At 47.1% G+C, this 72089-nt stretch overlaps 3 protein-coding genes and 1 non-coding gene across 5 annotated transcripts in view; 3 read left to right on the forward strand and 1 right to left on the reverse strand.

Annotated features, from left to right (window-relative positions):
• The window catches only part of LOC134342282 (gastrula zinc finger protein XlCGF57.1-like), a 10591-nt gene extending 8636 nt beyond the window's left edge, over positions 1-1955 (forward strand). The window contains exons 5-6 of the mRNA XM_063040250.1: positions 614-952; positions 1074-1955. Coding sequence (XP_062896320.1) covers positions 614-952; positions 1074-1699 — 965 coding nt within the window. The 3' untranslated portion in view covers positions 1700-1955. The remainder of the gene's footprint in view (positions 1-613; positions 953-1073) is intronic.
• Positions 1956-8680: 6725 nt separating this feature from the next.
• Positions 8681-23459, reverse strand: LOC134342283 (zinc finger protein 239-like). Its single transcript, XM_063040251.1, has 3 exons — positions 23436-23459; positions 16378-16503; positions 8681-11430 (listed from the first exon to the last, which is right to left on the reverse strand). The coding sequence occupies exons 1-3, from the start codon at positions 23457-23459 to the stop codon at positions 10630-10632; spliced, it is 951 nt and encodes a 316-aa protein (XP_062896321.1). The 3' UTR covers positions 8681-10629.
• Positions 23460-29462: 6003 nt separating this feature from the next.
• trnas-gcu (transfer RNA serine (anticodon GCU)) lies at positions 29463-29544 on the forward strand. Its single transcript has one exon. It is a non-coding gene; the product is annotated as a tRNA-Ser (tRNA).
• Positions 29545-32454: 2910 nt separating this feature from the next.
• On the forward strand, positions 32455-57434 carry LOC134342268 (NACHT, LRR and PYD domains-containing protein 3-like). Of its 2 annotated transcripts, XM_063040234.1 has the most exons (10): positions 32455-32786; positions 37016-37080; positions 38675-38767; positions 39855-40021; positions 43282-43453; positions 43552-43617; positions 52242-53979; positions 55826-55996; positions 56151-56318; positions 56482-57434. In XM_063040234.1, the coding sequence occupies exons 1-10, from the start codon at positions 32728-32730 to the stop codon at positions 56567-56569; spliced, it is 2787 nt and encodes a 928-aa protein (XP_062896304.1). In that variant the 5' UTR covers positions 32455-32727; the 3' UTR covers positions 56570-57434. The 2 variants fall into 2 exon arrangements, with proteins under 2 accessions (XP_062896304.1, XP_062896305.1); XM_063040235.1 differs by lacking the exons at positions 55826-55996; positions 56151-56318; positions 56482-57434 and adding an exon at positions 55584-55689 and having other exon boundaries at positions 32505-32786.
• The last annotated feature ends 14655 nt before the right edge of the window (positions 57435-72089 follow it).

The raw sequence follows: 72089 nt of genomic DNA on the forward strand, positions 1-72089 counted from the left end.
CCTTGACAACTCAAGTAATCTCATCTGAAATATTGTCCTTCACCCATTGATGGATTTTGTAAATGTTTTTACAGGTTAAAAATGACAAGGAATTTGTCTGCGGGAATCTCGAGAACAACACGCCAGTTTTGCAGTCGCTGTCCAGATATTTAAGAATTGGAACAAGGGATTCACTCGATCATCCTTCCTGCTCAGACTGTGGGAGGGATTCACTCGATCATCTGACCGACTTGCAAGTCCGTCATTTTACACAGAGGAGAGGCCATTCAGCTGCTCAGACTGTAGGGGTGGATTCACTCGGTCATTTCAACTGAAGGTACATCAGGTAGTTCACATTGGACAAGGTCATTCACCTGTTTTGTGTGTGAGAAGGGATTCAGTCGATTATCCCAGTTGTGGTCACACCAGACAGTTCACACTGGGCAGAGGCTGGTCATCTGCTGAATTTGTGGGGAAGGATTCACTCGGTCATTTGACCTAATGTCTCCCCAGCGAGTTCACACCAGGGAGCAGCAGTTCACCTGCTCGGACTGTGGGAAGGGATTCATTAAATCATATCAACTGAAGGTACATCAGCGAGTTCACACTGGAGAGAGGCCGTTCACCTGCTCAGACTGTGGGAAGGGATTCACTCTATCATCCAGCCTACTAATACACCAGCGATTTCACACTGGGGACAGGGCGTTCACCTGCTCTGTCTGTGGGAAGGGATTCCATCGACCAGCCGACCTTCATAGACACCACCAATTTCGCACAGGGGAGAAGCCGTTCACCTGCCCAGATTGTGGGAAAGGATTCACTTTACTATCTCACCTGCAGAGACATCAGTCAGTTCACACCAGGGAGAGGCCGTTCACCTGCTCAGTCTGTGGAAAGACATTCACCCAGTCATCCCACCTACAGAGACACCGGTCAGTTCACACAGGGGAGAAGCCGTTCAACTGCCCAGATTGTGGGAAAGGATTCACTTTACTATCTCACCTGCAGAGACACCAGTCAGTTCACACAGGGGAGAGGCCGTTCACCTGCTCTGACTGTGGGAAGGGATTCACTCAGACAGCTAGCCTACTGAGACACCAGCGAGTTCACACAGGGGAGAAGCTGTTCACCTGCTCAGAACGTGGGAAGGGATTCACTTCACACTGGAGAGAGGCCATTCACCTGCTCAGACTGTGGGAAGGGATTCACTTGCTCATCTCAACTGAAGGTACATCAGCGAGTTCACACTGGAGAGAGGCCATTCACTTGCTCAGACTGTGGGAAGACCTTCACTCAATCATCCAACCTACAGATGCACCAGCGAATTCACACAGGGGAGAGGCCGTTCACCTGCTCTGACTGTGGGAAGGGATTCATTCAGGCAGCTAGCCTACTGAAACACCAGCAAGTTCACACTGGGGAGAGGCCATTCACCTGTTCAGAATGTGGGAAAGGATTCACTCGGTCATCTGATCTGCTGGCACACCAGCGAGTTCACACGGGGGAGAGGCTGTTCACCCGCTCAGAACGTGGGAAGGGATTCTCTCAGTCATCTGATCCACTGGCACACCAGCGGGTTCACACTGGAGAGAGGCCATTCACCTGCTCAGACTGTGGGAAGGGATTCACTTGCTCATCTCAACTGAAGGTACATCAGCGAGTTCACACTGGGGAGAAGCCATTCACCTGCCCAGACTGTGGGAAGGGATTCACTCAGTAATCGAACCTTGTGACACACTATCGTTTTCACACTGGGCAGAAAGTTTCAATAAGCTGCATGTCGGATATTTGTCCATTACCATTGCTGAATGCAATTTTGAGAGTGACTGTCGGTGCTGAACTCTGCAATTATTGCTGCTGCTCACCACACCCAGTTCTGCACCCTGGTCACTGGGCATGGGAGGAGTTTCATCTGCTGCATATTCACCTTTAATGGGACTGGAGTTTAATATTCTAGATCTGAGACAAATAAAACAGTTCCATTTTAAACTCTGTCTCCGGTACTTGATGAATTTATAACACACCTAGTGTACAGTAGAGAGTCAACTCAGGCTGGCTGGACCCTGCCAGTGATTCTGTTCCACGACAGTCCTTTAAATCCTCTCACTCCCCAGCTCTTGCCCCATCCCCACCCCTCACCTCTTTTCTCTGACTATTTCCCGTCCACTCTCAGTCCAGAGGGAGGGTCTCGGCCCGAAATGTTGACGGTCCATTTCCCTCCACAGATGCTGCCCGACCCACTGAGTTCCTCCGGCAGTTTGTTCTTTGGTCTGTATAACCCGTGTTAGTGTGGGGAGCGGGATTTTACACCATATTCCCGGTACAATCTCAACAAAACACAAATAATTGTCACTTTGCCCGGACCAGTGGCCCCGCTTGCAGGGCAACAGTCTGCCGGTGTTTGCCCCCCAATGTGGTGAATCGCCACCACCGTGGGCTCAGACATTTCCACAGATGAGCCCCTCCTGTCCCCACCGGGACAAACATCCTGTCCGCCCCCTCTCTCACCGTCTTCATCCTTTCAATAAAATCCCCCTCTCCCTCCCCGGGGAACCGGCATCAAACCGACGGGCCGAGCGGTCTCCTCCTACCTCTCAGCGATACATCAGACTCCGGCCGCAGGAGACGCTTCACAAACGCCCCAACTTCCCTCGGAGGGAAATGAAAATAAATCAGAAAGCGGACATTTACTTCGGGTCTTGCTCCGCTTTGCGGTCGCCATGCGGCAGGAGACGGGGTAACGCCCTCTCGGCTGGTCCGCCTCCACTATTGGGTGTAACCAGTGATTGACATCGCTTCGCACCAATGGGAATAGCGCAGCTCTGCAATCAATTCAATTCCTCTGTTGACTGTTCGGGTGGTGGGGGGCGTGGCTCGTGCTCGGTAGCTCAGCCGTTAAACCGAAAAAGCTCCAGCACAGCAGCGCGTGTGTGACGTAAGGCACCGTGCTCGTGACAGCAGATGCAGATCCGGGGAGACCATGGGTGACGTCAGGCGCGTGGGGCGGGGCTGCTGTGTGACGTCACGTGAGGGGAGCGCTTCAGTTTTAAAACACCTTTTGTTGGGTCCGATCTGGAACAACAAAATTAAATTCGGGTTTCATCGGGACCGGATCCGGTGTTGTGAGATGTGTCCGGCTGTGCCGTGTTGTTGGTGGAGTGGGCAGCGGGGTGTTTGTCTCCGGGCTCTCCTCAGCCCCGGTTTTCACTTTGCGACCGAGCCCGGGCCGTGGATCAATTCCTTGTGGTTGTGCGGGGGGTTTGGGGCGAAGGGACAGTCTGTCTGTCTGTGTGGGTCGGGGTTATGAGTGGGTGTGGGTGTGGGTCCCGGGACAAATTAACTTGTAAACACCGGACCATCTGGTGAATTGGATCAGACAGCTTCGCTCGCCTGTCCTTTCAGGAAACAACAATTCTCTCTTCATATTAATGACTGTCTAAACTTGCTGTGAACAAGATTCTGTGTTACAAGATTGTGAGTTACAGAGTCTAGGACAGCTGTCACCGTCATGGGCTGCGAGTGCAGACAGGGATTGGGGTCACTGAGCTGTGCATCAGAGAAGGACACGGGTTTGTACAGCCTCCTGTGGGGTAGAAATGTCCACACGCTGAATTCGGATCTGCTGGCACATCGGGAGTCTGAAAGGGAAAGGGAATAGGGAAGGGGCCGAGCAGAGAGTTTTAACAGGGGAACCTGTTCAGGGGTGGAGGGGTACGGGAGCTGTCTGATAGATCGTTTTAATTGTTTTTTATAATCTGACAGATGGTGACTGAGGAAGAAGCTTGTTGACGGAGGATACCCGGAGGCGAGCAGCTCAGACACGGAATCAGGAATTGAATTGAATTGACTTTATTTCTTACATCCATCAGGAGTAAAAATCTTTACGTTACGTCTCCATCTAAATGTGCAACGTGCAACCATAGTAATTTATACTAATTTATAATAAATAAAACAGACAATGTAATATAGAGTACACTCAAATCAGCGTGAGTTCATCAGTCTGACGGCCTGGTGGAAGAAGCTGTCCCGGAGCCTGTTGGTCCTGGCTTTTATGTTGCGGTACCGCTTCCCGGATGGTATCAGGAGAGTGACAGTGATGTGATTTCCTGTGTCACGGGTACAGACAGTCGTCTCAAGTGAGGAGTTTGTGTGGAGATGCAGCTTCCCTGGAGGTGGAGGAAAGAGGACACACCAACAGGTGGAACCAGCTGTGGGAAGACATGGTTTGTCAGGTCTGACGATGAGCTGAATGTACCATAACCTTCAGACTGAATCAGAAAACCATTCTGAGGGTATTTGAAATGGCAGAAGCAGGGGAGATGTGATCACATGTGCAGAGGGCAGGGGTTGTGTCTCCATCAGACCCTCGGTCGGATGGTTCAAGTTACAATGTGCAGCGATGTAAGCACAGTGTTTGGGGCCGGATTTAAACACTGATTCTGACACAGTGAGAGGGTTAGTTTTGCCATAAGGAGGCAACATTAATGGAAGAAGAGACAGGAACTTCATCAATTCTGCACTGGTCCCATTTATCAGCACTTGGTTCATAGCTGACTGTATCTCGGCAGTTTCTTTCTTTCTTTTCAAATCTTTTTATTAATATTATATTATTCAAAAATAACACGGGTACATCAAAGTAAGCAAAAGCAACCAATTTGTATGTTACCTTGACAGAAACATATATTCACAATGGTGACAAAGGGGTTCAGTATGGTTTATTTCAGGTTGGAGAGGGGTGTGGAGTTTTGAAATCAGTGCCTTACGGTGTCACCATCGTTAATTTGTCATGTCCGGAGTGGTGGATCACACAGCAGGGAAACAGGCCTTTGGCCGGCCATACCTGTTCTGACCATCCACTCACTGTCTACACTGGTCCCATTTATCAGCACTCAGTTCATAGCCGACTGTATCTCGGCAGTTTCAATGCTCACGCACTTCGTAAATGTTGTGAAGGGACCTACCTCCAGCACCACCTGGGGCAGTGTGTTCCAGATTTCAGCTACCCTCTGAGTGAAAAATCTCTCCCTCAGATCCCTCTAAACCTCTTCGTCCTCTTTAAATCTGTGCCCTCTGATCAGTGACACCTCTGTCCCAGGATCGTGGCCGACATGGGCATCAGTGAGGCCTTTGACAAGGTTCAGCATGGTAAGTTGCTGTGGAAAGTTAGATCACATGGGAACAGGGAGAGCTGGCTAACTGGATGCACGGTTGTCTTGATGGTAGGAAACAGAGAGTGATGGTGGGAGGCTGTTTATTGGACTCAAGGCCCAGCCCAGTGGGGTTCCCCAGGGTTACACCCCATTGCTATCATTATTCATTGATATTTACTTATATTTGCATTTACACAGTTTGTTGAATTCTATGCTCTACTTGATCTTTCATTGATCCTGTTACTATTCTATAGATTTGCTAAGTGATCCTGTAGGAAAAAGTATCTCAGGGTTGTATGTGGTGACATATGTACTCTGATAATAAAATTTACTTTGAACTTTGAACATTGCTACTTATCATCTCGATCAATAATTTGGTTGCGAATGTACAGGGTATGGATGGTAGGTTTGCAGCAAGTAAGTTTAAACAAGTACTTTTTCTGAAAGATATTAAGTATAAACTCTCCGCTCTGTTTCCCTCTCCGCACTCGACCACCCCCTCCCCTTACAGTCTTCCCTCTCACCCTCACATTGGACATAAGTTCAGGGTGAAAGTGAATTCTTTTAGGGGAGTCTGAAGGGGAATTCTTCACTCAGAGGTTGGTGGAAGTGTGGAATGAGCTGCCTGTGGAATGAGCTGCCAGCAGAAGAGGTGGACGTGGGCTTGATTTAGACACTAAAGAGACATTTGGGTGATGACATCGATGGGAGGTGTATGGAGGCTATGGTGCAGGTAGATGGAAATAGGCAGTAAAAACATAAACAGGTCAGCATTGACTAGAAGGGCCGAAGGGCCTGTTTCAGTGCTGCTGGGTTCTGTGACTCGAATAATATTCTGATCTGTAATTTCCACAGTCAGTGCTTTGCTGCTAACGACTGAACTCAGAAATTTACCCAAGCAAGAATTGAAAGACTCTTAGCTGGTGACAAAAAGCGTTTCCAAGCTGTGATACTTGCCAAAGGGGGTGTTCCTAAGTACTGACCATGCAGGTAGCCCAAACTTTTGCTTCGGGCCCTTTTCCTTTTTCATTATTTTGAAACTGTAAAAGGTGGAAATAAAAATGTAACCCTGCTTAAAATATTAAAGAAATGTGCCATGTTTAACTTTATGCCTTTTGGAAATCAGGTCATCTTTTACTCGCTTAGCTATTCACAGTAACAGAAATTTTGACCAGGGGTGCCCAAACATTTGCATGCCACTGTATATATCCTGTGCCTTCCGAATTGCTTCCAGAAATTCCTGCCATTGCTGCTCTGTTTTCATCCCTGCCCGCGTTCTTTTCAAATCAATTTTGACAAATTTTTCTTTCATACCTCTCTAATTCTCTTTATTTCACATCTGACTTTAGCTTCTGCTTCTCCAATGTCAGGGTGAATTTGATCAAATTAAGATCACTTCCCCTAAGGGTTCTTTGAACTGAAGTGACCTAATTAATTCTGGATCATTACAACACCCAATCCAGAATAACTGATCCCCAAGTGGGCTCAACCACGAGCTGCACTAAAAAAGCATCTTGTAGGCATTCTAGGAATTCCTCCTCTTGAGACCAACACCATCCTAATTTTCCTAATCACCTGCATGACAATCCCCCATGACTATTGTAACATTGCCCTTTTGGCATGCATTTTCTATCTCCCATTGTAATTTGTGGACCACATACTTACTACAGATTGGAGATCTCTATACAATTCCCATCAGGGATTTTTTTTTTTTACGTTTGCTGTTCCTTAATTCTACCCACAGGTTCTACACCTTCCAACCCTATGCCACCTCTTTCTAATGATTTTATTTAATATTTTACAAACACAGCCACAGAATGCCACTACCGGCTTGTTCTTTCAAGAAACATACAAGTATCTGGGAAACAAGAGGACCTGCAGATGCTAGAAATCCAGAGAACTACACACAAAGTGCTGGAGGAGCTCAGCATGTCAGGCAGCATCTATGGATGGGGATCAACAGTTCGGGCCAAGACCCTTCATCGGGACTCTTGATACCCACATATCTGGAATATCCACAAGCAAGGAAAATAGAAAGTAGTGCAAAATAGGGAAAACCTTTGACAAAATTTCATTAAAGGCTTTAAAAAACCTGCCAAACAGAGTTCAAAGTTAACAAATACAACAAAGGCAATAAACACTTGCCTCAATACCGACATTGACTTTTTTATATAAAAATATCTTTGTCCCATTTCAATCAGTAAAATTTACAAAGATAAATAACTTTAGAAAACTTTAGAAAAGACTATTTACACTCAAACACACTTAGATTAACATTACCTTGGACAGAATAAGGTAGAAAAATAACACACTTGAAAAAAAAATCACACAACAGAAAGTATATATTTTCATCAAAAATGAACAGAATTCAGCACTCCATTCTCAATCGTGATAAGAAATACAGACCAGAAAACTTAAGTGAGAGGCCAACTCAGAAAAATGACCCTCCATGGGAGACATCCCAATGATCTGAGCAGACGAGATGGTGACAAGGAAGCATCGAGCACCTGACTGAGAGTTGGAGACCTCTTCCCAGAAACAGAGGGGTTCCTTCCAGAAATACTGGACAAGGTGGTTAACAAAAAGAAAAAAAAAACATACAAAACAAACAAACAAGAAAATGCAGAAATTGCCAAGAGAAACCAGACACAATCCTACACATTCCAGGATCCTGCAGCAGGTTAACTCAATCTGATTACTTATGCAGGTACAATCAAGTGGCAAATATCATTCACCAAAATCTTGCTTTAAAATACCTACTCATGAATGACCACGATAACTTCATTAAGGCACCATAAATTCAAGCCTGATCCAGTTAGGGACAGAATCTCACAATTTATATGATAATCAATACATCATTACTGATAGAATAATCCATAATAACCATCCAGATATAATATGACAGGATAAACAAGCAGGAACAACTCCCTCAATAGATAAAACCATTCTCAACACACACGTCTTCGACCAGTGGAGCACCTCACAACAGGCATTACTTGTGTCAATAGTCAGACAACCAAATTATTTTCTCTGCCAATCAGTTTCCAAACGTTGTTACTCTGTCATTTGTTGCCATGCCCCGCTGCTGATTCCCTTCTCCTCATCATACGTTCTTACCCCGACCATCGTCCAGAGCCCCAAACTCTGCCCTGTGCAGACCAGCCTCTGGTTTCTGACCCTGTTTCGTTGAACATGCAACTGATGGTTTCCCATTCTGCTTTCAGTCTTTAGAGGACAGTGTTTTTTTTTTCTAACAACCCTTTAGAAGCAGGGAAAATGACCCATAATGTGGAAATGAGCCCTAAATAAGGAGGTTAATGACCAATGTCATTCTTCCTCAGCCCAGAGATTTGAGGGGCGATGAACATCGCAGACAGAACTGCAGTCAGCTCGACTTCTTCAGTCTGCGGAACATTCAAGGGAAACCTCTTCACCCACAGAGTGGTGACTGTTTGGAACCCATCACCACAGGGAGAGCGAGAGATGAACAACAGGGGAGGATTTAAAAGGACTGTTGTGGAACTGAATCACTGGCAGGGTCCAGCTGGAACAGCAGAAACAGAGGGGGTCCCAGCAGAAATACAGGACAAGGTGGTTAACAAAAGGAAAAAAAAAATCAAAAATACAGGAAATATAAACAAACAAGGCAGTAAGTGCAGAAAATGCCAAGAGAAACCAGACACAATCCAACACATTCCAGGATCCTGCAGCAGTTTAATTCAATTTGATCACTTACAAAAGTGCAATCAAGTGGCAAATATCATTCACCAAAATCATGTTTTAAAATACAAACTCATGAATGCCCTTCATCACTTCATAAAGCCACCATAAATTCAAGCCAGATCCAGTTTTAGAGTCAAAATCTTACAAATTATATGATAATCAATACATTATTTCAGATAGGACAATCCATAATAACCATCTGGATATAATATTATAGGACAAACAAGCAGGTACAACTCCCTCAATAGATGAAACCATTCCCCACACACACATGTTCCTCGACCAGTGGAGCACCTCACCACAGGTATTGTTTGTGTCACCAGTCAGAGAACCCAAAGATTTTCTCTGTCAATCAGCTTCCAAATGTTGTTACTCTGTCACTGATTGCCACACCCCGCTGCTGATTCCCGTCTCCTCATCATACGTTCTTACCCCGACCATCATCCAGAGCCCCAAACTCTGCCCTGTGCAGACCCGCCTCTGGTTTCTGACCCTGCTTTGTTGAACATCCAACTAATGGTTTCCCATTCTGCTTTCAGTCTTTAGAGGACGGTGGTGTTTTCTAACAACCCTTTAGAAGCAGGGAAAAGGACCCATAATGTGGAAATGAGTAGTGATTAAGGAGGTTAACTACCAATGTTATTCTTCCTCAGTCCAGAGATTAGAGGGGTGAAGAACATCTCAGACAGAACTGCAGTCAGCTCGACTTCTTCAGTCTGCAGAGAGTTCAAGGGAAACCTCTTCACCCACAGAGTGGTGACAGTTTGGAAACCATCACCACAGGCGGAGTGAGAGATGAACAACAGGGGAGGATTTAAAGGACTGTCGTGAAACGGAATCACTGGCAGGGTCCAGCCGACCTGAGTTGACTCTTTACTGTACGCTTCGTGTGTTATAAATTCACCAAGTATCGGAGACAGAGTTTAAAATAGAACTGATTTATTTGTCTCAGATCCAGAATATTAAACTCCAGTTCCATAAAGTTGAATATGTAGCAGAAGAAACTCCTCCCATGTCCAGTGACCACGGTGCAGAACTGGGTGTGGTGAGCAGCAGCAATAATTGCAGAGTCCAGCACCGACAGTCACTCTCAAAATTGCATTCAGCAATGGTGATGGACAAATATCCAGCATGCAGCTTAATCAAACTTTCTCCCCAGTGTGAACTCGGTAGTGTGTCATAAGTGTAACACGCTGTAAGGTTTCACTGCTCATGTAACGGCCTCTGTGCAGTGTTTCACTGCTGAGGTAATGGTTTCTCTGTAGCAGCAATGTTTAGGTTACGACTACAGATAACAGGGTTTTGGAGTGCGGGGCTATCCAATGAGAGAAATGTTCTTCCTTGTGAGTCTGGAAGAGAGATTTCATGGTCTTTTGCTGGGGAGGGATGAGAAGACGTGAATGGAGAGAGTGGGCCCATTTTCCTTTTTTTTGTTTTCTTTACTAACCCTACAGTCAAAGTAAGAATTTTAAATCTCATTCCTTTAATCACATATTGTGTACTGTTTCTTATTTTGGGGTACTGATTTGTAACAGGGGACACATCACGCAGCATTCACCCAAATGTGATTTCTTAACTTGTCTGGGCTGGGAGGCTATCACCCCCTATATTAAGCTTCTAGCCGAAGCCAGAGTAACATAAGGTTAGATTACTGAGTGAATCACTTCCCACATTCACAGCAGGTGAACAGCCTCTCCCCAGTGTGAATTCAATGGTGTACATTTGATTGATTTGGCTGACAGAATCCCTCCCCAAAGATTGAGCAGGTGATCGGCCTCTACCCAGTGTGAACTCGCTGGTGTCTCTGTAGTTGGGATGACCAAGTGAATGCCTTCCCACACACAGAGCAGGTGAATGGCCTCTCCCTTGTGTGAACTCGCTGGTGGCTCAGTAGTTGAGAAAACTGAGGGAATCCCTTCCCACACACTGAGCAGATGAACGACCACCCCCCAATGTGAAGTAACCGGTGTTCTTGAAGGTGGGATGACTGATAGAATCCTTTCCCACAGTCTGAACAGGTGAATGGCCTCTCCCCAGTGTGAACTCGCTGATGCACCTTCAGATGAGACAAGAAAGTGAATCCCTTCCCACAGACTGAGCAGGTGAACGGCCATTTCCCAGTGTGGTCTGACTGGTGTCTCAGTAGCTGAGATGACTCAGTGAATCCCTTCCCGCACTCTGAACAGATGAATGGCCTCTCCCCAGTGTGAACTCTCTGATGTACCTTCAGTTTAGATGACTGAGTGAATGCCTTCCCACAGTCTGAGCAGGTGAACGGCCTCTCCCCAGGGTGAACTGACTTGTGTGCCATTAGGGTGGATGACTGAGTGAATCCCTTCCCACAGTCTGAGCAGGTGAACGGCGTCTCTCCAGTGTGAACTCGCTGATGTACCTTCAGTTGAAATGACCAACTGAATCCATTCCCTCTGTCTGAGCAATGTGTAAAATGACGAGCATGCCAGTCAGTCAGATGAGTGAGTGAATCCTTTGCTCCACTTCTTAAATATCTGGACAGAGACAGCAAAACTGGCGTGTTGTGCTCGAGATTGCTGTAGACAAATTCCTTGTTGTGTTTAACCTGTAAAAAAGATTTACAAAATCCATCAGTGCGTGAAGGGCAACATTTCAGATGAGATCACTTGAGTTGTCAAGGTGTGATCTGACATCGCACTGTTACAGTGAAGTTCAACCCCAGTTGGAGAGAGAAATCATCTTCTAACTGGGCACAGTGCTGGTATCTGGAATGACCATCAATCTCTCTGATGCTCTTCCTGTCTCCATAAGAATGGGGCATTTCTGCCATCTCCAGTCTGTGACCTGGCTCAGTTTGGCTCTCTCCATTGGTATTATTCCCTGTTCCCACTGAGCTGCATGGGTTCCTGGCCCCACAGTAGCTGAAACACTCAAATGCAAAATAGCCAGCAGGCATTCCACGCACCCACCACTCTCTGTGTCAAAAAACTTACCCCTGACATCTATTTCCAAGCACCTTAAAGTTATGCCCCCTCATGTTAAGCATTTCAGCCCTGGGATAGAAACCTCTGGCTATCCAAACGATCAATGTCCCTCATCATCTTATACATCTAAAAAAGGTTCTAACCATAAACAAGGAAATTATACATTGCTTTGAGGATTTGTTAGAAGTATACAAAATTATGAGGGTATAGATAGGGTAAATGCAAACAGCTTTTTCCACTGAAGTTGGGTGGGATGACAACCAGAGGTCATGGGTAAGTGGGGAAGGTGAAACTTTAATGGGAACATTTGGAAAAGCTCTTTACTGAAATGGTCGTGAGAGTGTGGAATGAGATGTCCGCACAAGTGGTGAATATGAGCTCGATTTCACCATTTCAAAGACGTTTGGATGGGAGCCTGGATGGTAGGGGTATGGAGGGCGATGGTCCTGGTGCAGGTAATTGCATTAGACAACTTAAATGTTATTTTGGCATTGACTAGATGGGCCAAATAGCTTGTTTCCGTACTGAACTTCTCCATGTTTCTATGACAGAGAAGCTGGCCAAACTTGTTTGGAAGGGATAAGGTAGGAGTGACAACGGAGCAGCAATGGCTGGAGTTTCTGGGAGCAATTCAGGAGGTGAGTGATCGATACATCCCAAAGAAGTGAAAGCATTAGAAAGGCAGGAGGACACAACCATGGCTGAAATTAGAAGCCAAAGCCAACATAAAAGCCAAAGAGAGGGCAAAAACTAGAGCAAAAACTATTGAGAAGTTTTCAGAAACCAACAGCAGATGACTAAAAAAAACATCAGATGAGCTCAGGGGGTGGAATTATGATATTGTATTCATTAATGAGTCTTGGTAGCACCCAACAGTCTGAGGCATTTAGAGGAACAAAATATCTGGGGTCTCAAGATCGCTTGAAAACCAAGGTTCCCTATTTTGGCAGGCACATACAAACTCCACACACTCAAAATTTCACTTCTGAAGGCCTCCCACGTACTAAGTACTCCTTTGCCAGAAAACAGCCTGTCCCAAACCACACTTGTCAGATCCTTTCTGATACCATCAAAATTGCCCTTTCTCATATTTAGAATCTCAACCCATTGTCCAGACCTCTCTTTTCTCATATTTACTTTGAATCTCATGGCATTATGATCACTAATTCCTGTTTTTACTCCCATATAAATCCTATTTGTGACAGATGTCACTTTGAGGTGTCTTCTTTGACTTATATGTTCTGAGCTCGCCCCTCTTGGAAAAATTCTGGAAAGATTTTTTTGATATTATTTTAACAGTTTTGCGTTTTGATTTACAACTCCATCCAATTATGGCAAGTTTTGGTTTGCCAATAATGGAACATAGATCTTTATCCTCTGCAGCTTGTCGGATAATCCCATTTGTTACATTAATGGCCAGAAGATCCATTTTATTAAATTGGAAAGAAACCAACCCCCCACCTACTACACTTCAATGGTTTTCCCAAACTATATCATGTTTAAATTTAGAAAAAATCAGAAATGTCATGTTTGATCCTTCGGTTGATGACATTAATGAATGTATTTGATCCAATATATTGGTTCAACCTTGTTTTGTTCTGTTTGCTTTTTTTAGGGTTTAGTAATTAGTTCTATTTCTTTTTTTTTGTTTTTTGGGTTTTTTTGCAATATCATTTTCTTTTCATTTCTTTTTTCTTCATGATTAACTATATCGAGAGTTTGGAAGTCTATTACACTTGGACTATTTGTAGTATTTTTTGTATATGTTTAATAACAATAAGGTAATTCCAATCTTTGTATCACTATTGTTAATTATGTTTATGAACTTGAAAATTAATAAAAAGATTAAAAAAGAAAAAAGATCACTAATTTCTGTCACCAACCCTGGATCATTTCCTAACATCTTATTGCACACTTCAATGTCAGGAATTCTACGTACTGATTAAGAGCACATTTGACAAACTCTTCCCCCTTTTACAGTATGGGAGTCCCAGTCAATATATGGAAAGTTAAAATCACTTACTGAATCAACTTTTGTTTCTTGGCATGGTCTGCGATCTCTCTACAACTTTGTTCCTCTAAATCCCTCAGACTGTTGGGTGCAACGAAGTCCCAATAATTGCTACAGTATCATAATTCCCTGTCCTGAGCTCATTTGGCTTTCCTACGATGCTTCTTGCCTTGTGATATATACAGCTCAGCACATTCATCGCACCATGCTCAATCATTTGATTGCTGACTCTATCTGAGGTCTGAACAACATCTGACTGGTGTCAAGAAAACAACCTCTCCCTCATTGTCACAAAAACAAAGGAGCTGATTCTGGACAACAGGAGGAATAGAGACAGGCTAACCTCTATTGACATCAAGGGATTTGAGGTTGAGAGGGTGAACAGCTTAAGTTCCTTGGCAGAAACATCACCAAGGATCTCACATGGTCTGTCCATACCGGCTGTGTTGTGAAAAAAAGCACAATAGCAACTCTTTCACTTCAGACGGTTAAAAAAGTTTGGGATGGAGCCCCAAATCCTAAGAACTTTGTACAGGGACACAATTGAGAGCATCCTGACTGGGTGTATCACTGCCTGGTATGGGAACTGTACTTCCCTTAATCGCAGGACCCTGCAGAGAGTGGTGCGGACAGCCCAGCGCATCTGTAGATGTGAACTTCCCACTATTCAGGACATTTACAGGGACAGGTGTGTCGAAAGGGCCCAAAGGATATTGTGGACCCGAATCACCACAACCACAAACTGTTCCTGCTGCTACCATCCAGGAAATGGTATCACAGCAAAAGGACCAACAGGCTCCAGGACATCATCTTCTACCAGGCCATCAGACTGATTAATTCATGCTGATACAATTGCATTTCTGTGTTATATTGACTGTCCTATGTATAAACTATTTATAATAAATTACACATTGCACATTTAGACGGAGACATAACGTAAAGATTTCTACTCCTCATGTATATGAAGGATGTATGTAATAAAGTCAATTCAATTCAATTCACCCTCTCCTCTATCTGTTCTCTCATTCTGGCTCCCTTTCCCTCTACAATTTATATTAACCACCTCACCCCCACTCCCCACACGAGCACTAGCAAGCCTTACCACTGGGATATTAGTCCCCTCTTGTTCTGTAACCCTAACTAACAAATCCCCTATCAGCCCTTTGACTTTCCTCTGCCAGGTAATCCCCCCCCCCACTGCAACTGTTTCTAAAGTGGTCCACCTCTTGTTGTTGGGGGTGGCCACAAGAGTACTCTGCGATGGCTATTTAACCTCATTCCCCTTCCTGACTCTCACCCAGTTTCCTGTGTCCTGCACCTTGGGTGTAACTCACCCCTTTTCATGTTCATATCTGTCACCCCCTCCAACTCCTGGGTGATCCGGAATTCATCCATTTCATGTTCAACTCCTTAAAGTGCAGGGTTACAAGCTGCAGCTGGATGCACATCTTGTAGGTGAGGGCATCAGGGATACTGGAGGTCTCCCCACCTTCCCACCAATGTCCTTTCTAATTTGCAATGACCAGTGTGCACATAAATCTTGTACTGTGCATTTTTCACCCAGTGACAACATGCACACAGTTAATTTTATATAGAGAGGTATTCACTTGAGCAGCTAGTAAATCACTGTTGATAGGAACTGTAATCTTGTCTGGGTATGATTGAGTTCATCTGCACTCTCACACAACCTACGTAGCAGGCTTGTAACGGGTAATGAATGACTTTCTCACCAGAGCTTTTGCATATTGTCCATATGTGGTTTGCTTGCTAAATTACGCTTTAAAAAGTCAGATTTCAAAATATCACTCCACTTCTTCCCACTTGCAAATTCTCCAGCAACTTTTGCATCACCGCAATACACACAGGTAATACCAGTTTCTGTATTGTACATAAATATTTCCCCTGAACCCTTCCCCAGATGACTGACAGTGAGAAACTCATTGATGGTAATGCCAATGAATATAAAGGGAAGCGCAGTAGTCTGTCCCATTGGAGTCTGGTACATTTGTGATGTGAAAGCTATTTGTTGCCCAGGGCAAAGGTGTTTGATATCATTATCTTCACAGAGTGAATGGGTCAAAACATGTTCCCACGGGTAGAAAGGTTGAGAAGAAGAGGAGGTAGAACAAGCAACACACATAAAATGCTGGAGGAACTCAGCAGGCCAGGCAGCATCTATGGAAAAGAGTACTAATGCTGAATTCCGGCATTTTGTGTGTGTTGCTTGCATTTCCAGCATCTGCAGATTTTCTCTTGTTTGTGATTGGAGGGAGAACAAAGGTGATTTTCTCAACAGCTGATGTAAAAGATTTTGTTCCCTTTCTCCGAGTTCCCAATCTTTGCATTTAGACAGCTGGAGCTCAGCTCTGTCTGAGAGATCCACCGGTTCCCATTCCCTCATCAGTCGGAAGCTCCCCGGGGCCCGTGTACGGATCGTGGGGCTGAGAGAGAGGGAAGAGAGTAGGACTGTCCCCAGATTGCGAGCACGGTGTTCGTATCTCAAAACAAATGCCCCTCAGTCGGTGTTAAAAAGGCTCGCCCCGAGATTTTCTCTTACCTGCGTCCAATTTCCGCCAAGGCCGTTTGAATACTGCGCGCATGCGCGATATTCGGGACCATCCGCAGCCCTGACGCCTGCGCATTCGATCGATGTTTCAGTGACGGCGAGAATTGTTACGCAGCGCTTTTTGGGTAATCACGGTGCCATTTAAAGTTTCTGCAAGCACCTATTCCATGTCCATACACTTTTTCTTTTATGTGTAGCAAACTCAGCAGCTCTTTTAACGCAGAAAGCAGCTCCCATAAAATAATGCAATTAATAACAGCAAACTTTCCGTGTGTTTAATGCCACAGTAGAACCTTCTTAAAAATGCAGATATAAAACACAAGAGATTCTGCTGTTGCTGGAAATGTAGACACATTCACACAAAATGCTGCAGGAACTCGGCAGATCAGGCAGCAAGTAAGCAGAGGAGTGCACAGTCTAGATATGCTGAAGGGACTCGGCCTAAATGTTGTCTCCTCTCCACATTTGCTGCCTGATCTGTTGATTTCCACCAGTATTTTGAAGAAATTAACCACTTTTTTTTCGATCAACCAGTTTCCAATGTGACAGGATCCCGAATTACCCCTATGAACTGTATTTCGAAAAGAGAGAGAGAGAGAGAGAGAGAGAGAGTTATTTAACACCAACAGCTTGTTTGTAAAAGAGAGAGAGACGAAGACAAACGGTTGGACTGTCACCTTAATGCAATGAAAGTAACTTTGGATTTCTACTGAGTTGGAGTTGGAGACAGCACCAAGCAGCTTGTAAGTTGCCATTGTGACCGAAGGAAGCGCTATTTAATGGACACCCGATGTTATGATTTTAGGCAGGTTGCTGATACTTTCTTCAAGGATTTTTGCCTGTTTGTATTTCTTTCACAGAGAGAGGAAGGAGGGATTATTTGAAAGACAGTTTATGCTCAGCACGGGAGGATAAAATAGATGTCAGACGATAGACCTGAGACACAGGTTCTGGACATTGAATGAGCATTGTTGTGCCCGCATGAAAAGTAGGTTTTGGAGGGTTGATCATTCGTTCTTGCAGTGAAAAGAGGAAAGGAGATGACTGGTGGGGAGTTGTCCATCTGTCCACCCTCACCTGGGGGATAGCTCCACCACAGAAAACCGGTCCCCTTTGTTAAATTCACAGTCAGTGACTTTTAAAGGATTTCAAAGGAAAGCTAGAAGATCGACGGCGTCAGCTCACTTGAAGACTCAAATCTCTCCCTCTCTCTCTGTTATTACTCAACTCAATACCACAAACTGAAACTGAATTGAACTGAACTTTACTCATCATTGTAAGGCTGTATCTTTTAACCCTAGTCTTAAATAAGCTGCGTTTTTCATACAGGGTGACTTGGATAGGTTAGGTGAATGGGAAAATTCATGGCAGATGCAATTTAATGTGAATAAATGTGAGGTTTTTCCACTTTGGTGGCAAGAATAGGAAAACAGATTATTATCTGAATGGTGGCCGAATAGGAAAAGGGGAGGTGCAACGAGACCTGGGTGTCATTGTACACCAGTCATTGAAAGTGGGCACGCAGGTACAGTAGGCGGTGAAAAAGGTGAATGGTATGCTGGCATTCATAGCAAGAGGATTCGAGTACAGGAGCAGGGAGGTACTACTGCAGGTGTACAAGGCCTTGGTTTTGATTTTGCTGTGTGGAAAAGCAGCAGAAATGGATGTTAGTGTCGAGAAGTTTCTGTTGGAACCAACCCCGGCAGTGTTGGATGATGCTACGAGGGCCGTGCTGTTAGGAATTGCTCTAAAGTTAAAACTAAAGCTGACCACTAAAATGAGGAAACCTCAGATACAGACGGTAATAGCCCAGCATTATATAGATAAGGGAACGTTTGATGAGGTGGCGTTAGAGTTGTTCGTGGAAGGTGAATCTGCTGAGGATGAGCTTCAGCTTCTGTTGGAAATATTAAGAATGGAGCATGAATTGAAATTAAAACAGTTCAAGAGAGAGGCAGAAAGACAGAGACAGCTCGAGAGGGAGAAATGGCAACGAGCAGATCACGTGGCAGACAAGCAGAGGCGGTTCGAGCTGGAAAGGATAGAGAGGTTGCAGCAAAGAGGTTTAGTGTCGGACCCTGATAATTTTTACAGCTCGGAAGGGCTTGTTTTGTGTGAGGGCATACCCAGATGCAGAAGCGGTTCGAGCTGGAAAGGATAGAGAGGTTGCAGCAAAGAGGTTCAGTGTCGGACCCTGATAATTTTTACAGCTCGGAAGGGCTTGTTTTGTGTGAGGGCATACCCAGATGCAGAGGATGCCGCTACTTTTACTTTATACTTTATTATCTCCAAACAATTGATACCAGAACGTACGATCATCAGAGCGATATTTGATTCTGCGCTTCCCGCTCCCTGGATTACAAATCGATAGTTAATATTAAAAATTCAAATTATAAATAATAAATAGAAAATATAAAAATGAAAAGTAAGGTAGTGCAAAAAAACCGAGGTGCAGGTCCGGATATTTGGAGGGTACGGCCCAGATCTGTGTCAGGATCCGTTCAGCAGTCTTATCACAGTTGGAAAGAAGCTGTTCCCAAATCTGGCCGTACCAGTCTTCAAGATCCTGAGCCTTCTCCCGGAGGGACTAGGGACGAAAAGTGTGTTGGCTGGGTGGGTCGTTCCTTGATTACCCTGCTACCCTGCAGGGGTTTGATAAGAGAGCAGACAAGGAAGTTTTAACCCACGAGGTTGAGTTTACTTCAGGAAAGTGATTGCCAGAGAACAGCTGTGAGGTTCGGGTGACCTTGAATTTGAAACTGGGACAAGTGGTGACAGCCCAGAAGAGGCAGCTGTTCTGATTGAATGTGTTCAGATTGTGGAGGTACCTGTGAGTTCACAGGAGTCTTAAACTTGTGTTAAAGCTCAGTTGAAGTCGGAGGTGTCTGACTTGGTTGGAAAGGAATGCAGTTTCTGTGTGTCAGATGATCTTGGTTCAGTGAATAAGGGGTTAACCTTGATACCAGTGGAATGTGAGGATTTTCAGTCACTTGTATCAGACCGTGTTTTAAAAGTTGGTGAAGAGGTAGAAATTGATGAGGTCAGTGTTACTGGGAATAATGGCAAAAGTGCTGTTCCTGGACTTCTGGATAAAGTGCTGGAAAATGTTGGATTAGTTGCGCGACAGAAAACTGATCCCTTTTGTTGAAGTTACAGTCGGTGACTTTTAAAGGATTTCGAAGCACAGCGAGAAAATCGACGGCATCAGCTCACCTGAAGACTCAAATCTCTCCCTCTCTCTCTCCATCGCTATTCAACTCAATACCACGAACTGAACTGCACTGAGCTGAACTTTACCCATCATCGTAAGACTGTATCTTTTAACCCCTAGACTTAAAGAAGTTTGTTTTTTCATACATATATTTCCACACCTACTGATATACTTACATATAGAACCATTGCTAACCTGTTTGATTTATCTACATTTATATTACTGTATTGAGTAGTTACTAATAAATATTACTAGTTTATAGCAATACTAGACTCCAAAGTGTTTTCCATCTCTGCTGGTTCTTTATTCCCGTCACGGGGTTCGTGACACCAAGCATCCCTTTGATATAAGGAACCCATCCTAATCGACATCACACCTGCTACAGATCCTTTACGATGCAATCGAACCTGGTCGTTCTCCAATTTTCGGATCTCGAACTGAGCACCAATCCAGTCGTTCTTCAAGCTAATGACAGTAAGATCATCGGGCACATGTTTTCTCGTACACACACTTCTGCCACCTGCCCTGTCTCATTCCCTAAGAGGGGGGCCGGTATCTCGCTCTCTCTAGTTGGGACTGCTATATAATTTTTTAGAAAACTTACTTGAACATATTATGCAAAGTTTACCCCTTCCAACAATTTACAGTATCCGAGACGCATTCATCACGTGGAAAATTAAAATTATCTTCAATCACAACCTTATTTCTCTTTCAGCTATCGGAAATTTCTGCAATTTTTTTTCCTCTAAATCCCGCTGATCTTTAATACAATCTGAAAAAAACACGATCATGAGTTAGTTTGTATTCTGTCCTTCTCATATAGACTCGTTATAGAAGCCCTCGAAGTGGTCCTGCATGAGCACTGTTATGGCATATTCCATGACGAGTAACGGCACCATTTCCCTCATAAATATCCACCTCCATTCGTTATGAAACAATAGAACCTCGGAACAGTGAACTTCGAGCTCTGCCCTCTTGCATGTAATTGTCACTAATGATCGCACATCAGAATCCACGTGCTGATCCAACATATAATATCACTGCCTTATCAACAGTACTCATTGTACTGAAATAGAGGCAACTCAGAATATTTGTCCCACAATGCGCAAATCTTCGGTCATGTCTTTGCATGTAGGCCTAAACCCTACTTTCCCCACAACTACTTCACCAGCTATCCTGGCACACGGGTTTCCATATTTCTGCAGCTTTCGTTCAAATGTCCATGAGTAGGACCGGAAACCTTTACTGCAAGGATAATGGTCCCAATGCAGTTGATGTGCAATCTGTCTCCGTTGGAAATGTCCTAGCTTCATTGGAGGAGACTCCAATGATCCAAACCTCTTTAGTTCTCTCTCCTGCACTATCTCTCGAGCCACGTGCTAAACTGTGTTATGTTCATATTCCGAGCGTCTGGGGCATTTGGCATGGTTACAGATCCCGAGATAATCAACCTTGAGGTCTGGTCTCCCAATATATCACCTAACAACCTAAACTCGCTTTGCAGGACATGGTCACACTCTCTGCCCGTAGCATTGATACCCCCAGGGACCACGACCTCATGCTGCTTGCCCACTCCCGTTCCCACTTAAGAATGCTATGGACATTATCCAAGATTTCTCCCACACTGGTAAGCCTGGAGGTTTATGATCTTCGAATATTGTTCTCGTTCACAGAACCTGTCTGTCTCTATAAACATTGAATCCCCTGTCATTACTATCTGTCTGTTTCCATTCTGTTCTGTGTCGGTGAGTCAGACCCGGCGGCTTTGTTTTGCTAGGGCGTCACTCCTCACAGTATCCGATGTGATACACTTGTTATTAAGGGGAAGGTTCCCATGGGTTCTCTGTTCTGGTTGCCGATCCTATTTCCATCCCATGATGATCACACACTTCCTCGTCCCCTGCGCCGCAGGTGTGTTGTCCTTCTCTGCTTTCAGTTGATCTCTGTAAATCTCTGCCAAAGTTAATGACCACATACTTTTCTACCTGAATACCCTATCGATCACCCTACGGCTGTTTCCTGGTCTGCTCTGGTGACTTGAACACTGTCCTTCTGCTTCAGGGAACACGTCTGTCGCTTATTCTTAGGTCACGGCAGAGTCGCAACCCTGCCCAACAATCTGCTCAAGAACTTCTTGAACACGCCTACTTCGCATTCGCCTCTGCCACAACCCACCCATACTCGGTACTAACCAGTATCTCTTAATAGACCTTTGAAATTACCTCCTCTAAAATACATGATCTCTGATGATACGCATTTCAATGCTGCCAAATTAATACTGACTCACAGTTCTACCTATGCCTCTCATAATCTCATGAACCTTTCTCAAATATCCACTCAGTTTTCGCAGTACCAAACATAGCAACTGATTTTATCCAAACTCCTCGATAGCACATGCCTTCTAATTCAGGCATCATCTGCTTCATTATGAGAGCCTCCACATACTTACTGAGATGGAGCGACCAGACCTAAATGCAATACTCCACTGCCACCTCACTGGAACTTTATAAAGACACATCATAAACTCCCAATCTTTGGATGGTCAATTCTTTCACTAACAATGGCAAATATCCCACATGCCTTCTTTACTACCCTGTCTACATGTGTAGACATTTTCATGGCAGTATGAACTTCGATACCAATATGGGTCTTCGTGTAAACATTGTTCAATGTCTCGACACGAACATTATGCTGCCTCTTTGTATTTTGTGTCGGAAAGTGCAAATGGTCATAAATGAACTGATTAAATTCCGTCCTGCCGAAGGGCCTCAGCACACACTGAATGCTGGAGCATCTATAGTACCATCTGTGGAAACCAATAGTGGGTGTCTCCAGCATTCAGTGTGTGCTGAGTGTGAAATGTTGCACCTTCTTTAGAAAGTGCAAGGAGACGATACACTATTAAGGGCAAGTTCATTGCAGAAGTTGCCGGGGGCCCTTGCAGAGATATTTAAATCATCCTTAGCGACAAGAGAGATGCCCGCGGATTGGAGGATAACCAATATTGTTCCACAATCTAAGAAATAATCTAAACATAAACCAGAACGTTCTAGGTCTGTTATCAGTTGTCGGAAAGTTATTGGAAGGTATTCTGAGGGACTGGATATATAAGTATTTGAATAGGCATGGACTTCGTTCGTGGTAGGTAAGGTATAACCATGTATAATCAGTCCATGTCTGTCCAAATTCTGACTAGGGATCAGTGCTAGGTCCGTTCTTATTTGTCATCTATATCAATGATCTAGATGATAATGTGGCCACAGCGAGGAAGGTTATCATAGCTCACAAAGGGAACTGGATCATCTGGGAAAAAATGGGCTGAAAATGGCAGATGGAATGTAATGCAGACATGTGCGAAGTATTGTACTTTGGTAGCACCATCCAAGGAAGGTCTTTTAAAGTGAACGGTCCAGTACTGAGGAGTGTGGTAGGACAAAGTGATCTGGGTATACAGATCTATAATTCGTTGAAAGTGAAGGCAAAGTAGTTAGGATCGTAAATATAGTTTTTTTTTGCAAATTCGGTTTCATAAATCAATGTATTGATTTATGCAATGTAAGAAAAAATCCTAGAAGATATCATCTGCACTCACTTGAAATGATTCTGTCATCACCATAATGCGGTGAGCTAGATTGCAGTACCGTTTAGCATTGCACCGTGACGTTGCAATATAACGACTCAACATTTCAGTTCTAGGCCCAGAATTACAGACACAATCATGTCGCCAATCTTCTTCATCGCACAGTTAATCATCTCTCATAGAAAGGGCAACCTTCGTGGAACTATAGTATTGGCATTCCTCGGTGCAAACAATTTACTCTGTGTATTTACTGCTTACGTTACTGGAAGCTCCAAAATTCATTACCGCTAATTTGTTCGAATTAAATTCCATCTGCTAGTGCTCCAAATTTACAACATATCCAGGGGGAATTCTATGCAATACTCCACTGAGTTTCAGAATGGAGTCCATTCGTGAATTTGCAATTTATTATGTTAATTAAAAATCTGAGATTGAACGCAGAGCAGAATTTTCGATATTGATTGGCAAGATCAGACGCCAAACATTGATCAGTCGGACGACCCGTTAGCTACCTATTGCTGATAGGGAAACGATCTCTCAGTTTGTCCGCTCAGTTTCTATAGATAGCTCTTTGTGATTTTCGATGCTTCTTCATGGAAGAAAATGTATAACAGTAATTTATGAACTGTAATTTAATCCGCGATTTATGCCGAGTGTGGATTGCTAGGTCCTTGCCTCCCCGTCTGCGTGTCTCCCCATCCTCTCGCGGCCGTGGTTGATCCACTCCACAGGCCTTGTTTCATCCTCGTCAATAGGCCATATAATCTATTGCGTGTAAACATCAAATTTTAAACTTTCCTTCCTGAGGCGCAACAATCAGGCTTCCAGAGAAATGGGTGGTAACCGATAAATATAGTGAACAGAAACTCGGTCTATCTCAGTTCCTTCCGTATCCGCCTGACACAGAATGCAAGAAACTGTGATACTTCACAAAGGAATAGGATTAGTGAACACATGCGAAACACGGAAATCCCGATGAATCGCCAGTCCTGAAACCGAGTTTCGATCTGAAACGCCGACGTTCCTTTTTCCCTCTACGGATGCTGCTCTATCCGAGTCCTCGACGTGATTGTGTGCTGCTGTGGAAAACTTGGCCGTGGCCGGGATATCCAGTCTGCTCATAGAGTTGTCAGCGCATAGAAGGTAGGGCAAGTGACCATAATTCAGTCGCGATCAGTGATTAGTCACTTCCCAAAACCTGACCCTTTCTCTTTTTAGACTCGTTTCTCCATTCATAATCAGGACAATTTCACTTTATCGTCTTGGTAATAGCGGGTTTAGTTTATTGTAGAGTTCTACTGCCGACAGGAGACCCGTGAAATGTCGCACGAGAGGCAGCGTCTCAAGCATTGACATTTATCCAGTCCGGAGGGGGTGTGCGGTCAGTTAGATAACTGTGTGTGTGTGTGTGTGTGTGTGTGTGTGTGTGTGTGTGTGTGTGTGTGTGTGTGTGTGTGTGTGTGTGTTGTGGTGGGGGGGGGGGGTGTTGTTAGTAATCTGCGTTGCTGCATGTATAAAAGGTGCTAGTGGGAGAGTGGGTCTGGGTTGCTGAACGACGGGGTTTACAGGGATCTGATGGGGTCTGAGGGAGCGGCTTATGTGGAGTTATGGGGCCAGAGAATCGATAGGCCCTGTTTCGCTGGAGGTGCTGGTGTGGTGTTGGTGGAGAGGTATGGGAACCGTTTCAGGTCTGGCGGGTGAGATCCGGGCTGAGTGTGTGGGCGAATGTGGTGTACGAGAGTGGTGTGTGGTCAATGTCAGAGGCCCAGGAACTGTGGAGTCTGTTGGGGTGGTATGGGCACAGTGTGAACTGATGTGGAAGAGGGTACTCAGAGAGAATATGCGAGGTGTGTCGTTATTGGGAAAGTGGAGAGCTGGGGGTCAGTGAGAAATAATCGACAGGTTGTGTGGCCATTACTCTGTATAAACTGCAGTGATGGTGTGTGATTACTGAGGACGTGGAAATATGTGACGTCATTGGGGGGGTTCGAGGATGTGGTGTGGCGCTAGTTGTAATGTGGGAAAAGTGTGGCGTCAGCAGGAACTAGTGGGGTGTTAGAAGGTGGAGGAATTATGTTGTCAGAGATAACATATGGGAAGTTGTGTGACCACTCGAGGTTGGTGTAGAATTGTGGGGTCATTGGGAATTGTGGTTATGAGTGGGCATTAATAGGGAAGTGTTGGGACTGTGTTCCGCTGGGGAGGAGTGGTTACAATGGAGCTGTTCCAATTGTTTTGGGCCAGAGGAAGCTGGCAGGGAGGTGGCGGCCGTGGAGGCTGGTGGGAGGTGGAGGCTGGTCGAAAGTGGAGGTCGTGGAGGCAAGGTGGGTAAGTGAATCCGTGGAGGCCGGTGGGGAGGTGGATTTAGTGGGAACCGGTAGGCGCACGTTGGGGTCAGTGGGAAATGTATCCTGATGTGTGTGTTTAGCAGACGAACTGCTGAGAGAGCTGGTCAATGGAGGGACTGCGCAATCAGGGTTAATGGGGGGCCGTGGCTGCAGGGGTGCATGCTGCTGGATCTGATGAGAACACTGGGGAAAGCTGATAGAAATGATCAGCTTCATTATCATACGTTGATCGGGAAGAAGTGGATTTAGGAGCAGGGTTCAGTGATGTAGTGTGTGATCTTTGGGTATGTGTAAAACGTGTGGGATATCCCTGATTTCAATGCGAAGGCGCTGTCATGATGGAATGAGCTCACTAGGATTTGTGTGGGAGATTTCGGCACAGCAGGATGGGCTGTTGGGAAGACGCGAGGTAATGAGAAAGGGTGGGTTCAATTATAGAGCATGGTGAGGGGGTATAGTCAGCGGTGGAGATTTGTGAAGAGACCCTTTTCAATGGGTACAGCTAGTGCTAAATCGGTAGGTAAATTGATGAGGCTAATGGAGGAGCTAATCTGTCTCTGGAGGCCTATATGATGCCGAAGGCGCGGTCAGTCAGTATGGCCACTTGGAACCATGCGAAGTCAGTTGGACAGTGTGGTGCACGAGGTTTGTTTTATTATGAGGAGTCAAAATATAACAGGGAGCTATCATCAGCGCTGAATTTAACATAGAACATAGAATAGTTCAGCACAGTACAGGCCCTTCGGCCCACAATATTGTGTCGACCCTCAAACCCTGCCTCCCATATAAGCCCCCACATTAGATTCCTCCATATACCTGTCTAGTAGTCTCTTAAACTTCACTAGTGTATCTGCCTCCACCACTGACTCAGGCAGTGCATTCCACGCACCAACCACGCTCTGAGTGAAAAACCTTCCTCTAATATCCCCCTTGAACTTCCCACCCCTTACCTTAAAGCTATGTCCTCTGGTATTGAGCAGTAGTGCCCTGGGGAAGAGGCGCTGGTTATCCACTCCATCTATTCCTCTTATTATCTTGTACACCTCTATCATGTCTCCTCTCATTCTCCTTCTCTACAAAGAGTAAAGCCCTAGCTCCCCTAATCTCTGATCATAATGCATACTTTCTAAACCAGGCAGCATCCTGGTAAATCTCCTCTGTACCCTTTCCAATGCTTCCACATCCTTCCTATAGTGAGGTCACCAGAACTGGACACAGTACTCCAAGTGTGGCCTGACCAGAGTTTTATAGAGCTGCATCATTAGATCACGGCTCTTAAACTCTATCCCTCGACTTATGAAAGCTAACACCCCATAAGCTTTCTTAACTACCCTATCCACCTGTGAGGCAACTTTCAGGGATCTGTGGACATGTACCCCCAGATCCCTCTGCTCCTCCACACTACCAAGTATCCTGCCATTTACTTTGTACTCTGTCTTGGAGTTTGTCCTTCCAAAGTGTACCACCTCACACTTCTCCGGGTTGAACTCCATCTGCCACTTCTCAGCCCACTTCTGCATCCTATCAATGTCTCTCTGCAATCTTTGGCAATCCTCTACACTATCTACAACACAACCAACCTTTGTGTCGTCTGCAAACTTGCCAACCCACCCTTCTACCCCCACATCCAGGTCGTTAATACAAATCATGAAAAGTAGAGGTCCCAGAACAGATCCTTGTGGGAGACCACTAGTCACAATGGGGACACTACTAGTCACAATTTCATCTGTCATATTCTCCGTTAGTCCGATAACCTTCCTAAATATCACAGTTATGTTCCTCCAAACTTTTCCCGCTCCATCTACTTTGTCTCTGCCCCTCAAATTTTCATAAAACCCTGGCAAATTCCTTCACAGTTTTTCATCTTCCAGGGATAATCTAACCCTCGGTCCAATCTTTCCATATCACCGAAATGTAATGTTCTTGGCATTCAATCACAAACAAGCGAAAATGTGCAGATGCTGGAAATCTGAGCAACACACACAAAATGCTGACGGAACTCAGCAGGCCAGGCAGCATCTCTGGAAAAAAAGTACAGTCGACGTTTCGGCAGGACCTAAACCTCGGCTGTACTCTTTTCCGTAGAATCTCTGAGCATTCAATTTTGATGTTTCTCCTTTCATTGGCAAGAAAAAAATATTAGCATTAATATTAAAGCTTAACATTGATTTAGTTTGCAAAAATGAAGTTAAAAGGGACACGTAGCTGTACTAAAGACAATGACCAATACGGAAAACAATCACCTTTATATCAATAAGTGACAGATGACTACCGCCTTCCGGAATAGTTAGATTGCCGCTTGTTCTATTCGTTCAATGAGCTGACAGGTCTCTCTCATTTCTTTTCATATCAGTCCTCAGACCGGCCAAGACTGCAATTGTACCAGAAGTGGATCAGCTGCACGAACTTCCTTCTGAAACTTTCATATCGTCCTATTCAGGAAATAAGGTGGAAATGCTTTTTTACGTCATTTATTTAGCACACATGAACAACCAAACAAAGGTTCTGGAAATATGAATCCAATGAAACAATATCTCCCGCCCACTTGGTCTGGAAAGTTAGTTCCACGACGACAGGGGATAGGGCAGGAACTGGGTACTGATAGTGGATGATCAGCCATGATCACAGTGAATGGCGGTGCTGGCTCGAGGGGCCGAATGGCCTACTCCTGGACCTATTGTCTATTGTCTATTGACAGGTACATTTCATTTTGGACTTTGGGAAATCTCAGCTGTGCAAACCTATAGGCCGGTCTGCTCCGGTCCAACAACAACATAACGGCTTTCACTGCCAACTGATGTTTACAAGTGAACCGTTCACTTCATTTATCATTGGGATTTGATATCGTTGCCGCCCGTGTCGGCGATCCGCACCAAGTAAAAGGAGGAAACGGATTGAGAGGTTGAACAATGGCGATTGTAGAACAAGGCACCGGAAACATGACTGCAGGAGAGCGACCGACTCCGGAAAATCTGGATTTAATTCGTTTCATCTGTCTTCAGTGCCGCAGGAGTTCCATTGGTAATAATGACTGTTATACATTCTCCAGGTTTGCTCAACTTCTGTCCGTTTTAATCTGCGAAAACTGTATAATGGAATTGGTTTACATGTATTGGCAGCACACTAACACTCCCTAATTCCAAATACTACCCCTGCGGATAAAACTATTGAGTGGGTCTCCATTACCACTGACAGATCTTTTGCTCAAGTTGTTGTATTTTTAATGGGGATTCTTCGCTGACTGACATTTAGCGCTATCGGATCATTTTGCAGCTCTATAGGACCTGACAAAGGGTCTCGGCCTGAAACGTCGACTGCACCTCTTCCTAGAGATGCTGCCTGGCCTGCTGCGTTCACCAGCAACTTTTATGCGTGTTGCTTGAATTTCCAGCAGCTGCAGAATTCCTGTTGTTTGCCATGTGAATGTGTCGGGTAAGCGTTAGGATGTTCGGATCTGCGGCTGCGCACAACCGGGCGTGCCCTTCAGCGCGTCATAATGTGGTAGCTATCGCGTTATTGCATTTGCCCAAAACACGGAAAATCGTCATTCTGAACCAGATGGCAAATTCTTATAATATCTGTTTACGAAATCGAGCAATATGATAACAAAGCTATTGAAATTTTATTTAATACAACATAAATTTATCTCATTTTACAACTCAAATCATTCACAGTTTCTCCGAGTTACAGAGCACGGATTCCATACTTATGCCACAGCAAGTCAATAGCGTTTAAGGTGCCTGCATTAGTTATTTCCATGTTTCCCGTGCTTGGCACAAATTTCTCTAAACTTTTCTTATCCACGTCCATGAATTCTGGTAAGCACGGCGAGCAAAGTTAATTGACATAGAATCTGAACACAAATGTTTTGACGATAAGCAGAGTCTGTAAGTGCTCTGAAGAAATTCAGAACTTAGAAACAAGAGAGAGAAGAGCAGACGAGGTGGCCGAGAGGTTAAGGCGATGGACTGCTAATCCGTTGTGCTCTGCACGCGTGGGCTCGAATCCCATCCTCGTCGCGACATGTTTATCTGGGAGACTCTTTGTTGAATCTGTCACTTTAAAACATCCAAGCTTCAACTTCTGTCACAGGGACGCCAGACGGTTTGTTATATAAGTCATGAAAAACAATATTCATCATTAGTTTACCGCCAAATTTGGCCTCAATGCCACAAGATATACTGTAGGAGCAGGATTAGGCTATTCATCTCATCGATGTTTCTCCGCTATTGCATCACGGCTGAGGCCTCACCATGAGTATTGTGAACAGTTTTTGGTCCCCCATCTCAGAAAATATGTACTAGCTTTGGAGAGAATCAAGAGGAAATTCACGAGGATGATTCCAGGAATGAAAGGGTTATCATACGAGAAACATTTGATGGCTCCAGGACTGTACTCGCTAGAATTTAGAAGGATGGGAGGGAGATCTAATTGAAACTATTCGAATGTTGAAAGGCCTAGACAGAGTAGATGTGGAAAAGATGATTCCCATGGTGGGGGAGTCTAGGACAAGAGGGCACAGCGTCAGGATAGAGGAGCGCCCTTTCAAAACAGAGATGCGTAGAGATTTCTTCAGCCAAAGGGTGGTGAATTTGTGGAATTTATTGCCACATCCAGCTGTGGAGGCCAGGTCGATGGGTGTACTTAAGGCAGAGGTTGGTAGGTTTCTGACTGGACATGGCATCAAAGGATACGGGGAGAAGGATGGGGACTGGAGTTCATGAGGAGAGGAAAAAAAAGGATCAGCCATGATTGAATGGCGGAGCAGAGTCGATGGGCCAGATGGCCTAATTCTGCTTCTATGTCTTATAGTCCTGTGGTCATACATATTATCAGTCTCAACCCGTTTCCCTTGCCTTCTCCTCGTCACATTTGACAACCTTATTACCTGTCCACCTCCTCAACTGCGGCTTTAAGTATGCCCAATTACTTGTCATTCACGGCTACCCGTGGCAATAAATTCCACAAACCCATAACTTTAAGCTACAGAATCTGCTTCTCTAAAGGGACGTCCTTATCTGAGGTTGTGCCTTCTGGCCCTCGACTCTAGCACTACATCAAAAGCCTCTCCAGGTCCATTCTAACTCGACCTGTCAATATTCGATAGATTTCAATGAGATCCCCGACTCATTCTTCCAAATTCCAGCGACCAAAGCCCACGGTCCTAAAATATTCCTCGTACATAACTCTTTTATTCCGGGCATCATTATCGTGACCGCCCTCTGGACTCTGTCCAATGCCGGCACATCCGTTTTAGATAAGGACCCGAACCGTTCACCATATTCCAACTGCGGCCCCACCGAAACCTTATAAAGGCTCAGCATTACATATCCGTTTTTATTTTCTAGTTCTCTCGAAATAAATGCTGACACTGCATTTACCTTTCTTATATCTGTCTCAAACTGGCGATTAACCTCTAGAGAATCCCGCACTAGGCCTCTGAACTCCTGTTACACCTCTTCTTCTCTGATTTGTCCCCATCAGAAAATAGTCATAATCAGAAAAAAGGGATACGAGAGGATCATGGGACAGGAGGTCCGGGAAGAAAGACGGGGGTGGGGGGTTGTATCCCTTTTGCCTATCACCTGTCCAGCTCTTGGCTCCATCCCTCCCCCTCCTGTCTTCTCCCATCATTTTGGATCTCCCCCTCCCCCTCTAACTTTCAATCCCTTACTCACTCTTCCTTCAGTTAGTCCTGACGAAGGGTCTCGGCCTCAAACATCGACTGCACCTCTTCCTAGAGATGCTGCCTGGCCTGCTGCGTTCACCAGCAACTTTTATGTGTGTTGCTTGAATTTCCAGCATCTGCAGAATTCCTGTTGTTTGCGTTTTTAAAATCTACGTTTGGATTGTCTGCAAATTTGGACGCAAAAGCACCAGTTTCATCAACCGGATTCATTGACATATGATGCCCTAATTCCGACTAGTCACTGGCAGCCGACCAGAAAAAAAATTCCCCTTTATTCTCACTGTCTGCCTCCACCCAGTCAGCCATTCGTCTATCTATGGCGGTATCTTTACTGTATTATGAGGAACGTTTATCTTTTTTAGCAGACTGATGTGCATCACTTTGTCAATGACCTTCTGAAAATCCAAGTAAACAACATTCAGTGACTCCCCTTTGTTTATTCTGCTCCAATTTATCTCTCAATATGTTTCGTTCCGCACTCCACAGACCCTCGATGGACAAGGGAGGGAACTGCAGCAGGCAGGCACAGGAGAGGGCGCGCTGAGGTCATAGTTCAGCTGCGGAAAGTGACTGAGAGTCAAACGCCCTGCTCTGAATTCAATAAAACAGCAGCCAGACATGAGAAATAAGTGACCCAGTGAATTTAATGTCCCTAGTCTTTCCATCACTTACTGAAGAGATGTATCTATCAGTTAAATATGATGGATGCAAATTCATCCGCGGGAAATGGCCGTGATGTCATATGATTGGTGCTGTGATTTGGTTACCTACTGTTTCCAGTAAGAACGGTCATCTGAAGGGGAAGGGCGCGCCTATGTTGCTGTCGCCTTTGACCGGTAGTTATCTCTGGGAAGTGTAATCTCGGCACAGGTGCTACTTTGCCGATTACTGTAATGGTACAACTGGGTGGAACTGTTGAAGACAGTTTTATTATCGGGCTGACTCTGAGACCAGTGCGGCTCCAGGCAACTGGGCCAAAGTTAAAACCAGGAGAGGGAAAATGTCTCGTGTTCAAAAGGGGAAAAAATGAAAAATGTATAATAGTTCATGATATTTCACAGCGTCCTTCCTTCTGCTGCCTCTGTGTAATACCTCCACAGCGGACTTCGCCCTGAGCTGTGACTGGAGTTTATAGAGTGACAACAAACTGGTCCCAAGCTGAAGAATAATTCGAAGCGCCGACACCAACCGAATCGAACCAACTGCAGGTTGCGATTCCTCTCTGCAGTAGACCAATTTTTCTAGAGAAAACGTGGCCACTGCTATGGTGCTCTGAATTAATAATTTTTTGACTCGGAACACATGTTACAAAGACTCATTGATGTAAAATGAGTATTTCCGTGTTTGCAGAAAAGCGTGATGAAACAGGGTGTATCGTAAAGGGTGAAGTTCAGGTTATGAGTGTGTTATTATCTGAAGGTGTGTTTACCTACTGTTAGGGTCCATAAAATTTTAACGAGTTTATTCGCAGAAGCAGGTCTAAGGCCGCTGATACCACAGAACACATTGACAGATGAAAGATCCAGCTAATTTTATGTTCAAGAGTTTTCTATCGACCACTGACGCAGAACGGTAAGTGTATGCATAATATAAATTAGACATCAGGCAAATTCACAGGCGAGAATGGTCGTAATTTGATATGATTGCTGCTGTGATATGGTAACGTGTTTCCAGTGTGTGAGTAGTAAAGTGAAGGAGAAGGGGTTTCTTAATCTGCTGTCGACTTTGACCCGTAGCTATCTGGGAGAGATGGTAATCTCGGCATGTTTCTCCCCAACTGGCCCATTATTCCAATAGACCACCATCAGACAACTGCTAAAGCTGGCTTTATAAACGGGCTAACTTTAAGATCAGCGCAAGTCTACGCGATGGGAGAGCAGTTAAGACTGGAGAAAGGAAGGATCCAGTTTTCATAAAAATATATATATTCCAAAGGCAAAATATATGATCACACCGAACAGAGTTCTTCCTTCTGCGGTGCCTGTGCAGTAAACACGCAGCGGTCTTTGCCCTGAGCTGTCACTGGAGTTTATAGTCTGGCAATAAACTGGGTCCAGGGTGAATAATAAATCAGAGCGCCGACACCAACCGAATGGAACCGGGATGTGGGTTGTGATTCCTCTCTGGAGCAGATCAAATTTTCCAGTGAAAGGTACTCATTGAAATTGTGCACTGTCGTTGTAGCTCGGGTTGGAACCATATGTTAGAAATACGCATTCAAGCGATAAAAATGCTTTAACATAAGCGTTGTGAAACCGTATGTGGCGTTACGTGCTGAAAAGTGTGCTGTTTAGGTTTATGAGCGTGTTATCAACTGATCCTTGCTCAGGGTGTGTTCCCTTACACTTAGAGCACATAAAATTCAGCTCAAACACGAGGAAATCTGCAGATGCTGAAAATTCAAGCAACACACATCGAAGTTTCTGCTGAACGCAGCAGCCAAGCAGCATCTCTAGGAAGAGGTACAGTCGACGTTTCAGGCCGGGACCCTTCGTCAGGACTAACTGAAGAAGGAGCTAGTAAGAGATTTGAAAGTGGGAGGGGGAGGGGGAGATCCAAAAAGTTCCAAAATAAAATTCAGCTGCTTCGATACGCTGGGACCAGACTCGGGAGTTGAGTACAAGGTAAGAACAGAGACTATACGAGGAAAAATCACGGTGTTTCAATGCGCCCACTCGTCACGGCAATCCGTCTAGTGTTACTACCAGATCAATACGGTCTCTAAAATTGCATGGCTTTATGGATCTGTTTTTTTTTTGTATGCGTAATTTTTTTTTAGCAATGACAGGATACAGCAGGTAATGGTTAATATAAATTTTCTCCAAGTGAATTCACTGGCTGTTGATAAAAACATACCGAAGTGCAGACACAGTGGGCGCTTTATTATGTTCGTTCTGTACCTAATGAAGTGGAAACTGAGTGTATGTTCGGGACCTTCTGCTACTGTTGCTCGTCCAGTTCAATGCTCGGTATGTTACCCGTTCAGTGATGCTGCACTGCACACTACTTTTATAACGTGTGCATATTTGATTTGCTGCTGCTTTCCTATCAGACGGAACCAGTCTGGCCAATCCGCTCGATCTCTCTCATTAGAGCGGGTTCTCGCCCAGATAACTGCCGGTTTCCTATCAGACTGAATCAGTCTGGCCAATCCCCTTGATCTCTCTCATTAGAGTGGGTTCTCGCCCAGATAACTGCTGCTTTCCTATCAGACTGAATCAGTCTGGCCAATCCCCTTGATCTCTCTCATTAGAGCCATGTTCTCGCCCAGATAACTGCCGGTTTCCTATCAGACTGAATCAGTCTGGCCAATCCCCTTGATCTCTCTCATTAGAGTGGGTTCTCGCCCAGATAACTGCCGGTTTCCTATCAGACTGAATCAGTCAGGGCAGTTCCCTTGATCTCTCTCATTAGAGCGGGTTCTCGCCCACAGAACTGCCGGTTTCCGCCTGGCCGGTCTCCCTGATCTCTCTCATTAGGGCGATGTTCTCTCACGTTGTTTTTTTTTGGCTTTTGTTTTTTGCACGATTCTCTGTAAACGGAACAATTTGTGCGTGAATGTCCCAGGAGCTGAATAGTTTCTGAGATATTGGCACCAACAATCCTCCCACGGTCAAAGACGCTTGGATCACTTTTGTTCCCCATCTTGAAGTTTCCCCTGAACACCCTTCTTACGTATTGACCATGCCTGCATGTTTTTATGTTTTGAGCTGCTGCCACATGGATCGCATTGACAAGCTGGTATACATATCCACCGAACAGAGTGGCTAATGGTTGTATTTCCTATTCAGACAGCCCTCCCCTATCCCGAATATGAACATTTATGAGATCTGGACCTAATTATTCCCGATGCCCCTGTTTTCAAAAACATAGCCAGTTAACGGTCCAATTCTGTGCGGAGGCGTCGCGGCATTAAACCATAAGATATAGGAGAAGAAGTAGGTCATTCGGCCCCTCGATTCTGCTCCGCCATTCAATCGTGCGCTTCTCCACTTCATCCACTCACGCCCACTCCCCCGCTTTCACCCCAAACCCTTTAATGCCCTGGCTAATCAGGAACCTGTCTATCTCTGCCTTAAATACACCCAGTGACTTGGCCTCCACAGCCGCTTGTGGATTTCCACAGATTTACCACCCTCTGATTAAAGTAATGTCTCTGCATTTCAGTTCTAAAAGGACGTCCTTTAATCCTGAAGTCGTGCCCTCTTGTCCTAGCATCCCCCACAATGGGAAATAACTTTGTCATATCTAATCTTTTCAGTCCTTTTAACATTTGGAATGTTTCTATGAGATCCCTCCTCATTCTCCTGAACTCCAGGGAATACAGCCCAAGAGATGTCAGACGTTCCTCCTACAGTAACCCTCTCATTCCTCGAATCATTCTAGTGAATCTTTTCTGAACCCTGTTCAATGTCAGTATATCCTCTCTATAATAAGAAGCCCTGAATTGCACAATACTCCAAGTGTGGTCTTACGATTGCCTTATAGAGCCTCAACATCACATCCCGGCTCTTATATTCTATACCTCTAGAAATGAATGCCAGCATTGCATTCGCCTTCTTCACAACCGACTCAACCTTCAGGTTAACCTTTCTGGCATCTTGCAGCACAAGGACTCCCAAGTTCTTGGCATCTCTGCATTTTAATGCTTTCCCCATCTAAATAACAGTCTGCCCGTTTATTTCTTCCACCAAAGTGCATGATCATACACCTTCCAACATTGTATTTCATTTGCCAATTCTTTGCCTATTCCCCTAAACTATCTAAGTCTCTCTGCATGCTCTCTGTTTCCTCAACATAACCCACTCCTCCATCTATCTTTGTACCATCGGCAAATTTAGCCACAAATGACAATAAAAGAGGACTGCGTGTCCTCATAATCTAATCTAATCTAAATCTCTTAATACCATCGTCTAAATCATTGACATACATCGTATAAAGTAACGGTCCCAAAACCGACCCTGTGAACTCCATCGGTAACCAGCAGCCAGCCAGAAATGGTTCCCTTTATTCCCACTCTTTGCTTTCTGCCGACCAGCCAGTGCTCCATCCATACTAGTAATTTCCCTGTAATCCCATGGGCTTTTATCTTGCTAAGCAGCCTCATGTGCGGCACCTTATCAAAGGCCTGCTGAAAATCCAAGTACACCATTTCTACTGCATCTCCTTTGTATACACTGCTTATAAATTCTTCAAAGAATTGCAGTACGTTTGTCAGGCAGGATATTCCTTTCAGGAAACGATGCTGGCGTTGGCCTATCTTGTCATGTGGCTCCAGGTACGCCGTAATCTCATCACTAACAATCGATTCCAACAACTGCCCAACCACTGATATCAGGCTAACAGGTCCATTTTTTTCTTTTCTGCTGCCTCTCACCCTTGTTAGTTAGCGGAGTAACATTTGCAATTTTCCAGTCATCCGGTACAATGCCAGAATCTATCGATTCTTGAAAGATCATCGTAAACGCCACCACAATCGCTGGAGCTACTTTCTTCAGAACCCGTGGGTGCACTCCATCGGGTCCAGGAGATTTATCCACCCTCAGACCATTAAGTCTCCTGAGTACCGTCTCAGTCGTAAATTTCACTGCACAAACCTCACTTCCCTGACACTCTTGAATGTCCGGTGTACTGCTGACGTCCCGGTGAATTAATCTGAGCGCATTAATCCGATCATAACCGAATACAGTAAATGCTTGGGGTACAGGGTGGGGGCGGGATGGTGGGCGGAGAAGCGTGTCGACTGATAAAGCCGTCTTATTGTTTCTGATTATCAAGTGGAAGTAATATTTACTCCGCAGAGCACATTTACCCACTAAAACAATAACGAACTCAAAGAGATCCGAATCGGGAGACCCAGTACAAGGTAGGTTACTGAGAAATATATATTTCAGTCACAAAACAAGCGATCTGAGAATGTTGGAAATCCAGCGCAACACACACAAAACTGAGCAGGTCAAGCAGCACCTCGGGAGAAGAATAAGTAATCGACGTCCGGATCAAACGTCTCGGATCTGAAACGTCGACCGTAATATTCCTCTCCATAGAAGCTGCCTTATCTGCTCAATTCTTCCAGAAGTTTGTGTGTGCTGCTCTCTTACTTTCGGTGAAGGTATTCCTATGAAATACAGTCATTTCACAGATGCACGCAACTGTTCAATAAGCTTCAGATATTGCCCAATTGTTGTCCGGATAACTAAGAAACACGTGGCCTTAAATGTATTATTTCTCTGTTCGGTTTCATTGTCTGCGAGCTACAAGGAGAGTTATTCACAGTAAGCAACACCACCACAACCATACCAAGTCCGCACGGCACCCCTATCCCCAGACCGCGTGTCGTCCCGATCCCCAGGTCTGTGATTTTATCAAGGTCTGGTGACTGCCACTCGGCAGTCAAAGTGTCATCTCGGGTGCAGACCCAATGAAACGAGATAAGGGACGCATCGAGGTTATGCTCCATGCTGTTATTTTCGTACTCTATCTAATAAAACATTGAAAATTGTCGCATTAGGGAAATAGAATGGTATTCCAATAGTCTTGCTTAATTTTGCAGGATTTTTTTTACAGTCAATTGACGAAATTCTTATCCATTAAATAATTAAAATAAATCTTCGATGAGGGAAATGTGAAACGTAAACAGAGTATACTGGAAATGTTTAGCAGATTGGGGAACAGCTGTGGACAGGCTCAATTCTGATTATGGTCCCTCGACCTGAAAACAATATATACAATGCCTGTCTTGTTGAATAATTGCCGCATTTAAAATTATTTTGAAGATTTTTTGTAAAACTTGCTGTATTGGATGTAACGATCCAGTGGTAACCAGATGATATGCTCCAATAAATCCTGACAGCAATTTAGGTGCTGACCCCTGCCGGTGAAAATATAGTGGTTTAAGGCAAGACGTCGCGATGCTGTACACGGGCTTTTCCATATTGCCTGAAACAAGATATGTAGTCTTGCCAGTGACGTCAATACTTCGTAATTTAAAAAAAATGGAAGGAGACTCTGAGAATCAGGTGCGATGGAGAAATGTGTACAATTTGGCGAAGTGAGGAATAGATGTGCCAAGGTCAGCAGAGGTGTTTGAGCACTCGCTGTTGTACTAGATGTCCATTGATCACCATAGCGCCACTAGTGGTCGGAGGGCACAAGCTGTCTGTGCTCCCTGCTCAGGACCTCCAACCCGCATTGACGTTCAGTTGACTTGACAAGCCGCTGTGACATCTCACTCTTGCTCCATGCCACGGGATTGCCTGGAAAAGCACGGGCATCTCATCCAGTAATCCGGCCATAAAGTATATTCCAGGAGTTGTCTGGGTGTGTGCAGGATCAAGCCATATCATGATTTCATTGGGAAGGACTATATTTTTGGCAGTATGTTGTTCTATACAAATATCAGCTTTCTCCTTTATACGTAAATTAATACCTGACCCTACTCTTGATTTTGTTTCTTGCAGAGAACCGGAATCTGTTAACATCCGTCTTCACAATGGCTGATGGAGCCGACGAGGGACGAGACTCAGTGGCGTCAACATCAGAAAAACACCCGGGTACGCAGCCGTCCTGTCATTTCCACCAAAGTGGCCAATCGTATATTTGTTATTCGTACTGTATCTGCTAGGTATTTCTCAACTTCGTAGACAAATTTAAATCTGTCGCAGCCTGTCTCTTCGATTCTCGCCTTCCATCCAGATTTACGTCATACAGAAACATGGAGATGTTTCATTTATTTCCCTCGTGGAAATAGCCTTTCTGAATAGCTCGGGTCCTGGCATTGATTCCGGTGGTACCACTCCTCACTCATTGCCATTCGGAAAACAATCAATTTATGCCTAGTCTATGTAATTCGACCAACAAATTCGTGTCCGTATCATTACTTTATCCGCAACCCCTCGTGGTTTACGCTTGCCTGATAATCTGTAATGTGTGATTTTACTGAAAATCCTAATATTCTACATTCGCTGGTCTCGCCTTATATATTCTGCTAGTTGCATCAGCAAAAGTATTCCAAGGGTTTCAGCCAGTGTGACTTATGTTTCACAAAGCATTGTTGAATTTGTTAGGTCTTTTGAATTTTCTCCTGATACAGCTTCTACAATGGCCGAGAATTGTTCACATCACTGATGTCAGACTAAGCAGAATACTGTTCCCAATCTTCGTTTTAACTTTTACTTTCACAAACCTGTTTAATGTTAACTACCTCAAACCATTCAGCTCAAGAAGTGGGAAATGCAGGTGGGGTTAATGAGAATTGAAATATTTTGAAACCGATCTAAGGTGTAACTGCACGCAATACTCCAAACAAGACCTCACGAACGACTCATACAGCTCCAATCTCTCTACTCAGTAGCTAGGTTAATAAAATTCAATGTTCCAGGGCTCTCTTTAATACCCTGTCTCCGCGTGACGCCACTATCAATTAATTAAATTCCTTGGAGTTGGATCTATATTTCTCAGTGCCATGTCTTTCGCTGTGTAAGTCCTTCCCTGATTTGTGCTTCAAAATGGTCACACCTGTGTGTGTCTATTTCTGATTTTGTTTGGTAACATGGTGCACCGACCTTAGGTTCTAGATAGAAATGTGTTGAGCAATAAAGGTTCGATAATGTCTTCAGTTTCCTTCGCTTCGCTTCACAGGTCCGAGCTCAGTAATCACCGAGCTCCTGGCAACCTGGAGCGATTTCAAGCTTCTGCAGTTGATTGACTTCTACCGGGACAGGCTGGAGCAGGCGATGGAAGGAGTGGTGCACGGAATGAGCCTGGCGTTAACGTTCGAGAATCAGTTAACTGAAGAGGAACATCGGGTAAGTGAGCGAGAGAACGGGTTTGAATGTTCACACATCATAGGTGTCCGAAATCTGACTCATCAGATATTAAAGTAGATAAGTGTACAACTGGGAAATAAATACTGAATATACAGTGGCATGCAAAAGTTTGTGCACCCTTGGTCAAAATTTCTGTTACTGTGAATAGTTAAACGAGTAAAAGGTGACCTGATTTCCAAAAGGCATAAAGTTAAAGATAACACATTTCTTTAATATTTTAAGCAAGTCTTTTTTTTTAATTTCCATCTTTTACAGTTTTAAAATGACAAAAAAGGAAAAGGGCCCGAAGCAAATGTTTGGGCACCCTGCATGGTCAGTACTCAGTAACACCCCTTTTGGCAAATATCACATAATGTAAACGCTTTCTGTAGCCAGCTAAGGGACTTTTAACTCTTGTTTGGGGGATTTTCGCCCATTCGTCCTTGCAAAAGGCTTCTAGTTTTCTGATTTCTTGGTCCGCCTTGCGTGCACTGCTCTTCTGAATTCTATCGACAGATTTTCGATGACATTTAGGTCGGGGGACTGAGTGGGCCATGACAAAACCTTCAGCTTGCGCCTCTTCAGGTAGTCCATTTTGTATTTTTGAGGATGTTTTCCAGGATTATTATCCTGTTGTAGAAGACAGACGGTGTGATGTTTGCTTCCAGAATTTTGCCGGTATTTAATTGAATTCATTCTTCCCTGTACCAGTGAAACGTTTCCCGTGCCACTGGCTGCAACACAAGCCCAAAGCATGATCGATCCACCCCTGTGCTTAACAGTTGGAGAGGTGTTCTTTTCATGAAACTCTGCACCCTTTTTTCTCCAAACATACCTTTGCTCATTGCGGCCAAAAAGTTCTATTTCAACTTCATGTTTCCAAAATACACTAGGCTTGTTTAGATGTTCCTTTGCAAACTTCTGACGCTGAATTTTGTCGACGCAGAAAAGGTTATGTTCTGATGACTCTTCCATGAAGGTCATATTTGTGCAGGTGTCGCTGCACAGTAAAACAGTACACCACCACTCCAGAGTCTGCAAAACTTTTCTCAAGGTCTTTTCCAGTCAAACTGGGTTTTGATTTGCCTTTCTAACAATCCTACGAGCAGTTCTCTCGAAAGCTTTCTTCGTCTTCCAGACCTCAACTTGACCTCCACCGTTCCTGTTAACTGCCATTTCTTAATTACATTATGAAATGAGGAAACGGCTACCTGAAAACTCTTTGCTATCTTCTCATAGCCTTCTCCTGCTTTGTGTGCATCATTTATTTTAATTTTCAGAGCGCTAGGCAGCTGCTTTGAGGAGCCCATGTCTGCTGATTGTTGGGACAAGGTTTGAAGATTCCGGGTATTTATAAAGCTTTGAAATTTGCATCACCTGGCCTTTCCCAACGATGATTGTGAACAATCCATAGCCCTAGCAAGCTAATTAAGGTCTGAGACGTTATCTGAGAGCTCAGATCTCTTGGGGTGCCCAAATTTTTACATGATGCTCCTTTCCTTTTTTTTTCACACTAAAATTGTACAAAACAAAAATAATACACTAATCTTGTTTAAAATGTTGAAAATAATGTTTCATCTTTACTATTCACCATTCAGGGCCCCAAACAGTCCTTCCAGGTGAGGCATCACTTCACCTGTGAGTCGACTGGGGTGATATACTGCGTCCGGTGCTCCCGATGTGGCCTTTTGTATATTGGTGAGACCCGACGCAGACTGGGAGACCACTTTGCTGAACATCTACGCTCTGTCCGCCAGAGAAAGCAGGATCTCCCAGTGGCCACACATTTTAATTCCACATCCCATTCCCATTCTGACATGTCTATCCACGGCCTCCTCTACTGTAAAAATGAAGCCACACTCAGGTTGGAGGAACAAAACCTTATATTCCGTCTGGGTAGCCTCCAACCTGATGGCATGAACATCGACTTCTCTAACTTCCGCTAAGGCCCCACCTCCCCCTCGTACCCCATCTGTTACTCATTTTTATGCACACATTCTTTCTCTCACTCTCCTTTTTCTCCCTCTGTCCCTCTGAATATACCTCTTGCCCATCCTCTGGGTCATCCCCCCCCCCTTGTCTTTCTTCCCGGATCTCCTGTCCCATGATCCTCTCGTATCCCCTTTTGCCTATCACCTGTCCAGCTCTCGGCTCTATCCATCCCCCTCCTGTCTTCTCCTATCATTTTGCATCTCCCCCTCCCCCTCCAGCTTTCAAATCCCTTACTCACTCTTCCTTCAGTTAGTCCTGACGAAGGGTCTCGGCCTGAAACGTCGACTGCGCCTCTTCCTATAGATGCTGCTTGGCCTGCTGCGTTCACCAGCAACTTTGATGTATGTTGCTTGAATTTCCAGCATCTGCAGAATTCCTGTTGTTTTCATCTTTACTTCATCTCTTTTGGAGATCATCTCATTTTGTACTCACTTAACGATTCACAATAACAGAAATTTTGAACAGGGGTGCCCAAATTTTGCATGCCCTGTACAATCACAAAATTATGAATCTGCACCAATGACAGAAGAGGGGTGAAAATATCCCCCGGACTGGCGGGTGATTGCTCATTTTCACAGCGAGGGAAGCGGGTAACTGTTGTATAGGCTTAACATAATGGAGATTAAATAGAAATATGATACGATATTTCGGTTTAGGATGATCGCAGAGCGTGACCGTAGGATTTCAGTGAAAACCTGGGCATCATCTGTGGGTGTCACAGGAGCTCGACAGTGTTCTCTTTTGGGTGGAGGTGCTTGTGTTATAATTTGTAACTGCAAACTGTGTCATTCGCGGTATACTACCATGTTGCGATGTTGTGATGTAATCACTGAAAAAACGCCACCAAAAAAGGCAATGGAAATACAGTAGGTGCCAGCCGCCGTCATTTTGGACACTGGCAGACTTAGAAGATTAATTGCATCATCTTTTCTGTAACTTCTCTGAGACTGAACACGTGTTATAAAAAAAAGCTTCTTGACTTCTTTGTTCATCTGCTTTATGATAAATCATATTTTATGATTTCTTCTTGTCAAATCTGATGAGGAATTATTTATGGGTTGGAGTCATTGTAACAAAGCTGTCACAGACCAACCAGGATCTCATTGACTGGTGGGCCAGTCCCCTCTCTGTGCTCTGCTCTGAATGTACAGCCCATCTCCAGAGAGGATCGGCATCCGGCCGTGTGATCCCAATAAAGGGCACATCGTTTACTTCGCATTCTCTGTGAATCTGGCAGTCCCCAATATGTTCATTTCTACACCTCGCAGAAATTCTCTGATCTCGCTGATAAGGGAGAGTTAGCGGATGGTTCTAAACTCCTCCTGAGCCTGGTGATTGAGAGAGGCTCCCGCGCCCGGAGGGTGATGTGGGAATCGTTTGTGAAAATGCGGAATGGCGTCCCAAAGTTGGACAAAATACTTAAAGAAATACAGGAATATGGTAAGAAATAGTAGAGATTAATCTCAATTCGGATTCAAACAATGCACACTTTATAATTCAACACATCTGATTTCACCAAATTGTTTAAAATTAAACAGGTTGTGCACCGTACGAGCGATCAGATCCCGCTCAAGGTTTACGGGAGATCCCCAGTGAGCTAAAAGGTAGGTGAAGAAAATGCTGTTTCTACCAACCGCTGATACTTGTGCAGAACGGTTATGTTGATGAGCCACGGAAGTTTGACCAGGTAAATGTTGTCACTGTGACACAGTACAAATTAAGGCACATAGAGACATTGTCTCCTGGAGGAAGAGTTTTCAAAGGACATAATGAGGAACGAGGCTGAGAGTCGGGACTTGAGGAAAGGGGTGGCTCCTCTCTGGTGCCTGGAACTACAGCTGCTTCCACCGGGGTCAGAGCAGGCAAAGGAGCAATCCGGTGGAGGGGAAATCTGGGAAACCTCGGCACCCCAAAAGGTCAAAACCTCACCCTACCTGCCTCTCTCCCCCTTCCCCACTGCCGAACATCCCTCATCCTAAATCATTTCTCTAAGCTCCGTCAGTCCCCACAGATCATCAGTTCTTCGAGTTGGACATCGATTGAAGTTCTAGCCACAGAATACCAGTAACAGCTTCCCTTTAAAAAGAAAACCAGATCATACTCCAACTAACCTGTCCAATCCCGCCCCCGAAACAATGGGAAATCCATCAGGAGACAGTGGAAGTGAGGGGAGGGTGGGGGGGGGGCAGTGGGGGTTGCAAAATCCACAGAACTGAAATTCATGTCTGCCTGTGGTGTGCAATGGAAACTGTGGACGGGTAAGAGCTGTCAATTAGGTCAGAGAAACCCAGTGTTGTGTTAATGCGACGAGAAAGGTGAGAGGAACTGAGGAAATCGATTTAAAAAAATGAGATAAATTAAATTGTACCAGAGTGATGAGAAGCACACTTCATCCATAAGCACATTGCGTCTGTGAAAATGGAGCCTTGGGCAGTGCAAGTGCTCTGAGTCCGAAAAGGTTCATATTCACAGACAGCGTTGTATCACCCAACTGCACATCTAACAGAGGAGAGGGCGAAGGAAAGACAGATATTGCAACAGTTGTTAATCTTACAGTAGCCAATGTTGTATCTCAGTATTCGAAAGTCTTCATCAGAAACATATGGAATCCCCGCCAGTGTCCTGGTTCAGCATCTCTCATGTCCAAGAACAAATTCCAAATATGTTATTGTTCTTATAGGACCTGAGATAGGCTAACTAGGAATTTTAGAAAGACCTCACACTTCCGTAATTATTGTTTTGGTCCATATTCTGCCACCAAAACCCTTCAGTTTCCTTGCACCACTGACTTAGTATATCTCTACAAATTGCCTGCAAAATTATTCTTCAATGTTCTTCATGCTGCTTGCCAAGGGAACAGATACAGCTGTAGAATTCTCACACCGACTTAGAAACATAGATACATAGAAAACCTGCAGCACAATGCAGGCCCATCGGCCCTCAGTGCTGCGCCTAACATTGAGTAATGTCAGTTACTTCAGAAATTACCTATGTTTACGCATAGCCCTCTATTTTTCGAAGCTCTATTCAGGAGTCTGTTAAAAGACGCTATCGTATCCGTCTCCACCACCGGCAGATCATTCCAAGCACTCACCACTCTCTGCGTAAAAAACTTACCCCTGACATCTCCTTTTTACCTACTTCCAAGCACCTTAAAACTGTGCCCTGTCATGCTATCCATTTCAACCCTGGGAAAAAGCCTCTGACTATCCACAGGATCAGTGCCTCTCATTATTTTACACCTCTATCAGGTCACCTCTCATCCTCCAGGGAGAAAAGGCCGAGTTCACTCAACCTGTTCTCAAAATGCATGCTCCCTAATCCAGGCAACATCCTTGTAAATCCCCTCTGCACCCTTTCTATATTTTCCATATCCTTCCTGTACTGAGGTGACCAGAACTGAGCACAGTATTCTAGGTGGGGTCTGACCAGAGTCCTATGTAGCCGTAACATTACATCTCGATTCTTAAACTCAGTCCCACGGTCGATGAAGGCCAATGCACCGTTTACCTTCTTAATTACAGAGTCAACCTGCGCAGCAGCTTTGAGTGTACTATGGACTCGGTTCCCATAATCCCTCCGATCCTCCACACTGCCAAAAGTCTTACCATTGATATTATATTTTGCCATCATATTTGACCTACCAATATAAACCACCTCACGCTTATCTGGGTTAAACTCCATCTGTCACCCTCCGCCCAATTTTGCATCCTATCGATGTCCCGCTGTAATCTCTGACAGCCCTCCACACTATCCACAACTCTCCCAAGCTTTGTGTCATCAGCAAATTTATTAATCCATTACTCCACTTCCTCGTCCAGGTCAATTATAAAATTCATGAACTGAAGGGGACCCCGAACAGATCCCTGAGTCATCGACCTCCATGCAGAATATGAACCACCTACAACCACAATTTGCCTTCTGTGGGCAAGCCAGTTCTAGATTCACAAAGCAATGTCCCCTTGGGTCGTATAACTTCACACTTTCTCAATAAGCCTTGCATAGGGTACCATGTCAAAAGCCTTGCTAAAATCCATTATACTGTACATCTGCTGCTCTACCTTCATCAATGTGTTTAGTCACATCCTCAAAAAAAATCAATCAGGCTCGTAAGGCACGACATGCCTTTGATAAAACAATGCTCACTATTCGTAATCATATTATGCCTCTCCGAATGTTCATAAATCCTGTCTTTCAGTGTCTTTTCCATCAGCCTACCAATTCCTGAAGTAAGATTCACTGGTCTATAATTTCCGGTGCAATCTCTACTCCCTTTCTTGAATAAGGGAACAACATCTACAAACCTACAATCCACTGGAACCTCTCCTGTCACCATTGATGATGCATTGATAGTTGCTAGAGGCTCATCAATCTCCTCCGTCGCCTCCCGTAGTAACCTGGGGTGCATCTCGTCTGGTCCCGGAGACTTATCCAAATTGATGCTTTCTAAAAGCTCCAGCACATCCTCTTTCTTCATGTCTGTATGCTCGCCAAGATCCTTTTCCGTAGTGAATACTGAAGCAAAGTATTTACTAGGAACCTCTGCTATCTCTTCCGGTTCCATACTCACTTTTCCACTGTCACACTTGATTGGTCCTATGCTCTCTTATCATCCTGCTCTTCACATACTTGTAGAATGCCTTGGGCGGTTTCCTTAATCTTGCCTGCCAAGGCCTTCTCATGGCCCCTTCTGGCTCTCCTAATTTCATCCTTAAGCGCCTTCCTGCTAGCCTTATAATCTTCTAGGTCTCTATCATTGCCTAGATGTTTGAACCTTCCGTAAGCTTTTCTTTTCCTCTTGACAAGATTTTCAACAGCTTTTGTACACCACGGTTCCTGTACCCTGCGCACCTATGCAGAATGCCACGCAAATATCCCCTGAACGTTTGCCACATTTCTGCCATACATTTCCCTGAGAACATCTGTTCCCAATTTATGATTCCAAGTTCCTGCCCAATTACTTCATATTTCTCCTCACTCCTAACTTGTCTGTTCCTACCCCGCTCTAATGCTATGGTAAAGGAGACAGAATTGTGTTAACTATCTCCAAAATGCTATTCCACTGAGAGATCTGACACTTGACCAGGTTCATTTCCCAATACCAGATCAAGTACAGCTTCTCCTCTTGTAGGCTTATCTACATATTATATCAGGAAACCTTCCTGAATACACCGAGCAAACTCCACCTCATCTGAAGCCCTTGCTCTAGGATGATTCCAATCAATATTTTGGAAATTAAAATCTTCCGCCACGCCAACCCGGTTATTCTTGCATCTTTCCAGAATCTGTCTCCCCATCTGCTGCTCGATGTCCATATTACTATTGGGTGGTCGATTAAAAAAAAAACGCCCAGTAGAGTTACTGACCTCTTCCTGTTTATAACTTCCACCCACAGAGACTCAGTAGGCAATCCCTGCATAACTTCCTCCTTTCCTGCAACCGTGACATTACCTTTGATCAGCAGTGCCACGCCCACCCCTTTTGTCTTCCTCCCTGTTCTTTCTGAAACACCTAAATCCTGGCACTCTAGGTAACCACTTCTGAACATAGAAAATAGGTGCAGGAGTAGGCCATTCGGCCCTTCTAGCCTGCACCGCCATTTATTATGATCATGGCTGATCATCCAACTCAGAACCCCGCCCCAGCCTTCCCTCCATACCCCCTGATCCCCGTAGCCACAAGGGCCATACCTAGCTCCCTCTTAAATATAGCCAATGAACTGGCCTCAACTGTTTCCTGTGGCAGAGAATTCCACAGATTCACCACTCTCTGTGTGAAGAAGTTTTTCCTAATCTCAGTCCTAAAAGCCTTCCCCTTTATCCTCAAACTGTGACCCCTTGTTCTGGACTTTCGCAACATCAGGAACAAGCTTCCTGCATCTAGCCTGTCCAATCTCTTTAGGATTTTATACGTTTCAATCAGATCCCCCCTCAATCTTCTAAATTCCAACGAGTACAAGCCCAGTTCATCCAGTCTTTCTTCATATGAAAGTCCTGCCATCCCAGGAATCAATCTGGTGAACCTTCTTTGTACTCCCTCTATGGCAAGGATGTCTTTCCTCAGATTAGGGGACCAAAACTGCACACAATACTCCAGGTGTGGTCTCACCAAGGCCTTGTACAACTGCAGTAGTACCTCCCTGCTCCTGTACTCGAATCCTCTTGCTATGAATGCCAGCATACCATTCGCCTTTTTCACCGCCTGCTGTACCTGCATGCCCACTTTCAGTGACTGCAATAGATGTCATGCAATAGATACTCCCCTGGATCTTTGAAGAACAACTTCTGTACTAGTTTGCCATTCTGTAATCTAACTGTTTATACAATCCATGCTTTCCTACGTTCCCTGTCTCACTCGAATACGTTGAATGAATGACTACTGAGAAAACATGCCTGCATCGTTTAGCGCCAGATCACCGCTGTTTTCCTCAGAACTCTCAACTCTCTAAGAAGATGATATAAGCGGTATTTGCTGGCCCCGGATACATGGTGAAGACTAAAATGTCATTTTCAAGATCCTTTACACAAGAAACCCCTATGTAGAGTATACCTGTTATTTGGAAACCCCACACACCCCTGGCAGGATCCTAATGCGCTGTGAAACCCTGCACATCTCTGGCAGGGTACTGACACGCAGCTGGACACCACACACCCCTGGCAGGGGCTGACACGCTGCGAGACTCCACAAGCCTCTTGCCGTCTACCTGCACGCTGCGAGATGCCATACACTCCTGCAAGAGCAGTCAGACAATGTGAAACCCTTTACCTACTTTACAAGGCTCTGGCACACACATGTCAGGATCCTGACATACCGTGAGGTTTCACATTCTTCAGGTGTACTTTCACTGCAAGTAACTTTCCCACACCTCATCCAGACCCGGTCCTACATTGACATCGGCTATCCCTTATTTCAGGACGGGCTCGGGTTTCAGTGGGAGAGGTTTCGGGATCAATGAACACAACTCAAGTTCTGAGATGGTTATGAATAAGGAGAGGTCTGCAATTTAGGTGATACACAGGGTGGGGATGTTAAATTGGGGAAGGCAGATTAAATGGTAGAAGTCAGGTGAGGAGCATCTTTTACAGGGCAAATCTCCATCTGGTGAGAGTCGATATATATCAGCTGATCAGAATTTCGAACCGGCATGTTCCAAAGAGGATTAGAGCCGAGTTTGTCACCGTCCCGTGACCGTGACGGGAAATGTTGTAAATTTAGTCTGCAAATGAAATATATGGTTTCTGAAGCTGAGGTGTGACAATGAGTAATGGAGAGCGAAGAAGAGTCTCAAAGAGTCCAGTGGGGTATCGTCGTGGCTATCCCTCGAGGTCGAGGATGATGGTCTTCATTCTGAAGAAGTGGCCCCCAGAGCGAAGACGCTTGTGCGTGAATTTGTTTAATGAATACTTGATGTTGCACTCCAAGAAGCACACGATACTTCACAAATCAACCAACTGATTCCAATGGCGTGGAAACCACGACGATTGGAGCTGGTGGATTTGTTGCAGCCTTCATCCGCCTTCACACCTGTTGAGTGGGGTATAGATCAGTTGCAGGGGCGGGTGGGCAAATAGCAGATGGAGTTTAATCCAGAAAAGTGTGAGGGTATGGGGGGTGTTTAAAGTAGCTGGCAGACGCTAACATCATTGAGGTGCAGAGGGAGTTTGTTGTCAATGTCTGTAGCTCGCTAGGTGTGACAACACAGGTACATGAAGAAGATACCATCACATAGTTCACTTCATTATACGGAGCACTAAGTCTATCGAAGCTTTAGGTTACAGATGTATGAAACTTTGGTTTGGCTGCACTTGGAGAATTGGTTCAATTCTGTCGGTCCATTACAGGCAGGATCTGGAGAACTCGGAGAGGGCGCAGGAGAGTTTTACCAGATGCTACCGGGATTGGAAATAATCCTGCTTTTCAAAATTTTAGTTCGATTTGAATAATAGATCTGTAGCATCCACTCTCTCCCTTTCTCCAGAGCAGTGGTGTGCCTTGGGGATCTGTTGTGGGATCCCTACTGTTCGTGATTTTTATAAATGATCTGGATGAGGAAGTGGAGGGATGGGTTAGGAAATTTGCTGACGACACGAAGCTTGAGGGTGTAGTGAATAGTGTGAAGGGCTGTCAGAGGTTACAACGAGACATTGATGGGATGCAAAGCTGGGCTGAGAAGTGGCAAATGGAGTTTAACCCAGATAAGTGTGAGATGGTTTATTTTCTTAGGGCAAATATGATGGCAGAATATAGCATTAATGGTAAGATTCTTGGAAGTGTGGAGGATCAGAGGGATCTTGAGGTCCGAGTTCATAGGACACTCAAAGCTGCAACGAAAGTTGACTCTGTGGTTAAGAAGGCATATGGTGCATTGGCCTTCATCAGTCGTGGGATTGAGTTTAAAAACCAAGATGTAATATTACAGCTATACAGGACAGTGGTAAGAGCCCACTTGGAGTACTGTACTCAATTCTGGTCGCCTCAGTACAGGAAGGACGTGGAAACCATAGAAAAGGTGCAGAGGAGATTTACAAAGATGTTTCCTAGATTGGGTAGAATGACTTACAGTATGAGTGTGCTCGGACTTGTTTCCTTGGAGCGACGGAGGATGAGAAGTGACCTGATAGAGGTGTACAAGATAATGAGAGGCATTGATCGAGTGGATAGTCAAAGGCTTTTCCCCAGGGCTGAAATGGCTAGCACGAGAGCACATAGTTTTAAGGTGCTTGGAAGTAGGTACAGAGGAGATGTCAGGGGTAAGTTTTCTTTCGCAGAGAGTGGTGAGTGCGTGGAGTGGGCTGCCGGCGACGTTAGTGGAAGCAGAAACGGTATGGTCTTCTAAGACACTCCTGGATGGCTACATGGAGCTGAGAAAAGTAGAGGGCTATGGATAAAGCCTAGGTAATTCTAAGGTAGTGACATGTTCGGCACAGCATTGTTGGCTGAAGAGTCTGTATTGTTCTCTAGGTTTTCTATGTTTCTATGTTTCTGTTTTTATTCTCCCTGTCCTGCTGAGTATTTCCCATGTATACTGTTTAGTGGACATGAGACTGCAGATCTGCAGGCCCAGACATTCTTCTGGATGATCTCAGTGAGTTGTCCAGCATCCGTGGTATAGTAGGGTGAATAAATTATTTATGTTTGATTAGAAACGCTGATTGTCTGAGTCAGCTTTGCGAGACCTTGATAACTGACCCCCACCACCCCTACAACGTTGCTGATCGACATGCAGTAGGTTTCTTTTGTTTTATTCTGTTACGTATCCCGTAACTGGGTTGCCAAACCAGCAGAAATGGACCACTTAGTTGGAATCTGGTTTAACAGAAATTAATAAAGTTTTATTAAAGAAATAAGTAACACAGTACTCTAATCGTAAGGATGCAAATGAAACAGGTTAGCAATGATAATACACACGTGTACACAGAACCAGGGTAACAGGAATCAGCCAAGCTCTATCGCAGTCTAGGGGTAAAATGATCAGTCTCAAGTGACGCAGAGTTCAGTTCAGCTGAGTACAGTTTGCAGTAATCGCTGTTGTGCCGTTGGAGAGAGAGAGAGAATGCAAATTTTGATTCAAACAGACCTTTGATGTTCTTCGCAGTTAGCTTTCGGGCGAACCCTTTTATGTCTTCTGTGGTCACCGACTGTGATCCCTCCGTTCCGGATACGACCGTTCTTCCACGGTGAACCGGGCACCCAGGCAAGGGCGGACACACACACCAGGTTCCCGCCGATCGTTCCTTTTCACCCTGTCAGTCTATGGTCGGTTCCCCCGAACCAGACCTCCAACTTTAACCAACTTGTGGAGGCACACCGCTCTTCCAGAGTCTCGTTATCTCGTGATCTCGTGGTGTGGGTCGTGCCTTAGCGAACCTGTTCTTTTTATCCCCCTGCTGGGGTATCGCCTGTCCATCAAACTTCAAACAGTTCAGGTTCAAAGCAATCGGTCTGTCAATAACTGAAATGTGTTTCTTTCTCGTTAATCTCGCTCTTCTCTCTTATTAGCATTTTGAATGTTTCTCCATTGTTTCCCTTATCTCTCTCATCAGCATCAATCTTCTGAACTTGGTTTTTCGTCACAATTCTGATTCACTGCAACCAAATTTACTTTAGTGTATGAACATATTCTGATAAATTAAATTGATACAAGAGCTTTGTGCTGCACTATTTGTTGTTTACTAAGTTCTGAGTTCAGGCGTCTAACATTTTGACTCTTTCTTTGTTCCCATGGAAGATGTTCAACAGAAACACAAGGAGACTCTGCGGTTACAAACTGAAACACTGAGAGTGAACACGATCCTGATGACGGAGAAGGTGAATGTTTTCCAGCTGGTTGATCGATACGCTGAGCTCACGGTCATTTCTACTATTCGTGATCGGAGACTGGTGGAACACGAGCTGCTGGCGAGAGGCAGAGACCACGAGGAGTGGAGAAAACAACATCTCCGCAGAGAACTGGAAAAACTCCGGACTGATCAGTTGTTCCAGAGCAGCTTTTCCCAAAGTAAATGCAAATCTGGGAGTTCGGCAGCATTGGCTGGAGTCCCGGGGATCGGGAAAACAACAATGGTGCAAAAGATTGTTTATGACTGGGCCACGGGGAAAATATACCAACAATTCCAGTTTGTCTTCAGTTTCAAATTCAGGGATTTAAACTCCATTAACTGCAGAATAAACCTGAGGGAACTGATTTTGGATCAGTATCCTTACTTTGGGAATTTCCTGAGAGAGGTTTGGAAAAACCCAAAGGGATTGCTGTTTATATTCGATGGCTTGGATGAATTCAAACATAAAATCGATTTTGCTGACAGTCGGAGAGATACAGAACCTCAGCACAAGTGCCCAGATCCCGAGTGGTGGTGTGAAGTGTCGGATATTGTGTACAGTTTAATCCAGCACAAGCTGCTGCCAGGGTGTTCAGTGCTGGTGACCACCCGCCCCACTGCGTTACATTTATTAGAAAAGGCAGAAATCAATGTCTGGGCTGAAATCCTGGGATTTGTCGATGAAGAACGGAAGGGATATTTCATCAGGCATTTTGAAGATAAGACGGTAGCAGAAGCTGTTTTCAAACACGTGGAGGAGAACAAGATCCTGTACACCATGAGCTACAACCCCTCCTACTGCTGGATCCTCGCTCTGGCACTGGGACCCTTCTTCGCAAAAAGAGACAGGGACCCACAGCGAATTCCCAAGACCATAACCCAACTCTATTCCTACTATATTTACAACATCCTGAAAAACCACGGCCGTGAGATCGAGAACCCCCATGATGTGTTACTCAGGGTTGGTCAGATGGCCTTCAGAGGTGTGTTTGACAAGAAGATTGTATTTACAAATGGAGATTTAATCAACTACAATCTGAAGCCTTCCCAGTTCTTGTCTGGGTTCTTGATGGAGCTTTTGGAGAGAGAGGATGCTCCCCGATGTGTGGTGTACACATTCCCACACCTCACCATCCAGGAGTTTGTAGCGGCAGTCGCACAGTTCCTGAATCCGCATCCCGGGGATATCCTGAAATTCCTCACTGAAGCCCACAACACTACAGATGGCCGATTTGAGGTGTTTCTCCGTTTTGTTGCTGGCCTCTCCTCTCCCATGACAGCTCGGGGCCTGGAGGAGTTTCTGGGACCATTTCCCCGTCAAACAACCTGCCGGGTGATTGACTGGGTGAGGGAGGAGGTTAAACGTCAGAGTGGAAACACGAGGAGTGAAGCTGGTAAAAGGAGCCTCCTGAACACACTGCACTACCTGTTTGAGTCTCAGAATCGTGGGCTGGCTCAGGCCGCACTGGAATCTGTGGAAACACTTTCATTCAGTAGAATGACACTGACCCCGATTGACTGCGCGGTCCTGTCTCATGTCATCGGACTCTGTGATACGATAAAACATATCGACCTAATTGGCTGCCACATTCAGTGTGAAGGAATCCAGCGGCTGGTACCTGGGCTGCACAAATGCCAGGAGTTGGGGTAACTTCACTTATTTCTCAGTCTGATCTGTGAAAGTATTTCATTATTTTGTTTTAACGTAAAGGTAAAGCAGATTGAGTTTTTGTGACAAATTAATAGGCGATCGGTCAGTAAATCAAGAACGGGAGTGCCCTGTGGTTTCGTGTATAGAGATGTTGGAGACTTCAGATGAGCGAACAATGGCCGTTGGTTTAATGGTAGTAAATCACACGAATGGCCGTGTTTCTCACTCCTTGTGACAGGTTCATTGACAATGTTCCTTCTCACTGTTACTGACATCGACACCGACACTGACTGCAGCAGGTGTGACGGATCTGCGCACCCTCTTCCCGATGAAGTACAAGAGAGGGTCAGAGGAATGTCCCAGTGAGAGGGAGAGAAATACCCCTGAAATCATCCTTCCCAACCCCTCTCCCAGCGTGTGACTATCACGATCACTCCAACAGTGTGACTTTGTTCACTGCTAGATACCCAACACTCATGTGGGTATCACCTCTTCCAATTGTGGGGTTCAATTCTGACCAACCCTCCCCGTGCGATCTACGTCTGCATCACATCCTCTTGTGGAATCTCGCTTCCCCATCTGTCTTCCTCCTATGGGATCTCTCTTCTTCATCCCCCTTTCCTCCTATGGAAGCTCTCTTCCCCATTCCCTTTCCTCCTATGGGATCTGTCTTTGCCATATCCTCTTCATCTTGTGGGATGGATCTTTACCTATCTTCCTTCATTGTGGGATCTCACTTCCCTATCCCACTTCCTCCTCTGGGATCTATCCTCTGCATACATTTTTCCTCCTGTGGGATCTCTCTTCTCCATTCTCCTTCCTCCTGTGGTAATTATCCACTCCATCCGCCTTCCTCCTGTGGCATCTGTCTTCCACATCCTCCTTCCTCCTGTGGGATTTCTTTTCTCCATTCCCCGTCCTCCCATGGAATCCCTCTTCTCCACCCACCTCGGCCTGCGGGGATATCTCTTTCCCATCTCCCTTCCTTCTGTGGCATCTTTCTTCTCTATTCCTCTTCCCTCCCGTGGTATCTCTATTCCACATCCCCCATCCTCCTGTGGGATTTCTTTTCTCCATTCCCCGTCCTCCCATGGAATCTCTCTTCTCCACCCCACTCGTCCTGTGGGGATATCTCTTTGCCATCTCCCTTCCTTCTGTGGCATCTTTCTTCTCTATTCCCCTTCCCTCCCGTGGTATCTCTATTCCCCATCTCCCTTCCTCCTGTGGGATTACTCTGCCTATCCCTTTTCCCCTGGCGGGCTTTTCTTCCGCCATCTCCCATGGACACGTTCTCATCCACAACTCTTCCTCCCTATGGGACTTTTTCCAGCCCTTCAACGCTGCAGTTTTCTACCATCTAGTCAGGATTCTTTTTTCCAAACGTCGGGGAATGAGACAGAATATTGAAAGTTTACAGAGTCACACCGACAGGCTAAATTACTAACATTCGGAGCTGGGCAGTGAGGGACATTGACAGTCATGTGAATTGGTCAGTGATTTTCTGAAGGGTTTAATGTTTCCTGAAATACCGGGTGAGAGGAATTCCCTCAGAACCACTGTCTGAATCAATTTGTTCATCAATTTGTCTGTTTGTGTTTAGACTTGGGATGAATAAACTGGGAGATTCAGGAGTGAAACTGCTGTCTGCAGCTCTGAGGAATCGAGAGTGTAAAATACAGACACTATGTTAAGTGTCAGACTGGGATATTGCGGTTATAGTCACGGGGTATCTGACACTGAACATTAAGGTGATCAGTAATTGTATTACTGATAAACACTGGGAATTTCTACCGTCTCCTGTCTCTCTGTGGCCTTTACCCACACTCTCCCTTTCATCCACAGGCTGAGCAATGTCGGTCTCACAGATTCTGGTGCCGAGCATCTTGCCTCCGCTCTCAGTACAAACCCTTCACTGACGGAGCTGAACCTGAATGAAAATGAACTAGGAGATTCAGGGGTGAAACTGGTGTCTGAGGCTCTGACAAACTCGGAGTGTAAAATGCAGAAACTGTGGTAAGTGTAAGACTGTGGGAGATTGTGTTTACAGTCACTGGGTGTCTGACGCTGAACATTAATGTGATCAGTAATTCTTTATTGGTAAACATTCGAGATTCATAGCGTCCACTGTCTCTCGGTGTCCTTCACCCTCACTCTCTCTCATCTCCAGGTTGTACAAGGTCGGTCTCACTGATGCTGGTGTCGATGATCTCGTCTCCGCTCTCAGTGCAACCCATTCACTGGCAGAGCTGGATCTAGGATCAAACTCGCTCACAGATCAATCTGTCCCCGCTCTTCGCCGCCTCATACTGGCCCTCCTGAGTCTGGAGCGGATCTGGTGAGTGATTGCGTTCATATTCAATGTCATAAAATATCCGCGGATCCGCCGGGTGTCCGCTTGTGTTTGTCTGTGAATGTTGTTGAAACATTAACCCTAGTCCTCTGTTGCTGACACTGTTGTGTAATCTGTTATTTCCTCTTCATTCTTCCATCTGTTTCAGGCTGTGGAACAATCGGATCAGTTGGACCGGGGAAGAGGAACTGAAGTCTCTGCAGGAGCTCAGATCCGGACTGAGTCTGATACTGTGAACATCTGAATGTGTGCACATCCCCACCCACAGTTTGACAGACTCTCCGCCCACCCCCTCCCCCGCGCCTTTAATGGCCGCGTGACAGATTTAATTCCCAAAGTTTCTAACGGATCCCGTCTCCAGCAGCGCGCTCTGTGACGTCAGAGTCAGTTCCAGAGGACGTAATTCCACCTCCGGATCAGCGGAACTGCGTCCGATGTATGTTCAGTTCGGAGAGCTCCCCCAAGCGATGCCCTGGGTAATTACACAGACAGTAAGAGCCCGGAGGCAGTGCTCATGGGACACCAGTCCCGGGATGGGGTAATCCGGGGAGTGAATCCTTTTGCTCACTTTGCTGAGGACGGTACATTCCGCAGTGTGGCCGAAATAATAATGTTAAATTGACAAATACCCGCAACCTCAAATTGAAAAACAAACTGTAGCCACATGTCCTGCAGAATTATCCCCATCTGATCTTAAATTCATGGCCCGTTCTACTTGAAATTTCAACCCTGAAGAAAAGATACTGTCTGTCTTGTATATCTGTGCCGCTCATAAACTCAGAAACATCAGTCAGATCTACTCTCAGCCTCCTCCGCTCTAGAAAAAAACAGTCGCAGTTTGTCTAAACTCCCGTCATCGCGCATGCCCTCTAATCCAGGTAGCATCCTGGTTAATGTTTTCAGTATCCTCTACAAAGACTCGACATCCTTCCTCTAGTGGGGCCACCAGAGTAAATGCATTACTCCGGGTGCGACCACACTTTGTTAAGCTCTCCACCTTTCTTGTAATACCATGAGCACTTACCTTATTAAGCAGCCTTATGTGCCGCACCTTATCAAATGTCTTCTGCAAATCCAAATAAACAATAACCACTAACTCTCCTTTGTCTGTATTTGCTGTTATTTCCTCAAAAACTGCACCAGGAAAGAGAGATTTCCCTCCCAACCACAATCTCCTGTCTTATCGCCATATCCTTTCATGCTCTGACTAATCAAGATTCTATTAACCTCTGCCTTAAATATAACGGATAACCTGTCCTCCTTAGCCATCTGTGGCAAAGTATTTCACATATTCTCCACGCTCTGAGTAAATATATTCCTCCTCATCGTTCTAGGTTGATCTCCTCCAGCCCCCTCTATTAGGAGGCTGTGTTTTCTGGTCTCAGACCTCTTCCATCCACCTCCATATCATGAGAAACATCCTCTCTGCATCCACTCTATCCCAGCCCCCTCTATTAGGAGGTGTGTTTTCTGGTCTCAGACCTCTTCCATCCACCTCCATATCATGAGAAACATCATATCATGAGAAACATCCTCTCTGCATCCACTCTATCCCAGCCCCCTCTTTGATCTCTCTGCATCCACTCTATCCCAACCCCCTCTATTAGGAGGCTGTGTTTTCTGGTCTCAGACCTCTTCCATCCACCTCCATATCATGAGAAACATCCTCTCTGCATCCACTCTATCCCAGCCCCCTCTATTAGGAGGCTGTGTTTTCTGGTCTCAGACCTCTTCCATCCACCTCCATATCATGAGAAACATCCTCTCTGCATCCACTCTATCCCAGCCCCCTCTATTAGGAGGCTGTGTTTTCTGGTCTCAGACCTCTTCCATCCACCTCCATATCATGAGAAACATCCTCTCTGCATCCACTCTATCAAAGCAGTTCAACATTCGATAGGTTTCAATGAGGATCCCAATCATTCTTTTAAATTCCAGTGATTAGCTTCCCAAAGCACCAAAACCTCCTCCTATAACAAGCCTTTCCATTCCGAAATCATTTTCGTGAATCAATAAATGAAACAGTGTAACTTGGCAAACACCATGCCTGTTCCCTCAAACTCTCACGGACGCTCTCAATGTCTGGTTAGAATCACTGAGCACAGCAGTTAGAGTGTAAATAACTGGAGAGGGCTTTGGAGGTCATTCTCGAGTGGGAGATATTAGTGGCCAGTGTTGGAGTATTTAAGTTAAGGACAACAGAATGACATGGTGGAATAGTGGTTAGGATAAGCTTTAAGATTGTGTTTCAATTTCGGACACTGTCCGAAAGGAGCCTGCACGCTTTCCCTGTGGGAGCTTCCTCTGGCTGCCCCGGTTTCCTCCCACATTCCAAAGACACACAGGTAGAGTTACTGAGTTGTGGATATGCTGTGTTGGCGCCGAACGCATGGCAACACTTGCAAACTGTCACGGCACCTCTCCAACGCAAACAACGTATTTCTCTATATGTGTCAATGCACATGTGACAAATACGGCTGCTATAGTCATTGTTATCTCTGTGGGGGCTAAGGGCACAGGAAATACATACACTCGCCCGAGTCCCAACTCCCTCTGTCACCTCAGTCTTGTTTGTCACTATTACTCAAAGCTCTCACGTGGCTTCTCACCTCATGTTGTCTCTGTCTCTGATACAGGGAGTCGATCAATCACAGTCTATCAGCTGCCTCTAACACACCGGACATTAGTAAGGCTCTGGGCTCTGACAAATTAAACTTTAATGCACAACGAGTGTTGAAGAGCATCCACGTGATCTATCAAAAAGAGATCAAAAATTGATCACTTCTGGAAGTAAACTTCTTTATATTGAGCCTCAGCAGATGGGAAAGATTGTAAATCAATATTTATCCTGCTTTTTTTTTTCATTGTAGAGAATAATGCAAAACTTAAAATAGTCAATGCAAATGGTTTTGTGATAGTCTACATTATAGCAGAGGAGGTGCTAAATATCTCAAAATGTATTGAGAAATCTCCAGGCCAAAAGCACTGTTGGAATGGAGTGAAATGGGAAAGAACTGGCTGAGATATACGCATCACTAAAATAGGTGATGTGGAAAACACTGAACGTGGTATCGGGATTTGCAGAGAGATCTTGATCATCTCTTGATGTGATCAAACGAATGGCAGATGGAGTATAATTCAGATTAGTACATGTTATTTCATTTTGTCAATAATTGAGAATAGGACTTCCAGGAGGCTGAGGAGGTGATAGACAGGACATAGAGTCACAGGAAAGTATAGCACAGAAACAGGCTGTTCGCCCCATTGAGTCCATGCTGAACCACTTAAAGTGCCCACTGCCATCAACCTGTACTGGGACCATAGCCCTCCATACACATACCATCCGTGTATTGATTCGAACTTCTCTTAAACGTTGAATCGGGTTCATATGCACCACTTGTGCTGGCAGCTCATTCCACACGCACGCAACCCTCTGAGTGAAGAAGGTTTCCCTCATGTTCCCCTGAACATTTTCACCACTCACCATTAACCTAAGACCTCAGTTGTAATCTCACCGAGCCTCAGTAAATAAAGCCTGCCAGTATTTATGCTATCTATACTTCTCATAATGTTGTATACCTGTATCAGATCTCCTCTCAATCTTCTACGTTCCAAGGAATAAAGTCCTAACCTCGTCAATCTTTCTTTCTAATTTAGATCCCCCAGATCCAGCAACAGCCCTGTAGATTGTCTCTGTACTCTTTCAACTTGCTTACATCTCTCCTACAGTTCAGGTGATCAAAGTTACACAGAATACTGTAGAGCCAGGCTTACACAATTTCAACATAACAATACTTTGAATTATGAAGGCCCATCTGCCGTTGTATTCCCAGATTATTTTGCTCTATCACCATCACCAGTGCCCTATTGTTCACTGTGTGAAACCTACCCTTGTGAGGACTTCAGGGTTACATACCTTCTGCCTGATAGTATCTGTGAGAAGATGGCATGGTCTTGATGTTTGATGATAGACGTTGCCTTCTTGAGTAGCACCTCATGTAGAAACTAGTGACAGTGGGGAGGGGTGTGTCTGTAATGTATTGGTCTGAGTCTTCCACTCTCCACAGCTCCTTACATTCCTGAACATTCATAACTGCCTTGTACAACTTTATTTTTGGACAATTCTCTCTCAACTCGAGCAATTGTTGTGCACGAAAATCCCGGCACATCAGCAGATTCGGAGATGCTCAGACTGCCCCATGTGGCACCAACAATTATTTCACCGTCATACTCTTTGATCACTTTCTTCCCCATTCTGATGTTTGGTCTGAACCTTTTGACCATGTTTGCAGGCACTTTTGCATTGAGTTGCTGACACAAAATTTGCTGTTTAAATATTTGCATTAACAAGCAGAAGTACAGGTCTACCTAATAAAGTGGCAAATGAATATGTGAAAAAACAGGACACTACGAGCATATTGTTTGAACAACATTACAAATGTGAGGAATACAATGTACTGTATATTTTTGTGAATAAATTTTGCATGTCAAATTTTAGAAAAAGATCTAAACGGAGAAAGTTCGAGATGAACATATTACAGAGAGATTGAACTGTTATTGCGAATAAAATAATATCAAGTGAACATGAAGCTGCAGCAAACAATCAGGAAGGTAAAGGACATTTTGTCATCATTGTGAGGGGAGGGGTTAGAGTTTAGAGGACTGATGTTACACATAGGAGGGCGTGTGATGTCAACTGGAATATCATATTCATCTTTGGTACCCTTATTTACACAAAAGTAGAGACCAGCATTGAAGGTAGGTGAGAAGAGATTCACTCAGCTGATTCCTGGGATGAGAAGGTTGTCCTTCCCTGAGGAGCTAAAAGCTTCAGACCTGTACAGTTTTAAATTTAGAGTAATGAGGGGTGATCTTACTGAAATTTGGAAGGTCCAGAGGGAGATAATAGTGTAGATGCTGAGAAGTTTCCAGGAGTGGGTATGACTCAAATAAGGGGGATGTAGTAACAAGTTGTGTGGTCATTTAAAAGTGATATACATTGGTATTTCTTCTCACGGTGTTAAAGCCAGAATCTTAAACACTGGTGTCATTGAATGAAATTGATCAATCTGTGAAGGAATGGAGATTCGAGAGCTTTATGGAGTTGGTTCAGGAGAGGAGTTGAACCGAAGGGCAAATCACCCGGATCGATTTGAGAAGTGAGTCAGGGTTGAGGACCCCAGTGACCAGGTCAAGCTGCTGATCTGTTGTGTGTTCCCGAGTGGAGGTGCGGGTGTCTCATGATGTACTTTTAGAGCAGAGGGTCACGATGGACAGTGTTGTAGAATTTAAATCACAATAATAGTGGAAGGGATGGGACAGCAGTGATAACTCAGTGGAGAGTGAGACCAGTTGAAATGTTCAGCCTCCCAGTCTCAGCTCCATCTCTCACCTCAGCCTGGTTTCCATCTGTTGTTCAATATTCCCCTGTGGCTCCTCACCAGACGTTGCCTCTGCATCTGATGAGAGTCCATCACTCTTGGTCTGATACATTCCTGTAACAGACACGTCATCAGTGGGCTCCGACCATTGAAACTCTGCCCACCTCAGACCCTCAAGGCGATCTCTCACCCTGAGAGCTCACTCAGTCTGCCCCTCAGCCTAAGAAGCTCCCCCAAAAACCTTCCCTCTACCTCAGGGCCTCCCTCATTATCAGGCCACCCCTCTAGCTGAGGACCTCCTTCAATTACCATGAGATCCTTCACTGAACCTGAATTAGACCCTCACCCTCAAACCCTCGCTCAGCCCATGTCCCTCACTGCATCACAGGAGCTCCGACATCCGAGACGATGAGCTTGGAGTAGGTGTGCAGGCGAAGGAGAGCATGAGGGGAGTGAGCTTTTCCACAATGAGAATCCAGGTGTCCTAGCCAATTCTCAGCTCCCAGAGTTGAGGAGACCGGCTCCCTCAGTCCATCACATCTTAAGGAATTCCCTCACCTCAGACCCTCCATCCATTTGCACTCTGGGCAGATCAGCTGACCAATGACCAACGGCCTCTTTCTCCCTCCATTCATCCCTCCTCACTGTCCCTCCTTTCCTCTCCCCACTCTGGCACCCTCTATCCTAACTACGAACTCCTCCCTCCATCCTTCCTTCTCATGTTCCTCCCGAGTCTCTCTCTCTCCCCCCCCCCCCCACAAAATCTCACCCTCCCAGCATATCTCCCCAGGCAATCCCTCCAGCTTTCTCTCCTACCTTGGGCTCTGCCTTTTTCTTTCTCTCCCCCTTTCCTATGCTCTCTCCTTATTCCTCCCCTCCTCTCTTCCCTCCATCCCTAGCTACCACACTCCCTCCCCCTTCATGTCCTCCCTCTTCACTGTCCCGCACTCTATCTTCCTCCGTTTCTCTCTCCTTTGTCCCTCTGTTCCTCCACTTGATTTCTCCCAGCTCTTTGGTCCCTCACTCCTTCCTCAATTTGCCTTTCTCCCGCCCTCTCCCCGAGTTCCGCTCACTCTCTCCCCTTAGCCCGCATTTCAGACTCTCCCTCGCCCTCAGGAATGACCCTCAGTCGGTGCCCACCCTAAGGAGCTGCCTGACCTTGGTACCCCCTCACCTCAGACATTCTTCCTCCCCCGAGACGCTCAAAAAACACCGGACACTCCCTCACCTCAGACTCTCTCATTCCTCCCCTCGAGACCCTCACTAAACACCGGACACTCCCTCACCTCAGACTCTCTCACTCCTCCTCTCCAGACCCTCATTAAACACCAGATGCTCCCTCACCTCAGACTCTCTCCCACGCCGACCCTCAGTAAACACCAGACTCTCCCTCACCTCAGACTCTCTCCCTCCCCCGAGACCCTCACTAAACACTGGATGCTCCCTCACCTCAGACTCTCTCCCTCCCCCGAGACCCTCACTAAACACCGGACACTCCCTCACCTCAGACTCTCTCCCTCACCCGAGACCCTCACTAAACACCGGACACTCCCTCACCTCAGACTCTCTCCCTCCCCCGAGACCCTCACTAAACACCGGACACTCCCTCACCTCAGACTCTCTCCCTCCCCCGAGACCCTCACTAAACACCGGACACTCCCTCACCTCAGACTCTCTCCCTCCCCCGAGACCCTCACTAAACACCGGACACTCCCTCACCTCAGACTCTCTCCCTCCCCCGAGACCCTCACTAAACACCGGACACTCCCTCACCTCAGACTCTCTCCCTCCCCCGAGACCCTCACTAAACACCGGACACTCCCTCACCTCAGACTCTCTCCCTCCCCCGAGACCCTCACTAAACACCGGACACTCCCTCACCTCAGACTCTCTCCCTCCCCCGAGACCCTCACTAAACACCGGACACTCCCTCACCTCAGACTCTCTCCCTCCCCCGAGACCCTCACTAAACACCGGACACTCCCTCATCTCAGACTCTCTCCCTCCCCCGAGACCCTCACTAAACACCGGACACTCCCTCACCTCAGACTCTCTCCCTCCCCGAGACCCTCACTAAACACCGGACACTCCCTCACCTCAGACTCTCTCCCTCCCCCCGAGACCCTCACTAAACACCGGACACTCCCTCACCTCAGACTCTCTCCCTCCCCCGAGACCCTCACTAAACAGCGGACACTCTCTCACCTCAGACTCTCTCCCTCCCCCAGAGACCCTCACTAAACACCGGACACTCCCTCACCTCAGACTCTCTCCCTCCCCCGAGACCCTCACTAAACACCGGACACTCCCTCACCTCAGACTCTCTCCCTCCCCAGAGACCCTCACTAAACACCGGACACTCCCTCACCTCAGACTCTCTCCCTCCCCCGAGACCCTCACTAAACACCGGACACTCCCTCACCTCAGACTCTCTCCCTCCCCCGAGACCCTCACTAAACACCGGACACTCCCTCACCTCAGACTCTCTCCCTCCCCCGAGACCCTCACTAAACACCGGACACTCCCTCACCTCAGACTCTCTCCCTCCCCCGAGACCCTCACTAAACACCGGACACTCCCTCACCTCAGACTCTCTCCCTCCCCCGAGACCCTCACTAAACACCGGACACTCCCTCACCTCAGACTCTCTCACTCCCCCGAGACCCTCACTAAACACCGGACACTCCGTCACCTCAGACTCTCTCCCTCCCCCGAGACCCTCACTAAACACCGGACACTCCCTCACCTCAGACTCTCTCCCTCCCCCCGAGACCCTCACTAAACACCGGACACTCCCTCACCTCAGACTCTCTCCCTCCCCCGAGACCCTCACTAAACACCGGACACTCCCTCACCTCAGACTCTCTCCCTCCCCCGAGACCCTCACTAAACACCGGACACTCCCTCACCTCAGACTCTCTCCCTCCCCCCGAGACCCTCACTAAACAGCGGACACTCCCTCACCTCAGACTCTCTCCCTCCCCCAGAGACCCTCAGTAAACACCGGACACTCCCTCACCTCAGACTCTCTCCCTCCCCCGAGACCCTCACTAAACACCGGACACTCCCTCACCTCAGACTCTCTCCCTCCCCCGAGACCCTCACTAAACACCGGACACTCCCTCACCTCAGACTCTCTCCCTCACCCGAGACCCTCACTAAACACCGGACACTCCCTCACCTCAGACTCTCTCCCTCCCCCGAGACCCTCACTAAACACCGGACACTCCCTCACCTCAGACTCTCTCCCTCCCCCGAGACCCTCACTAAACACCGGACACTCCCTCACCTCAGACTCTCTCCCTCCCCCGAGACCCTCACTAAACACCGGACACTCCCTCACCTCAGACTCTCTCCCTCCCCCGAGACCCTCACTAAACACCGGACACTCCCTCACCTCAGACTCTCTCCCTCCCCCGAGACCCTCACTAAACACCGCACACTCCCTCACCTCAGACTCTCTCCCTCCCCCGAGACCCTCACTAAACACCGGACACTCCCTCACCTCAGACTCTCTCCCTCCCCCGAGACCCTCACTAAACACCGGACACTCCCTCACCTCAGACTCTCTCCCTCCCCCGAGACCCTCACTAAACACCGGACACTCCCTCACCTCAGACTCTCTCCCTCCCCCGAGACCCTCACTAAACACCGGACACTCCCTCACCTCAGACTCTCTCCCTCCCCCGAGACCCTCACTAAACACCGGACACTCCCTCACCTCAGACTCTCTCCCTCCCCCGAGACCCTCACTAAACACCGGACACTCCCTCACCTCAGACTCTCTCCTCCCCCGAGACCCTCACTAAACACCGGACACTCCCTCACCTCAGACTCTCTCCCTCCCCCCGAGACCCTCACTAAACACCGGACACTCCCTCACCTCAGACTCTCTCCCTCCCCCGAGACCCTCACTAAACACCGGACACTCCCTCACCTCAGACTCTCTCCCTCCCCCGAGACCCTCACTAAACACCGGACACTCCCTCACCTCAGACTCTCTCCCTCCCCCGAGACCCTCACTAAACACCGGACACTCCCTCACCTCAGACTCTCTCCCTCCCCCGAGACCCTCACTAAACACCGGACACTCCCTCACCTCAGACTCTCTCCCTCCCCCGAGACCCTCACTAAACACCGGACACTCCCTCACCTCAGACTCTCTCCCTCCCCCGAGACCCTCACTAAACACCGGACACTCCCTCACCTCAGACTCTCTCCCTCCCCCGAGACCCTCACTAAACACCGGACACTCCCTCACCTCAGACTCTCTCCCTCCCCCGAGACCCTCACTAAACACCGGACACTCCCTCACCTCAGACTCTCTCCCTCCCCCGAGACCCTCACTAAACACCGGACACTCCCTCACCTCAGACTCTCTCCCTCCCCCGAGACCCTCACTAAACACCGGACACTCCCTCACCTCAGACTCTCTCCCTCCCCCGAGACCCTCACTAAACACCGGACACTCCCTCACCTCAGACTCTCTCCCTCCCCCGAGACCCTCACTAAACACCGGACACTCCCTCACCTCAGACTCTCTCCCTCCCCCGAGACCCTCACTAAACACCGGACACTCCCTCACCTCAGACTCTCTCCCTCCCCCGAGACCCTCACTAAACACCGACACTCCCTCACCTCAGACTCTCTCCCTCCCCCGAGACCCTCACTAAACACCGGACACTCCCTCACCTCAGACTCTCTCCCTCCCCCGAGACCCTCACTAAACACCGGACACTCCCTCACCTCAGACTCTCTCCTCCCCCGAGACCCTCACTAAACACCGGACACTCCCTCACCTCAGACTCTCTCCCTCCCCCGAGACCCTCACTAAACACCGGACACTCCCTCACCTCAGACTCTCTCCATCCCCTGAGACCCTCACTAAACACCGGACACTCCCTCACCTCAGACTCATCCCTTCCCCCGAGACCCTCACTAAACACCGGACACTCCCTCACCTCAGACTCTCTCCTTCCCCCGAGACCCTCACTAAACACCGGACACTCCCTCACCTCAGACTCTCTCCCTCCCCCGAGACCCTCACTAAACACCGGACACTCCCTCACCTCAGACTCTCTCCCTCCCCAAGACCCTCACTAAACACCGGACACTCCCTCACCTCAGACTCTCTCCCTCCCCCGAGACCCTCACTAAACACCGGACACTCCCTCACCTCAGACTCTCTCCCTCCCCCGAGACCCTCACTAAACACCGGACACTCCCTCACCTCAGACTCTCTCCCTCCCCCGAGACCCTCACTAAACACCGGACACTCCCTCACCTCAGACTCTCTCCCTCCCCCAGAGACCCTCACTAAACACCGGACACTCCCTCACCTCAGACTCTCTCCCTCCCCCGAGACCCTCACTAAACACCGGACACTCCCTCACCTCAGACTCTCTCCCTCCCCCGAGACCCTCACTAAACACCGGACACTCCCTCACCTCAGACTCTCTCCCTCCCCGAGACCCTCACTAAACACCGGACACTCCCTCACCTCAGACTCTCTCCCTCCCCCGAGACCCTCACTAAACACCGGACACTCCCTCACCTCAGACTCTCTCTCCCTCCCCCGAGACCCTCACTAAACACCGGACACTCCCTCACCTCAGACTCTCTCCCTCCCCCGAGACCCTCACTAAACACCGGACACTCCCTCACCTCAGACTCTCTCCCTCCCCCCGAGACCCTCACTAAACACCGGACACTCCCTCACCTCAGACTCTCTCCCTCCCCCGAGACCCTCACTAAACACCGGACACTCCCTCACCTCAGACTCTCTCCCTCCCCCGAGACCCTCACTAAACACCGGACACTCCCTCACCTCAGACTCCTCCCTCCCCCGAGACCCTCACTAAACACCGGACACTCCCTCACCTCAGACTCTCTCCTTCCCCCGAGACCCTCACTAAACACCGGACACTCCCTCACCTCAGACTCTCTCCCTCCCCCGAGACCCTCACTAAACACCGGACACTCCCTCACCTCAGACTCTCTCCCTCCCCCGGGACCCTCACTAAACACAGGACACTCCCTCACCTCAGACTCTCTCCTTCCCCCGAGACCCTCACTAAACACCGGACACTCCCTCACCTCAGACTCTCTCCCTCCCCCGAGACCCTCACTAAACACCGGACACTCCCTCACCTCAGACTCTCTCCCTCCCCCCGAGACCCTCACTAAACACCGGACACTCCCTCACCTCAGACTCTCTCCCTCCCCCGAGACCCTCACTAAACACCGGACACTCCCTCACCTCAGACTCTCTCCCTCCCCCGAGACCCTCACTAAACACCGGACACTCCCTCACCTCAGACTCTCTCCCTCCCCCGAGACCCTCACTAAACACCGGACACTCCCTCACCTCAGACTCTCTCCCTCCCCCGAGACCCTCACTGAACACCGGACACTCCCTCACCTCAGACTCTCTCCCTCCCCCGAGACCCTCACTAAACACCGGACACTCCCTCACCTCAGACTCTCTCCCTCCCCCGAGACCCTCACTAAACACCGGACACTCCCTCACCTCAGACTCTCTCCCTCCCCCGAGACCCTCACGAACACCGGACACTCCCTCACCTCAGACTCTCTCCTCCCCCGAGACCCTCACTAAACACCGGACACTCCCTCACCTCAGACTCTCTCCCTCCCCCGAGACCCTCACTAAACACCGGACACTCCCTCACCTCAGACTCTCTCCCTCCCCCCGAGACCCTCACTAAACACCGGACACTCCCTCACCTCAGACTCCCTCCCTCCCCCGAGACCCTCACTAAACACCGGACACTCCCTCACCTCAGACTCTCTCCCTCCCCCGAGACCCTCACTAAACACCGGACACTCCCTCACCTCAGACTCTCTCCCTCCCCCGAGACCCTCACTAAACACCGGACACTCCCTCACCTCAGACTCTCTCCCTCCCCCGAGACCCTCACTAAACACCGGACACTCCCTCACCTCAGACTCTCTCCCTCCCCCGAGACCCTCACTAAACACCGGACACTCCCTCACCTCAGACTCTCTCCCTCCCCCGAGACCCTCACTAAACACCGGACACTCCCTCACCTCAGACTCTCTCCCTCCCCCGAGACCCTCACTAAACACCGGACACTCCCTCACCTCAGACTCTCTCCCTCCCCCGAGACCCTCACTAAACACCGGACACTCCCTCACCTCAGACTCTCTCCCTCCCCCGAGACCCTCACTAAACACCGGACACTCCCTCACCTCAGACTCTCTCCCTCCCCCGAGACCCTCACTAAACACCGGACACTCCCTCACCTCAGACTCTCTCCCTTCCCCGAGACCCTCACTAAACACCGGACACTCCCTCACCTCAGACTCTCCCCTCCCCCGAGACCCTCACTAAACACCGGACACTCCCTCACCTCAGACTCTCTCCCTCCCCCGAGACCCTCACTAAACACCGGACACTCCCTCACCTCAGACTCTCTCTCCCCCGAGACCCTCACTAAACACCGGACACTCCCTCACCTCAGACTCTCTCCCTCCCCCGAGACCCTCACTAAACACCGGACACTCCCTCACCTCAGACTCTCTCCCTCCCCGAGACACTCACTAAACACCGGACACTCCCTCACCTCAGACTCTCTCCCTCCCCCGAGACCCTCACTAAACACCGGACACTCCCTCACCTCAGACTCTCTCCCTCCCCCGAGACCCTCACTAAACACCGGACACTCCCTCACCTCAGACTCTCTCCCTCCCCCGAGACCCTCACTAAACACCGGACACTCCCTCACCTCAGACTCTCTCCCTCCCCCGAGACCCTCACTAAACACCGGACACTCCCTCACCTCAGACTCTCTCCCTCCCCCGAGACCCTCACTAAACACCGGACACTCCCTCACCTCAGACTCTCTCCCTCCCCCGAGACCCTCACTAAACACCGGACACTCCCTCACCTCAGACTCTCTCCTTCCCCCGAGACCCTCACTAAACACCGGACACTCCCTCACCTCAGACTCTCTCCCTCCCCCGAGACCCTCAATAAACACCTGACAAGTCCCTCACCTCAGACTCCGTCCCTCCCCCGAGACCCTCACTAAACACCGGACACTCCCTCACCTCAGACTCTCTCCCTCCCCCGAGACCCTCACTGAACACCGGACACTCCCTCACCTCAGACTCTCTCCCTCCCCCGAGACCCTCACTAAACACCGGACACTCCCTCACCTCAGACTCTCTCCCTCCCCCGAGACCCTCACTAAACACCGGACACTCCCTCACCTCAGACTCTATCCCTCCCCCGAGACCCTCACTAAACACCGGACACTCCCTCACCTCAGACTCCCTCCCTCCCCCGAGACCCTCACTAAACACCGGACACTCCCTCACCTCAGACTCTCTCCCTCTCCCGAGACCCTCACTAAACACCGAACACTCCCTCACCTCAGACTCTCTCCCTCCCCCGAGACCCTCACTAAACACCGGACACTCCCTCATCTCAGACTCTCTCCCTCCCCCGAGACCCTCACTAAACACCGGACACTCCCTCACCTCAGACTCTCTCCCTCCCCCGAGACCCTCACTAAACACCGGACACTCCCTCACCTCAGACTCTCTCCCTCCCCCGAGACCCTCACTGAACACCGGTCACTCCCTCACCTCAGACTCTCTCCCTTCCCCGAGACCCTCACTAAACACCGGACACTCCCTCACCTCAGACTCTCCCCTCCCCCGAGACCCTCACTAAACACCGGACACTCCCTCACCTCAGACTCTCTCCCTCCCCCGAGACCCTCACTAAACACCGGACACTCCCTCACCTCAGACTCTCTCATTGCCCCGAGACCCTCACTAAACACCGGACACTCCCTCACCTCAGACTCTCTCCCTCCCCCGAGACCCTCACTAAACACCGGACACTCCCTCACCTCAGACTCTCTCCCTCCCCCGAGACCCTCACTAAACACCGGACACTCCCTCACCTCAGACTCTCTCCCTCCCCCGAGACCCTCACTAAACACCGGACACTCCCTCACCTCAGACTCTCTCCCTCCCCGAGACCCTCACTAAACACTGGACACTCCCTCACCTCAGACTCTCTCCCTCCCCCGAGACCCTCACTAAACACCGGACACTCCCTCACCTCAGACTCTCTCCCTCCCCCGAGACCCTCACTAAACACCGGACACTCCCTCACCTCAGACTCTCTCCCTCCCCCGAGACCCTCACTGAACACCGGTCACTCCCTCACCTCAGACTCTCTCCCTTCCCCGAGACCCTCACTAAACACCGGACACTCCCTCACCTCAGACTCTCCCCTCCCCCGAGACATTCACTAAACACCGGACACTCCCTCACCTCAGACTCTCTCCCTCCCCCGAGACCCTCACTAAACACCGGACACTCCCTCACCTCAGACTCTCTCAGTGCCCCGAGACCCTCACTAAACACCGGACACTCCCTCACCTCAGACTCTCTCCCTCCCCCCGAGACCCTCACTAAACACCGGACACTCCCTCACCTCAGACTCTATCCCTCCCCCGAGACCCTCACTAAACACCGGACACTCCCTCACCTCAAACTCCCTCCCTCCCCCGAGACCCTCACTAAACACCGGACACTCCCTCACCTCAGACTCTCTCCCTCCCCCGAGACCCTCACTAAACACCGTACACTCCCTCACCTCAGACTCTCTCCCTCCCCCGAGACCCTCACTAAACACCGGACACTCCCTCATCTCAGACTCTCTCCCTCCCCCGAGACCCTCACTAAACACCGGACACTCCCTCACCTCAGACTCTCTCCCGCCCCCGAGACCCTCACTAAACACCGGACACTCCCTCACCTCAGACTCTCTCCCTCCCCCGAGACCCTCACTAAACACCGGACACTCCCTCACCTCAGACTCTCTCCCTCCCCCGAGACCCTCACTAAACACCGGACACTCCCTCACCTCAGACTCTCTCCCTCCCCCGAGACCCTCACTAAACACCGGACACTCCCTCACCTCAGACTCTCTCCCTCCCCCGAGACCCTCACTAAACACCGGACACTCCCTCACCTCAGACTCTCTCCCTCCCCCGAGACCCTCACTAAACACCGGACACTCCCTCACCTCAGACTCTCTCCCTCCCCCCGAGACCCTCACTAAACACCGGACACTCCCTCACCTCAGACTCTCTCCCTCCCCCGAGACCCTCACTAAACACCGGACAACTCCCTCACCTCAGACTCTCTCCCTCCCCCGAGACCCTCACTAAACACCGGACACTCCCTCACCTCAGACTCTCTCCTTCCCCCGAGACCCTCACTAAACACCGGACACTCCCTCACCTCAGACTCTCTCCCTCCCCCGAGACCCTCACTAAACACCGGACACTCCCTCACCTCAGACTCTCTCCCT

Source organism: Mobula hypostoma, unplaced genomic scaffold, assembly GCF_963921235.1.
Source record: "Mobula hypostoma unplaced genomic scaffold, sMobHyp1.1 scaffold_56, whole genome shotgun sequence".
NCBI classification, from domain to species: Eukaryota; Metazoa; Chordata; class Chondrichthyes; order Myliobatiformes; family Myliobatidae; genus Mobula; species Mobula hypostoma.

Coding starts and splice junctions, on each gene's coding strand:
- LOC134342283 (XM_063040251.1), bottom strand. CDS start 23,459: ATGAATTTTGGAGCTTCCAGTAAC. Junction 16,504..23,435: donor ATTTTGGAGCTTCCAGTAAC/GTAAGCAGTAAA, acceptor TTACCCAAAAAG/CGCTGCGTAACAATTCTCGC. Junction 11,431..16,377: donor TTGGCGGAAATTGGACGCAG/GTAAGAGAAAAT, acceptor TCTTTTTTACAG/GTTAAACACAACAAGGAATT.
- LOC134342268 (XM_063040234.1), top strand. CDS start 32,728: ATGAAAGATCCAGCTAATTTTATGTTCAAGAGTTTTCTATCGACCACT. Junction 40,022..43,281: donor TAACTGAAGAGGAACATCGG/GTAAGTGAGCGA, acceptor TACACCTCGCAG/AAATTCTCTGATCTCGCTGA. Junction 55,997..56,150: donor TGTAAAATGCAGAAACTGTG/GTAAGTGTAAGA, acceptor TCTCATCTCCAG/GTTGTACAAGGTCGGTCTCA.